This window comes from Euphorbia lathyris, chromosome 6, assembly GCF_963576675.1.
Source record: "Euphorbia lathyris chromosome 6, ddEupLath1.1, whole genome shotgun sequence".
Lineage (NCBI taxonomy): Eukaryota > Viridiplantae > Streptophyta > Magnoliopsida > Malpighiales > Euphorbiaceae > Euphorbia > Euphorbia lathyris.
The window spans coordinates 17,354,946-17,427,034 of NC_088915.1; the positions used below are offsets into that span (position 1 = coordinate 17,354,946).

A 72,089-nucleotide genomic window follows, 5' to 3' on the forward strand; every position below is an offset into this window, starting at 1 on the left:
CATCATTTGCAGGTTATTCTCGACAACTTTGGGCGGAGCCGCATCTGATTGGTTTCGATCTTTACCCGCAGAATCTATTCACAATTGGCATCAATATAGTCGGGATTTCTGTGCGAAATTTATGGGCTGTAAAGCAGCGGATGTGACGGATAGGCAGCTGAAGGAGATCAAACAGAGGAACTATAATTCCCTAAGGGAATTTGTTGTCGCATTCAACGATATTCTGGTGCGATTGCAAAACCCGGATATCGTGAGCATCCGCAACATCATGGCAGATGGAACCACAGATTGGAGTATGCGGGAGGAAATCATCCGCAACAAGCCGCGCACAGTGGCCGAACTCATGAAAATAGCAAAGGAATTCATGGAAGTGGATGATGTCAACAGGGAACATAGGGCTCAAACCCGGCGAGAAAGAGATGCCGCTAGATCCACTTCGGACAATCGGCGCCAGACCCAGTCCAAAAGTAATTTTGTTCGAAGAGGCGATCGCCCCTTTCAAAGTGGCGGATATCAGACACCATTAAACACGACTCGCCAGGAGGTGTTACTTTGGATCGAAAAGAGCCCCCTGAAGAAGGATGTGCGGTTCCCCGAGGTAAAAGGTCGAACCAGTCGAACGATTGCTATGAATTGAAGAAGGAGATTGAAAGGCTGATCGAAAGGGGCAAGCTGAATCAATTTGTACGAAAGGAGACTAGTGACGAGAAAGCAACGTTACCACATGAAGAAGAGGCAAGGCCCGAAAAGAAGCAGAAAAAAGGAGTGATAAACGTGATAGCCGGCGGAATCTATGAGCCTCCAACAAAAAGAGCTCGCCGTGAACAGCGAAAAAGCAACACTCATAGGGGGGATGCCCTCAATTACTCATTCGCACGAATCACGGAGCCGCATGCGGATGCTTTGGTGATTACAATGGCTGTAGAAGGATGGGACGTCAAGCGGGTCCTTATTGATACTGGCAGTTCTTGTAATGTTATTACTCGGACTGCATTCAACAAGTTGGGAATTAATGACGAGCGAGTGGAATATACATTCATGGATGTAACAGGTTTTGGGGGTCAATCCTCTCAAACAAGTGGACAGGTGGTGTTGGAGGCAGAAATGGGCGATAAAAAGCTAAAATGGCGAGGTGATTTAGAATTCGCAATTGTTGATCTCCCATTGGCCTACAACATAATTCTGGGACGCCCATTCCTGTCAGAAACGGAGTCGCTCATCTCAATGAAGCATTTAACATTACATTTACCAACACACCAAGGGCGAGTCATAGTTGAAGGTGATCAACTTGTATCTCAACAGGCCTATACATTGTCACTTGAACCAAAGCCAGACGAGGAAGATAGGGTAGAGAAGAAGTTGCCAGCGGAAGCATTGGGAGAAACGGAACTATTCGCCATCTCAAGCGACAAAAATGTGCGAATAGCGACGGGCCTCCCCGAAGAAACGAAGAAAGCCATTGCCGAGGTGCTGGTCCAATGTGAGTCGGCATTTGCCGCCCCAAATGAAATACTGAAAGGAATAAGTCCAGACGTAGCAGCCCATCATTTGAATGTAGACAAAGGTGCAACCCCAGTGCGACAGAAAAAGAGAGGACATGCTCCTGAGCGGCAAAAGGCGATTGAAAAAGCAGTGGCGGATTTGCTAAAGTCAGATGCAATTCGAGAAGTCACCTATCCGGAGTGTTTAGCCAATGTGGTGCTAGTCAAAAAGCCAAATGGAACGTACAGAATGTGCGTCGACTTCAAAGATCTGAACAAGGCATGTCCAAAGGATATGTATCCGCTTCCTAACATTGATATATTGGTAGATGGAACTGCAGGATATGAAGTTTTATCATTCACCGATGTGAAATCCAGTTACCATCAGATACCCATGGAGAAGGCGGATGAAATCAAAACATCGTTCATAACTCACCAGGCGACTTATTGCTTCAAGGTGATGCCCTTTGGATTGAAAAACGCGGGAGCAACATACCAGAGGATGATGAACAAGATATTTTCAGACAAATCCGGCGAGAACTTCTCGATCTACGTTGATGACATGATCATCAAAAGCAAGAAAATGCAAGACCACCCGCAGGATATCAAAGAAATCCTGGAAGTGCTAATCAAATATGGCCTCAAATTGAACCCAGAGAAATGCACATTCGGAGCAAGAGCGGGAAAGTTCCTGGGTTTCATTGTTAGCGGCAAGGGAGTTGAGGCGAATCCCGAGAAGGTTAAAGCAGTAATGGAGATGAAAACGCCGAGGAGCATAAGAGAAGTACAGAGACTAAATGGGCGGTTGGTGGCATTAGGGCGATTCATATCATGCTCAGCTAGGAGATGTCTACCTTTCTACAATGCCATCAAAAAATCCAAGTCCTTTGAATGGACGCCGGATTGTCAAGAAGCATTCGAGGGGATAAAGCGATTACTGTGTTATCCGCCCTTAATGAGTAGGCCGGAGGATGGAGAAGATTTATTTCTCTACGTATCCATCACCAATATGGCGATATGCACTGTGATGGTGCGAGAAGAAGAAGGGCAACAATATCCAGTGTACTACGTGAGCAAAGTCCTGAAGGATGCAAAACTCCGGTATTCGAAGTTGGACAAAATGGCCCTCGCAGTGATGACCACGGCGGCTAGATTGAAACCATACTTTCAGGTGCATACCATCATTGTGAGAACTGGCATCCCAATGCGAAAGGTATTACAGAAACCTGACGCATCCGGCCGGTTGATGGAATGGTCAATTCGCCTGGGAGAATTCGATATTCGCTATGAAGGGAGACCAGCGCTAAAGAGCCAAGTACTCGCCGATTTCGTGAACGAATTCACCTGGGATGACGATGAATGTCCGAAGGCACAAAAAGAAGAGTGGAGCATGTACACAGATGGGGCATTATCTACAGATGGAGCTGGGCTGGGAGTCGTCATCAAGGGCCCGGAGGTTATTCGCCTGTGCTATGCAGAAAAATTAACTTTCAAAACTACCAATAATGCCGCAGAGTATGAAGCAATGATATGCGGATTGAAGTTGCTCAATGAACTCACCCCAGAAAGAGTGGTAGTCTACAGCGATTCCAAACTCATGATAAACCAGATCACAAAAAATTATCTGGTGAAACAGGAGGAGCTAGTAAAATACCATCAGGTAGTCGGCAGATTGACACAAGAGTTAACGCACAAGGGAGTCGTTTGGGAGATGGTGCATGTTCCGCGAGGCCAAAATGCAAAGGCTGACGAATTGGCAAAAGCAGCGGCAAGTAGAGAACCATGGAGTCAAAAGGCATGCAATTTGGAAATAAAATCGGCACCAGCATTCGAGGTCAATCAGATTATGGTCATCGAAGAACTGGAAGACGATGAAGATTGGCGGATGCCCATTCGCCAATATCTGGAGCAGGGAGATTTACTGGTTGATAAGAGCTTAGCCAGAAAGCTAATTGGGCAGTCAGCTCGATACTCAATTCGGGATGGAACTTTGTATCGGAAATCGTACACATGTCCATGGTTGAAATGCATTAGTCGCAACGAAGGAGACTACGTGCTGCGAGAATTACATGAAGGAATTTGTGGCGCGCACGAAGCTTCGGCGGCATTGGCAAGAAAGGTCAAACTGATGGGATACTACTGGCCCAAGGTGGTGGAAGATTCCCAGAAGATGGTTGCGGAATGTCACAATTGTCAAATACATGCGAATGAAAAGCATGTTCCCGGAGCCGAACAAATCGCTATAATGACGGCGTGGCCATTCGCAACATGGGGAATCGATATAGTGGGTCCATTCCCAGAAACGACAAAGAAAAGGAAGTACTTGATAGTCGCAGTTGACCACTTCAGCAAATGGGTAGAAGCGGAGGCAGTAACCGCACAAACACCTGAGCGAATGATCGAGTTCTTACGAGAGAACATTATCATGCGATTTGGAATCCCGCAAAAGCTTATAACCGACAATGGCACCCAGTTCAACTGTGCCAAGTTCAAAGCATACTGCGAAAGCATGGGGATCAAAAATCATTTTTCTTCCGTAAACCATCCCCAATCGAATGGTATGACGGAGGTTACCAACAGGGCCATGATTCAAGGCATCAAGAAGCGGCTAGGAGACAAAAAAACAGGTTGGGCGGATGAGATACCCCATATGTTGTGGGCATACAGAACCTCTGTAAAGGCAGCAACAGGCGAAACACCTTTCTCGCTAGTTTATGGAGCCGAAGCAGTGCTACCTGTTGAAATCAAGTCGCCCACAGATCGGATAATTTATTATTGCGACACACAAAATCCTATCAACATTAGAGATGCTTTGGATTCTGTGGAGGAACGAAGAGAAAAAGCTTACATGCGAATGGCAGTATACCGCAATAGAATCAAGAAATATCATGACAGAAGAGTGCGAAAAGTAATAATCAACGAGAATGACTTGGTCTTGAAAAAAGCGGATAAAATACAATCCAGAGATGGCAAAGGCAAGCTGGGCGTCAACTGGATCGGACCATACAAAGTATCCAAGAAGCTGGGACCAGCCACTTTTGAAATAGAAGAAATGAGCGGAAAGAAGCTCCCGCGCACCTGGAATCTAGAGAATCTACGCCTATATAAAAAGGCCGAGTAGTTCGAGGAAATGACGAGTACTCTTTTTCCTTTTATGAGTTTTTCCCATTGGGTTTTCTGATAAAAGGTTTTAATGAGGCTTTGATCTTTATCAATAAAGGTATTCAATTATTACATTTATTCAATATGTTACGCCCGAATGCGGATTGTTCTTAAAAACACATAAATGTGTTGCCTATTAAAGAAAGGCGGATGCATGGTTACGCATCACTCGCAAAACCCTTAGGGTTAAACTCAAAAAAACACATAAATGTGTTGCCTATTAAAGAAAGGCGGATGCATGATTACGCATCACTCGCAAAACCCTTAGGGTTAAACTCAAAAAACACATAAATGTGTTGCCTATTAAAGAAAGGCGGATGCATGATTACGCATCACTCGCAAAACCCTTAGGGTTAAACTCAAAAAACACATAAATGTGTTGCCTATTAAAGAAAGGCGGATGCATGATTACGCATCACTCGCAAAACCTTATGATTATATTATTTTCGAAAGAAAAATAATAGAGTAAGGCATAAAATTAAGCGAATAAACGAGTACTCAAAAATTGCAAAAAGGGTTTGGCCACCCTAGCGAAAGCAAAAATTACTATGAAGAATTACAAGTATGAAGTCGGCAAAAGGCAAGGATCATACATGAAAATGAAGTGACAATAATCGCACGTATAGGCAAAGCGGCAAGTGAAAGAAAATTAATATATACGGGCAGTTTGTTACATACAAAAAGTCCAAATATAAATTAAACTATGCTACAGCTTCCTCTCCTTCACCCCTATTGCTTTCCTCGCCTCCAGCGACTCCCTCATCTCCTCCAGTGGGCGGATCTACTTCAAGCGAATCCTCAACCCTCGAATCAATAACTGCTTCAGAGGGCGGTACCTCTTGCTCAGGCTGAGAGATGTCCTGCGGTGCCCCTTCTTCCGCATTCTGGGTAGGGATCTCGCCGATAATTGGAGATTCCTGAAAACTCTTCCAATCTAAGAGGAGTACCTCATCCATATCAGCATCCTCGGCTTCCAGCTTGTCCCACTTCTCAGTTAAATCCTTTTCAGGGATGGGAACCTTGGGGCGGTTAAGTACGAGACCCTGATGTCCATGCTCATAAGCGGCATGAATCCGCTCCCCATACCAGTAGATGCGGGCACCGTCTTCAGCCAGAATTTCCTCAGCCCTCTTCTTTTGTGTCTCCTTGGAATCAGCTAGATCATCGAGGGCCTTTCGCAGCTCATCGGACTTAGCCTGAAGAGATTTAAGAGCCTCCTCCTTCTCGCTCACAGCCTTCTGAAGGGCGCCTTCTAGGACCTTCACCTTCCCTTGGACATCATCATAAAGCGACTTCTGAGTCGCCAATTCAGTACCAAGACCTTCCAACTCCTTGGCTCGCTCGGCATCCCTTCGGAGAATGCCCTCAGCGAAATTGATAATCTGCATATAAGACGGCTCACGAATAAAAAAGGGCGAATAGAAATAGGCGGTTACAATGGACGCAAGATCCTTGAAAGAGAATGACAAGCAACAATATACCTCTACAGAACGCTTCTCGATCCCCTCCACAGCGGTAGGGAGCGGTACTTGTTCGCGCACACGGGAAGCAGAGGGAAGCCGCCCGAGGACATTGCATATGGAAGAGACAATGTCCTTGCAAGAAAAACTCACGGCCATGCCAAAGGTCCTAGTCCACCATCCGCTGATGTCGGGAATTGGCTGCAAAGGCGTAAAGAAAAATATCAAGAGAACAGCAGATAGCTCATGAGGAAAAAAGTAGCAATATAGAAAGAGGGAATAGATCAAGATACCTTATGAATTGGGGTACTGCTCTTTCCTTTGGATGAGGCGGATACGGGTGTACCGCCAATAGTAAGGGACACGAAGGTGTTCTTCTTCTTGGGACGAGAAGACTCTGTATCCGCACTTATCTTCCGCTTCCTCGTCAAAGGAAGATCCTCGGAGGCAGAAGCGGGACCTTGTGAAACGGAGGCCCTTACAGGAGAAGCCGCCTCAATGGAAGGAATCGTTCCTCCAGAAGAATCCGGCCCTACAACGAAGGCGGTTCCCGCCATCCGCTTCTTCCTTCTCGCTAGGGCTTTAGCCTCCCGATCTGCAGCGATTTGAGATAAAGGATCACCCCTGCAAAGGGTTAAAAGAAATCATCAACTTGGAAATAAAAAGTACCTTGTACAAAAACGCGATAAGGGATATAGACCACGCGATCCCCCTCGCGGTAGGCAATCGCTACTCGGCTCCTTAGCATATGGAAGGCCTGATCATATGTCCATACAAAAGGAGGGGTACTCTTCAGGAACTTGATGACGGCGGATTCTTCCTCGCTGGGATAACCGAAGTTCAAACTCTTCACATTAGGCCGGCCCCAATGGCGAAGAAAGTTCGGATTTCCCTCATTAAACTTGATAAAAAAGTAAGAGCGATCCCACTCGCGGATCTTGTTCAGCTTCTCGTCAAAACCATAGTATCCGCTCTGGCGGATGAAAGTGAAATACCCCGCCGAACTCTTGAAATGATGAAGCTTGGAGAAAATTTTAAGCGAGAAAGGAACCTCCAAATAATCCGCTAGAAATTTATCCAGGGTCAAGTCGGCCCATCCATTTCGATGTAACTACCCGGGTGCGATTCCGTAACCGCCGAGGACGGAAGCAATCTCATCCGCCAGCGGATAAGTGAAGCCGCAGATAATCTGGGCGACGAAAATGGTGAAATACCCCTTTGGGTAATCGCCCGGTCCTCTATCCTCCCCGGGAATGATGGTCTCGAGACCTTGGAGCCAAGGATATTGCACCCACAAATCCTCAATGGTCTCACGACAAACTAGGCTTCCCGACCTGTCCCTCTTTGGTAACAAACGGGGGGTTGGGATAGGTGGCGGAATCAACTTCTTAGGGTCAAAACCTAGACCCTCGTCGGTTGTATTCGCCAGGTGGAGGAAGTCAGCGGGGTGGGAATCAGACCCATGAGAACTGGTTGAAACTTCATCAACCATCTCATCAACTTCATGAGAAACCTCGCGGACGTAGCTCTCATCGAACGGTGCGAAGTCAAGGTCGGGGTTCGACATGTTGAGGAAAAGAAATAAACAGAAGTAAAAAGCCGAATGAGGTACAAATTATGAAGAGGAAAACTTACATGGGAAAGACAACACAGAGAAGTGACGGAAATAAGAGGTCAACGCCGGAAAAGATGACGCCGAAAAAGAAATAACGAAAGAGGAAAAATTCACAAGTTTTTGAATTTTGAATAGACAAGCAAAAACGAAGCGTCCCCTATGAACAGACCCTAAAGGGCTCTTGTATCAAACTAAAGGGGAGGCATGTGATGACCCGCGAGGCTAAACCGGGTCATATTCATTTCGCAGGCCCAGCCCATACTTAGACCTATGGTCTAAGATCGGATGGGACCCGAATAAAGGAAGCGGGCGCAGCGAGTAACCGCCCCGAATGAGACCCGAATAAGCGGAAACGGGCGAAGCGAGTAACCGCCCCGAATTCCTAAACGGAGCATCAAGACTCCCACTCAGAACCACGTTCGTTGCCATGAAAGCCACGAAAGGGACATGGCCTAAAAAGGGGGAACCGCCCTCAGAACGTGGCCCACTAAGGAGTAACCGCCCTCGACGGTTACCTAAAAAACACCTATAAAAGGCCTTAAGAACGAGGGAAAAAGGTACGCTCACAATTTTCCTCGCAATACTATTGTCAAATTACCAACCTTCTTACAAAAACTGACTTGATCGTCGGAGAGTTTTCCCGGAGATCCTATCTCCGGTTCTGTTTTGCAGGTAACTCTGGCAGAGAATATCAAATCGGATACGGCAAGTTATCAAACGGGGATGGGTAATTTTATCCCTCATGACAAAGATGGGACGGGGATGGAGAGTGGTATCCCCGCCCCGTGACGATCCCCGACTCCGCTCCGTTAATCCCCGATGGAGAATTTCTGATGGATCCCTATTATAATTAAAAATTATACTTTAAATATTATAATTTATAACATTTAACTTAAATTAAATAGACTTATTTTCAAATAAAAAATTAAATGAGATAAATAAATAAAAAAATTATAAAAATTGGGACGATGCATTATCTTGAAACCTGACATCTCAACTAGATTGGCACCCCAGGAATAGGAAAAAGCAAAAGGGACAATTACAAAACTAGCACCTTTTAAGGGGTTAGTTTTCATTTCTAACACACTTTCAAAATCTCACCAAAACTAACACATTTCATTAACTAATTTCCAACCTTACCCTTATCTCTAACACTCCGCTCCCGCTCTTCAATATTCGAACTTCCATCACTCTAACCTAACACCCCTCTATTCATCTCTCTAACTTTCCGGCGATTCATTGGCCGATTCTGTACATTTCATCCGGCGAATCTCTGTTACTTGGAGTTGACATGGCGAGAACACAAAGCTCAGACAACGAATCGAACTCAGAAGGAAGAACGAAAAAGAGGGTAAATAACTTGACTTTACATTTGCGTTTCTCTCTTCTATTGCATGTACATTTGTTGTGTTTGAGAAGGAACATTTCGTTTCGTTTCGTTTCGTTTACTGCTTCTGGTGTTAGGGTTTTTTCTGGGTTCGTCTGGTGTTAGGAAGTCATTCGGTTTGGTTGAAATTCGTCGATGTGTATGTTCATCGGCAACCTAATTGTAGATAGTACATATTCATAGACAGCCTAATGGCCGATAGAACATCCATAACGACGATATACTGCCGCTATAACATTCATATCGTCGATCAGTTTGCCGATAGAACATTCATATCGTCGTTATAATGCCGATAGAACATTCATATCGACGTTATATTGTCGATAGAACAATCATATCGACGTTATATTGCCGATAGAACATTCATATCGACGTTATATTGCCGATAACTCTCTTATTCTAGCATACGCTAGCTCATTCTAGGTCAACGTTATAATTAGCTTGATTTTATGTTCCCTGATGATATGTCTACAACATTTTTCAACATGATCGTGTAGACAAGAGGAAGAGAGATGAGCATGCCTCTCCGTCGAAGAAGAAAGCCAAGAAGAAACCTGCATATAAATACAAAAAAGCATTTGGAATGGAAAGCGTCATCACGGTTAGGTGTAACCTACAAGCAGCAGAACAGATAAAGGGGTTGTTAACATCAGACCAACTAAATCTATTTAGGAAGAGTTGCTTCGGCCAGTACTTGGAAATGACCAATACAGTATTTGCAGGAGTCCTATGCCACACCGTTTTAACAAGGGAGATCATACGTGAAGACCTCAAACCCATGGAGCTTTGCTTCAGAGTTAGAGGTGTTGAGTTAAGATTTGGGGATTGGGAGTTTGGACTCCTAAGTGGGTTACGGTTTGGGGACATGGAAGCATTTCTGGAAAGGTTCAGTGGGATAAAGAAGCCATATAGATTTAGGAATAAGTTTTTTCCAGGCATCCCTACACCATCCTATAAAGACGTGGAAACAATTATGCTGCAAACTGTTTGGAAGGATCAGTCTGACCAGGATGCAGTTTCATTTGCCATGTTGTATTTTGCCATTGGCTATGTGTTGGATAACACTCGCGAAAAAAAAGTTCTTCGTTGGGTGTTGGAACTTGCTGAATTTCCAAGATTGTTTAACGAGTTCCCGTGGGGTGTTTGTGGCTAGGATGTGACCTACAGGTCTCTTGTTAATGGAATAGATGGTGGAAAAGACCGAATTGATCAATTGATCGCTTATAGGGAGAATTTAAGGATTAACCGTGTCTCATACAACCTATATGGTTTTGCATACGTATTTCAGGTATGATGTGTGTATATTCTGTATACTAGAAATGTTGGTCATAGGCATAAATAATGAATTGGACCTTTGTTGCAGGCTTGGTTGTTGGAAGTATGGGATGCCACCCGGACATGGTATGAGAAGAAAGGCACTCGCATCCCACGATGGCTACGATGGAAAAAGACCGCTATCGCTAAATTGCCCAAAGTCCTAACCATTTTTGAAGTAAGTTGACCAAGCATTGTGCCTATATGTGTCACTATTGTGCTATACATCTGACTGATTTGTTTATTTGTACATTTGTATTGTATTTTTAGTCGGGTGTAAAACCAAATGCCATAAAACTTACAGCTGAAGACACCGAGAAAGAAAGCTCATGGTATGATCATCTAGTAAACCATGTGGATGGTCTGCATTGTAATTATGACCATGTCTTTGCCGATTTGGAAAAGGTGCAAGAGGAGGAAAAAGGGCAAGAGGTTGCAAAGGGGAAGGAGGTGGAAGAAGAGGGGAAAGAGGAGCAAGAGGATGAAGCTATGGAAAAGGAGGAACATGAGGGATTGGGTACATATGAAGGCGGATATGTTGATGTAGAGGATGGCAGTGAATCTGATACTGATAATGATGAAAATGCCTTCATTGTCTCACCTAGAGTACCTGTCCATAAGAAGAAACACTCTGGTTTTGAACGAGTACTGAGGAGGATGTTTGATGAGCACGAGAAGAAGATGAATGCCAAGTTTGCTGAGCAGGAGAAGATGATAACTGAACAGTTTGGTCAGCAAGATAGGAAACTGAATGCCCTTGTAAATAGATTGTCCGTTGTAGAACGTGATGTGCAGGAACTGAAGTCACAACGCGACGTTGATATGTATGATATGGGGATTGGAGGACAAGGTCTGGATGACCAAACTGTTCAGGAGGAGAGGGAGAATAGAGAAAATGAGGAGAAGATAGATCAGGAGGAGAAGGAGAAAAAAGATCAGGAGGAGAAGGAGAAGAAAGAGCAGGAGGAGAGGGCTAAGAAAGAACAGATGGAAAGGGAGAAGAAGCAGCAGGAGGAGATGGAGAAGAAAGAGCAGGAGGAGAAGGAGAAGAAAGATCAGGAGGAGAGGGCTAAAAAAGAACAGGATGAAAGGGAGAAGCAGCAGAAGGAGATGGAGAAGAAAGAGCATGAGGAGAAGGAGAAGCAGCAGGAGGAGAGGGCTAAGAAAGAGCAGGAGGAGAAGGAGAAGAAAGATCAGGAGGAGAGGGCTAAGAAAGAACAGGAGGAAAGAGAGAAGAAAGATCAGGAGGAGAGGGCTAAGAAAGAACATGAGGAAAGGGAGAAGAAGCAGTAGGAGAGGGAAATTGTTATAATGATTGATGTAAGTTTGTTTTTAACGTTTAAGGTGGTGCTTTTAACTGAATTCACAATGACATAATCTGTGTCTCTATTTGGTGTTTTAACAGGATGAGAGCCATGACGGCCATGATGCTGAGATCGATCATGGACAGCTTACTCTTCTGGTTAACCAAGTTGTCCAATCGTCTTTACCTATACGTGAAGACAAAGGAGAAATAGAAGATTTGACTATCGAGGTTAAACATTAGGAGGAAGGGCAGGGTAATAGAGGAGGAAGAGGAGGAGGAGGAAGAGGAGGTGGAAGAGGAGGGGGGGTAAGGGAGAGGAGGGGGGGTAAGGGATGCAGGAGGAAGGGATGGAATGGGAGGAAGAGGGACAAGAGGAGGAAGAAGAGGGAGAGGGAGAGGAAGGGATGTAAACATCAAGGAGGAAGACGTAAAAGGTAGACCCCAGCGAGAAAAGAAACGTGGGAAAGACGTTAAGTCACCATTCACTGATCCTCGGATGGAATATCACTTTGATGATGATGATGAAGCAAAGTACCCCGTGGAACAACACGATGGTCGCGATCGTATAAAAGGACACCTTCTAGAATCATATGACGATTGGAAGAAGAATACCCCCCGCGATCAGCTGAGGACGTTAGGTGGAACCGATTGGGGTCAGACTGTATCGTGGTTTGAAGAGGCAGAGATAACTGGAAAGTATATAGACAGTCAAGTAAGATATTGGTCACTTTCCAAGTTGTTGGTTTATATTCTTCACTTTGTATGTGTTGTGTTTGAACTTATTTGTGCATATGTGTTGCAGCTTGTAAATGCATTTTTGTGGTTATTAAACGGTAAATACGTCCATCAAAGTCAGGATTGGACTGCCATCGACTCAAATTTCTTTGACTTTATGGAGTTTGCAAATATGACCAAGAATTATGACAAACCCGGCAAATGGGGACAATCCAAGATGTTTGTGCAACGAATCACTGGGATGAAAGAGTTTCACAGTCGGCCCTGGTATGATGTTAAACATGTGCTAATACCCATCAACTATAAAGGAGAACACTGGTTACTCGGTGTGTTCTACGTGGAAGAAATGAGGATGGAGTTCTATGATAGTCTGGAGTCAAATGCATCCAATGAATCAATAGACAAATGGCTTGAACCCCGGTTTCGTATCATGACAAGAGCAATGGAAGAGGCCGAGTTTTGGAAGAAAAGTGGGCGGCCTGACAACGGTAATCGATTGATAAAGTGGGAGAGGGCTCGCGGGTGCCCACAACAGCTGCGTAAATCCAATGATTGTGGTGTCTTCCTATGCTTGTTTGCTCAGCATTATGTTGAAAAAGGGCCATTATGTACGGATTATGGATTCTCTGGGTTTGATGGACATTTCTATAGGCTGCGGGTGTGCTTGGAACTCTTCAACCAAAGATTGTTGGACCAGAATGATCTTATTCCAATGCCTAATTTGCTTGGCTTGTAATCTATTTTAACATGTAAACGTTTGTTGGTAACTTATAAATGTATATTATTGGTGACATCTTCTTGTTGGTAACTTATAAATGTATTGGGACATATGGGACCATATCGGCGTGTACAAGGCCGATATGGAAACATATCGGCGATTACATAGGGACATATGGGGTCATGGAAGGCGTGGACATAGCCGATATGGAAACATATCGGCGTGTACAAGGCCGATATGGAAACATATCGGCGTGTACAAGGTCGATATGGGTTCATATCGGCGTGTTCAAGGTCGATATGGGTTCATATCGACGGGTATATACGCCTGATTCAAAAGGCACGAACTCTTAATCCGTTAATTACGATGGAAAAAAGTACACAATTTATCAATACTCATTATCAATACACAAATTATGAATACAAAGTAACAATACATAAGATAGAGTACACTATTTGCCAGCAGAGTTTTTAGAACAGCTTGCTTCACTCGATATTATTGGTGGAAGCCGAGATGGAACTCATAACATACTAGTACAAGTCGCTCGATTATGACCAGTTTGCTCGCATCTGGTGCACCTTGTCGGAGTTACCTCCTCGCCCCTTGACGGTATTCGGCTTTGATTTCTCGGACGTCCCACCCTAGGCGCAGCCTTTTTAGGAGGAAGCACCCGCCTAGGAGGATCACAAACTTTCCATTCAGACCGGTGGCCTAGTGGATGTATGGGTTCATGGTACGATAATCGTACAGTCTCATTTTTGTAGTATCGATGCACCCACGCATATGCATTCTCTAATCGATGCATGGATGCAATCTTACATACATGTCTGCATGGAAATTGTGACAATTGCCATTTCCTACACGTGCATGTTCCCGCGCGCAGATTCACTATCCCACCCTTACCTCGATCGCCGATTTCAAAATTGTGTGCATCAATGGGCTTATATGAACACTGAACGGACTTATTGACATGTTTATGCATCTTCTCGTTATAAAATGTGGACAAATATGTCTCCCGTTCCCCTGCAAAAACATTTTCAATATGTGAGTACATAAGAACTATTACTATTATACCATAGACGAGGTCCTAATATCATACCTGCTTTTGTGTGCCTCTCATGAAACCATGCTTGGAGGATTGTCCTTATATACTCAACCAACAATGTGATCGGTAGACGTCTACCATCTCCCATTCTTGCGTTGAATGATTCTGATATGTTTGTCGTCATAATGTTATACCGACGTGTGCAGAAGTACGCACGTGTCCATTTCTCTCGATGAGCTTCCTCTAGATAGTCTGCTGCCCCCGGACTTATACTACGAAGTCTAGCGAATCTTTCCTGGAAATCAGAGGTCCGCCATGCTTTTACAACTTGCCAATACGCTATGTCTAACTTTTTCCCGCCCCCAAACTTAGCCTTCACATTCTGTTTCAAATGCTGAGCACAACTTCCATGTACCGCATTTGGATACACCATATTGACTGCATAATCAATGCTCTTGTTCCTATCTGATATTATGACGAGGTCTTCAACTTCACCAATACATTCTTTCAACCTGGTGAAGAAATAAGCCCATGATTCATTACATTCATTCGGCCCAATTCCGAATGCAAGAGGGTAAATTTGATTATTACCATCCTTTCCAACCGCAACATAAAGTACCCCGCCATACTTAACCTTTAAGTGTGTTCCATCTACACATATAACGGGGCGAATATGTGTCTTAAAACCCCGGATTGAAGCACCAATGGCCATGAAGAAGAATTTGAAATTATCTTCATCGTCAGTTTCAATATGTGTCACCGTACCTGGATTAACAAATTTCAGTGTCTCACAATAATCAGGTAACAACATGTACGATTCTTCAGGTGTACCACTCGTGCTATCTACCGCCCAACATCTTGCTCTCCAAGCTTGCATGTAAGATAAATTGATTGAAAATAATTTTTCAATCTCCCAAATGATGTGACTTGGACGGTACACCCGATTCTCCATATCTAACTTCTCACTAAGTATGATACCTGCTACTCGTTTCCCCGCTTGCCTGTGATGTGGCAATAGTTGTCCACCCCTATCACAAGTGTGACTATCCATACTGTCAATTCTCCGAAGTATGAACATATCTGAACCGAGTATGACTCCACCTCTAGCCCGCCACTTGCATGTGTCAACATGCTTGCATCGGACCTCAAACAAGGACTTAGTTGATCTGTGCACCTTCCATTCGAACATATTATCAATTGAATATCTCCCAAGTGCATCTTGCAGTTCTCGTTTGCTTTTGAACATATCATGCGCCTTCAACCCATCACCCCCGGAATAACCTGTACTTTTGATCGGAATGTCTACATCCTCTGGTACTTGTGGAACAAAACGAAATGGATCCGTTCTCCTTCTCATTCTTGCATCATCATCAATCTCATGCAAACTTGGTTGAACATTATCAATCGATGGTTCTGAAACGGATCTTTGGCGATGATCGTTATCATATACGTTATCATCATTGTCAAATCCATTGTAGTCGTTATCGTATCCATGGTCATCGTTATCACATCCATTACCATATCCTTGATCATCCCCGTGCACTACATTATCATACCCATAATTGTGATCCAATGTAATATCGTCTAGCCCAAGAGGAGATTGGGTATATGGATTCATGACATGTTTTGCCGGACCACGAGTCTCAATTTCTATGTTAGGCACACAATAACTTATTCTGGGTGCCTCTGCTTCAGCAACATTTTGTGGACTGAATTCACCAACAGTTGGTCGTCTTACTTCTGCACCAATTGGACGTTTTACTTCCGCAACATTTTGACGCCTCACTTCAGCAACCATTGGTCGCCTTACTTCCGCAACACTTGTTCGAGAAGTCATAGTCACATATAATGGCATCACATCGGGTTTATTCCATCTACAAAACTCAACGAAACCAGCTATATCACTGTCATCCACAATTTGTGCTAATCGTCCAAAAAGTTTATTTGGACCGTATGTTGTGTGCATTGCCATTTGTATGTCAAAACAGGTTGCATCAACATTCAGGGAAGCGTGAATTCTATCTCTCAAAGTTTGGTAATCAGTTGGGGTTGAAAAATGGAGCACCTTAGATTGACCACCAACGTATATCATAGTGTCCATGGGCCCCTCTTTTTTCCATTCTCCATCCCACGAAACCATACACAGACAAATATTCGGGGTGGACATATTTCTGCATTACCATAAACACATAAGTAAATTATATATTATATTATTGTAACTAAACGAAGAAAGTTAACGAAAATTATATATTATTGGTATTCACACTTCAAACTATGAGATATGCCGATATATGTCGATGCAACTTGCATATAGACACATATCGGCGCATATACGTCGATACGGCTCATATATCGACATATATCGACGGAATATGAATAGCCGTTTTTCTAGAATGATCTGTTAAGCGGTGCCTTAAATGCATGTAATGATCACTTTGACTATCACGCTAAGCATTAAATACGTCGATATATGCCGATACAACATAGATTTCGACACCTATCGGCACGTATCTGCAAAGTATTATCGGTATGAATGTCGATACGGCTTATATATCGACGTATATCGACGGAATATGAATAGACGTTTTTCTAGAATACTCTATTAGTGAGCATTAAATGCAGGTAATGATTAATTTGACTTTCACTCTTATTCGAATATCACTCTATAGTCTGTTGAGATTCCCCGTGCATATTACAATTCCTTCATCTATAAATAGACTCATTACTTGTTCATACTTTATTATTCATTCTAGTAAACTCTTCAATTCTCAAGTTTATCCAAAAACAATGGCAGCGTCACCACCGGGATCACCACAGTCGCCACCACCACCACCACCACCACCTCATCCTATGCCTGAGTTCGAAGAACTCATGGCTTCTTTCATCCTCTCGTTCCGTGATGGAGACACGGACGAAATCATCAGGTTCATGAGGGGCATGGCACAAACCATGTCTTGGGCTGCAGAAGAGACCTCTGACCTTCTGGAGTCAGTCATGGCCCAAAACAGGCGGCTCAGGAGGACAGTAAGGCGCCTCAAGCGGGACTTGGAGAAGTCCAAGAAGGACTACGCTGAGGTGTTAATGGGTCCTGAGTACCAATAATTGTGTTTTTTTTTGTTTTGTTTTTAATATTTACGTACTTATATTAGTTGTTCTGTGTTTGATTCTTTTTTTTTGTTTATGTGTTTTGTGTTTGTTACTCTGTTTTTTTCGTTTTTTAATGTTTTATGTATTTCTTTCCTTTTTAATATATAATATGAAAATTATGGTTATGTTTTATGTGCTTTGTGTTTGAATTTTATGATTTAGAATGGAAAATCACACATCTCTGTATGTCGATATGAATCTTGTATCGACATTCATATCGACAGTATCGACAATAATCGACACTGTCGAGAAAATCGCAGATTGAAGTTCCAAATCAAATGCATCTTCTTACAATAATGTCACTCATTTTAGGGTTTCGCACGAACAGTAATAACATGAATAGACGACAACAACGATATACATTGGGTTTCAAAGAAACAAACCGATACATCAACAATGAATAGGACGAAGCTCTAAATATGAGGACGAAGCTTTAAATATTGTAAATAAATGAAAAACTTACATGATTGTGTATAAAATCTTGAAGCACACACTGTGGGTTGGATTGATTGTTGATCGTTAGCTGTAAATTGATCTCGTTCTTTAGAGAGAGAGAGACACAGAGAGAGAGAGAGAGCGGGATGAAAAGAGAAAAATGGGGGGAAGACAACGTTATTAAAAGGTTAGAGATGAGGGTAAGGTTGGAAATTAGTTAATGAAATGTGTTAGTTTTGGTGAGATTTTGAAAGTGTGTTAGAAATGAAAACTAACCCCCAAAAATGTGCTAGTTTTGTAATTGTCCCAAAGCAAAATCCGAAAGGAATCAATAAATAAAAATATAATTAGATAAAGAAAATATTAACCAAGAACTAAATGGATATTTTTTCTAACCTAACCTAAACTAAATGCATAGTATCTATGTCATTCTTTCAAACAAAACTTATAATTAGAAAGGAAAAAAGAAAAGAAATATATACTAATTTAAAAAAAATATATATAAATCGTGATTCCTTGCAGGGACGGGGATGTGGAACGAACGGACACGACTGTTCATAAATGGACACGATTGTTCACGAACGAACACAACTATTGATGAAGGGATGTGTTTATTGGTATTTAAATTAATTTCATAATTTTATTCAATTGTATCCAACATAAAGTGCAATAACTAGGGGTGGCAACGGTGTGGGGCGGGTACTGTTATGCATTTACCACTCCATCCCCAAATGTTTACGGTAAAGTTTCGGAGAATCCCATTAAATGATTCGGGAATTTTTCATCCTCATCCCCTCCCATACGGTTTCGGAGAATCCCCATACCCAATAAATTAATAATATTAATTTTTATATATACAAAAATTTAATTATAATATTTAAAAAAAATAACAAAAAACATTTAATATTATACTGGTTATATTACAGAGTAACCAACAAACTGGTTACAGATTAATCTGTAACCATTTTGTTGGTTACTTTTGATCTGTAACCAACAAACTAGTTACAGAAATCTATAACCAGCAATTGCTGGTTATATTGTCTCTGTACATTTTTATTATGATACATTGGTATAAAAATAATGGTTTAAAATTAAAATTAATAATTTTTTCGGGGATTCCCACGGGAATTTACGCGGTAACGGGTAGGGATCTCCACGGGCAGATATAGCAATCTCCATCCCCATCCCCATTTAGGTTTCGGGGAAAAAAGATTCCCTATCTCCATCCCCATCATCAATTTTTACGATTATTCCCTATTCTTATCGATTCAGATACTCACGGTTTTCAGATAATCCCCTGCCCATTATCACCCTTAGCAATAACTTATAAATCATTTGCTCCCCCAAGTTTTAGCAATGTGAGATAAAAGTTCTGATTGGTAACACAATCATTTCATATGATTTACTTTCAACATTAATTTTCGATTGATTGTTTAATCATATTGAACTTATAAGGGTCAAATACATGAATATCATAATTAAGTATAAAATTATAAATAAATTATATTGCGAAACTTAATTCTTAATATGTCATTATTCCTTATATATTATGATTTTACATCATAGTTTAAAAATTCTAGTCTCTAATTCATAAATTATAAACCCTAAAAAATATATTTTAGACTTCTAATTTATAAATTTTAGTCCTTAAAATATATTAAAAGTACTGATTTTACAAGTTTGACATAATCTAAAATTATGACTTGATATAATTGTAAATAATTGTTAAAACATGAACTTCTGTGTAATTTTCCCAACTTATAATCTATCAGTAAAAAATCCTATAAAATATAATATAAGAACATATTACTATTTAAAAAAAAATATAATAATATATTATATATTATTCGAAACTTCATTTATGCATTGTATTTTTAAATTTCAATTTTAAAAATAATCACAAAAGTCAATTTTTTTAACACTTATGAACCTCACGTGAATATCAAGATCTTGTTGATCATGATGAAATATTGAACCTACACAGCAATAATGGTGGGAGTAAGACAGAAGAATCAGATTCTATATGATGGTGATGATGGATGGTTTTTTTTGGTACAACCAAAATTTAGGCCTCGTTTGGTACGTTGTAATGAGCGTTCTAATTGAATGTTCATTATTATGTTTAGTTAGTCATATTATTTTTGTCGTAATAGAATTACAAATACATCATTTCATTTTTCTTTGTAAATTTATGTAATAAACATTACGAACAAAAGAGGCACGGATCCCTATTACGACTAATCTTTATATTTTTATTACTAATGGCGAAATACGGGAAAAATCAAAAAAGGAGAAAAAGGTGAAAAAACACGAAAACATAGAAAAAATGCAAAAAAAAAACGCGAAAATCGGAAAACGGAAAAAGGCGGAAAAACTTGAAAACCACAAAAAATGAGAAAAGAGGAAAAAGAGGAAAAGTGAGGAAAAAACGAAAAATGAACCAGTAAATCGTGCTCATGAGCGGCTCGTTTACAAATCGAGTCGAACCGAGCTTTTATCGAGCCGAGCGGCTCGGCTCATTTAGAGCCCTAGATGAGAGCATCCATAAGGACGATAATACCTTGCATATTGAAGTATAAAAGGCAAAGCCTCGAAATGAATTTAGAGGTAGATGTATCGTGTCCATTTCGGATTAGTATCAAAATAAGTCAAGTTTAATACAATTTAAAAACTTACGTGTTATAATCGTATTAGCATAATCGAGTTCATGTCGATTCCATGTGGTGTTTTCGGATCACATATAATTTTACTATACACGTGTGTATATTAATTGTGACTTTAAAAATAGGTAAATTACACCTATGACTACTCAATTTTACCAATTTTAATGGTATGGTAACTGAACTTCAAAATGTAACATAAAAGCTACTAAACTTTACACTTCGTTACACGCGTGACCACTAAAATTTAACTAACTCCTCAAAATGATCTTTAACGACCTCAACATAAAAACATTCAAGAATTACAGTGGTTGAAAATGATATTTACCATGAAACCACAATTTATTTTCCAAAAATCACAATTTTTTGATCTTTCTCTCCCCTCCAAACAACACCCAAATTACCTCAAAATGAAAAGTTTCAAGAATTAAAGTTGTTTAGAATATCATTAATTCTTAGAATTGTTTATTTTGAAGCAGTCAACGATCATTTTGCGACGTTGATTGAAGTTTAGGGCCACAAGTTTAATAAAGTGTAAAATTCGAGGTTTTTATGTTACATTTTGAAATTCAGCATCCATACCGTGAAAATTGATAAAGTTCAATGGCCATTGGTGTAATTTATCTCTTTAAAAGTAAAGGAGGATAATATTTTCAAATATTTTATATCATTTTTAGATTAATATGTGAACACATTAATCATCCAATAGTTCGGTAATATCATGTTGCGGGTCATAGAGTGTGGTTATAATAGTATAGGAGGTTCGAGTCATTTTTACAAGTAATAATTGTAATTTTATCACCTTTTATTAATAAATGTGATAAGTAAAAACATGACAAAATATAACAATGATTTTAAATATTTGTATCGTTTCGTGTCATTTTGGAGTTAACATATCGATCCTAATCCAACCCAAAAAAAATGACATGTCAATAAAAAAAATGACACATTATTTACTAAACTAAATTCAAATACGAAAATTATATATTAATTTTATATCGTATAGTCAAATCATGTATACGTTTTTATAGCCTCTAAATGAATTGAGTGCATAGTGAATTTGTTTTTATATATTACTTTTTTTTAATCATTCACGTCAATTTGTTTGATTTTTCAGGAAAAGCTATCTCGCATCGCATCTAATTATATCCATTGCAGTGGTGGCCCAACAAGACTATTAAAATAAAACGTTAAATATATTTAAAATTTATACCTTCCAAGAAATCCGATGTCGTCCAGCGGTTAGGATATCTGGTTTTCACCCAGGGGACCCGGGTTCAATTCCCGGCATCGGAACATTTTGTCAAAAAATTAATTTTTTTATTTGTTTTTGTTGATTATGAATTATGGACCGCCAAAATTATTTGTTTTTGTTGATCGTTAATGTATTTTATGGCCCGCCCTTAATCTTTTTATGGATTAATACATCATCCGCCCTTAAAATCTTTTAAAAGGTTGATTGGTATTCTAATCTCCGGGTAATTCTCATTTTGCTGGTAGTAAATTTAGTAGATTTCTATTTATCGCTTCCAAATTATTTATTATCGTTTTTTTTTTGGCACTTTTATCGTTTTATTTTTTAAACTCAAAAACTGAAATTCTTTCAAATTTCTTCGAAATTCAAAAACCCGAACAACATTCATGGGACTTAAACATGGTAAAGGAAAAAGACTAATAATTCACTGGATAAGTATTTTTATTTGAAAATCAAATTAAAAACACGAGTTTCATCTCCGGATTCGGAAAAAAAAATCATCCAAAATATACTAAACGGGTGATTCACACCATTTCGCCTAGGTAGAAACAGATGAACTATCCGTTTCTGCCTAGGCGAAAACGGGTGGATCACCCGTTTCTTCCTAGATGGAAACGGGTGGATCACCCGTTTCCACTCGTTTCTGCCTAGATAGAAACGGGTGATCCGCCCGTTTTCGCCTAGGCAGAAACGGATAGTTCATCCGTTTCTACCTAGGCAGAATGGTGTGAATCACCCGTTTAGCACATTTTGAATGAATTTTTTTTTATATATATTGATTAAATCGGTTAGTTTTTGAAGATGAATTTCAATTAGTGTAAATAGGAACTGTAGTTATTCGATTTCCTCGACGTTCTCAGGTCCATTTTTCATAAATCCAATTTTTGGCTCGGGAGAGAGAGGATATTTGCAAACAAATATTTTGATAGCCCCTCTAATTTGTTTAAAATATTCCGATAACCCTTTCATTTTACTTAAAATTTAATCAATTAATCACTCGGTAAAAAAATATGTTACAATAGAATGTGTGTTGCACACGTTTTAAAATGTCATTACATATAGGGATGTAATCGAGTCGAGCCGAGCTGAGCTTTGGCCTGCTCAAACTCGGCTCGCTATAAAATTAACGAGCTCGAGCCCGAGCCGAGCTGAGCTTTGGCCTGCTCAAACTCGGCTCGCTATAAAATTAACGAGCTCGAGCCCGAGCCGAGCTTTGACTTGCTCAAGCTCGGCTCAGCTCATTAGAAAATAAACAAGCTCGAGCCGAGCTTCGAGCTTGTTCCAAGCCTAAAACTAAGTTTAGATATTTGTGAACTAACACAAAACTATATAGTTTTCTACAAAATTAAAATTTGTTCATAAATATTCAATCGAGCCTGATCGCGAGCTTTCGAGTCGAACTTTGGCCTGCTCAAGCTCGGCTCGTTCAGTAAATCGTGCTCACGAACGGCTTATTTACAAATCGAACCAAGCTTTTATCAAACCGAGCACCGAGCCGCTCATGAGCGGCTCGGCTTACCTACAGCCCTAATTACATACTTCACATAATAGATTAAAACATATTAAACAAGAAGTTCTCACTTGCTCAATTATAAACATGTTTTCTCTAATATTAGAACCACATACCCCGACATTGGTTGTTTTACTTTTTCAAGACGCTTGCAACATACATTCCGCGCATAACTTATATTTTTTTACAACCGAATGATTAATTAACTGCATTTTACACAAGTTGGAGGGTTGTCAGAACATTTTATCTAAGTTGATGGAGCTTTTGGGACATTTTTAAAGTCCATGAGTCAATTAATCTTTTTAAACAAGTTTAAGAAGCAAATAATATATTAAACCTATTTTTATCAATTCAGAGATTAGACAAATAAAAAAAGATGGATTGATGACCAGCCACCCGACTCTAATGTTAAAGTTAGAGTTTGAAAAAAATGAGTGATACGTAAGGAAACAACTAGGTCTAAATTACATAGAAAGTTTATATCTAATTTACAACCTCGTGTTCTGGAAAAAAAATCTTATGATTCCATCATCGATCTACAAGTAGATGAATATGATATTTTTTTTAAAAGGCATATGGTTTATAGCCTAATAATATTAATCTTTATGATTTAACCTATTGACTTTAATGGCATGGTATGTTGACTTTGCTTATGTGTAATCCTAAAATTTTGACTTTTATTAATGTGGTATATTGGTTTGATGATAGGGGCGGAGCCAGGGGTCGTGGAGGATCGGCTGACCCTCCGGCCTACCGGAGAACCCTAGGAAATGGTTCTCCGTCCCTCATTCCATCTCAGTATGCCATGGCTGGGGGACGATCGAGGAAGAAGAAGACATCTTCTTCCTGCGATCTGGTTGTTTTTTAATTTTTGGGCCTTTCATTGCTGGGTCTTTGATACTACACCTTTTACAATTAAAAGATTTATTACTTCAATTCTTTTTAATCAAAAATTTCACTTTAAACCCGTATTACATATATTATGTCAGAGTTATTATTGAATTTTTTAAAATTTATTTTTTAATTTTGATTCTGATTCAACAAAATTTATTTAAAATACTCATTCCAATTCCGGTTTAACCTCATTCTTGATTCTAATTCTAATTCGAATATTTTTTTTCAAACTTGTATATGAAATACAGTAAAAATTTCAAAAAATTTCATGTCTATTTATATGTTTGTAATCTGTTACTAATGTGAAGCTTACATAATAAAATTCATGATTGGGAAGACAATTTGATAAATTATTTTCAAATTGTCTAAATTTATCAATATTAGAGGTAAATTTACTTTTCGTTATAGGTAAAACTGTAAATATGACTGTCACGTTAGCTGTGAATTTTTTTTTACTATATATATGTAGGGCTAAACTCAGCCCTCCAACCGTGGAATCCTGGTTCCACCACTATTTGATTATATTAACTTAATGTGATATGTTGACACGATGATATGACTAATGATGTTGATAAAATTGTTTTATTTACTAACTTTGTAAAACATATATCCTTATTTGTAAGAATATCATATTCCCCTACCGGGGAATGAATAAAATCACATAAATTCTCTTTATTCTTTTCCCCTATTCTTTATTCATCTTCTATTCAACTTCTATATCAGAAATGATTTTAATTTTTAGTAAGGATAGACTCAACTTGTCAACAAGAACTAAAGGAGTTTGCTATTGCCTTATATGGAAGTAAAAAATAAGTTGTTTATCCTATATAAAAAGGGAAAATTACAAAACTAGGTCAAATGGGAGGCCCATTTACATATTTAACCCATTTACTCAACCTATTACATATCTAGACTCATTTTGTGTGACTTTCCAAAAATACCCCCAATATTTACGCGCGGCTCGCCCCATCCCGTCTGACTTCGCATATTCCATACTATGCGAAGTCTGCGAAGTAAATGTTTGGGTTTGCTTGATGAATTTAGTTCGCATATGCGAAGCATGGATGTGTTTTGAAGCTAATTCGCGAAGTGGTATATAACAAAAAAGGGCAAACAACAACGGATTCTAACATTAAAATCATAACATTATCAAAATTTACAACAAGATTGCCACAATGAACTCTACTAACTAATCATTTCAAAGTGAAACTAACTAATCCGGTACCAAGATTACGCATCCGCTTCAAAATTGGCACCGGATTAAGTTAGGTCCACTTTGAAGATTGGCACCATGGGATGGACGTGTCCCATGGTGCACCCCGAGATTGACACAACCTCTCCTAACGAATCATTTCAGGAGTGAATGTGTCAATCTTGGGGAAGTTCATCCCTATACAGGAAGGAAAATCATCTTCCCTGCATCCCAGTACGCCGCCTTCCAAAAAGGGATGTTACGTATTCAACCATCTACAGAAAAAATTAACAGTGTTAGTTATGAAAAAGGACAATTTTGGATTCGCGAAATGAAAATTAGCGAAGCATGCGAATGTAAATGTGCAGGGGAAGAGGTGATTTTACTTCGCATATCGATTTTTTCGCGAAGTCTGCGAGGTCTGAAATGTGACTATCTACGTCGCATATCGATGCTTTCGCGAAGTCTGTGAGGTCTGAAACGTGAGGATCTATTCGCAGACTTCGCGAACTAATAGATTCACGAGGTAGATCCATACGTTTCAGACTCTTTCTCTTCGCAGAACGTCGCGAAATCATCAATACACGAAGTAGATCATCACTTTTCAGGCTCGTTCTCTTCGCAAAGTTTAGCGAAACCATCGATTGCTAAGTGAATTCATGATAAAACGCAGAAAAAAAAACAGATACTTACATTTTTCGCCCCTTTCACCCCCAAAAGCGACAATAACAATATGATAACATAGGAAGAACGAAGGAAATAACGTAGAAAAACCATTTCTTTGATGGTAACAAGAAGAAAGAAACCAAGCAACGAATAGGAAGATGAAAAACCATGGCTTCGTTTTCTAGGGTTGGAAAGTTGCATAATCAAGAGATGAAGAGAGGAAAAAGAGAAATTCATTGCGATTTTGACTAAATGGTGCAGATTTTGTGCAATTTAAAGGAAGAAAGGAAGATCAAAAGTCTTGAAATCATTAACGCATGAGCAACTTTTCGCATAACCAAGGAGATAGGGGGGAGCGGTGATTCGCGAAGATAGGGGGAAAGTGGGAAGGTCAGGGGTATTTTTGGAAAGTCACACAAAATCAGTCTAGATATGTAGTAGAATTAGTAAATGAGTTTAATATATAAATGGCCTTCCCATTTGACCCAGATTTGTAATTTTCCCATATAAAAATAGTTTATTTATTCTTAAATCATATACATACTTCTATTTTCATTTTGTAAAAGGTTTCTATTTTTAAAATATTATAATAATGGCAAAAGGTATAATTAAACTGTTTTAAGGATTAAACCCCTGATCATCTATTTTTCCATATTGAGCCCTTGATTATTGATTCTATTATAAATTAGGCCATTATTTAACTTTTTCGTCGAATTTGGACTGCATACGTCGTTAAGGCAATTCGGCTTGTTGACATGGAAAAATAAAAATAGGAATTTCTTGACTAGAAGAGGTAAAAATTAAAAACCAAAACGAAATTATAAAAATTAATTTCAAGCATATTCTTCCAAACTCAATTTTTTCTCTCCCATTTTATAATTTTCAACATTAAAATCGTCAAATCGATCTTCTCATCTCCTAAACTCGACAGAAAAGTTAAATAAAAACCAAATTCACAACAAAATAATGATCAATGACTCAATATGGAAAAATAATTGATCAAATGTATAAGGAAGATTAAAATAGGCAAAAAAGATGGGAAAACGAGACGAAAGCAATCCCTTGCTCCATCAAAGGAAGTTAATGGGCCGCACGTACTATTGAAATGGTTTGTCAGTAGAGATGTTCCCATGGGTTTTTTAGGTTGGGTTGACTTACTCCCCCTGTGTAGGAGATCACGACAAGGTTACCGGTTGCTTGAGGTCTCTGTTCAACTCGAAAAGCCTTATTACGACTTCACCCCAGTCGAAGACCCCACCGTGGTTCAAGAAAAGTAGCGGCCAAAGCCGGTCAAAGAATTGGGCGAGGCATTTTCATATTATCGATATGCCACTAGCTCAGGGGTTGCCCGGGTTTCTCGGCCTGGTATCCTGCACCTCACCCGAGGGGGAATTAAAATTTATGGTGCACAGAAGATGGCACCGCTTTGGTTTGGTGCAACCACCCACAGCAGATTCTACAACCGAGTCTGATTAACTGACTTCACCCACCATGTCTCGCCTTTCAAATTCATTTCGATTGGAAAAGTGTTCAGTGAGCCGGATTTGACTGACTTTCCTGAACGATACAGGGCAGAGAGGTTACCACCTCAACGGAAGCAAGCAGATAGTATCTTTAATCTTTAAAGCATGTAAAATTAAGAGACTTATGCTTTTTGTCTATAATAATTGAGAAGGTGGTCTAAGAACAAATTAGAAATCGATATCATAATCGTGTTAACCCTAATCAAATTAGTACAGATTTCATATCGTATTTTCGGATCAAATATAATTTTATTATATACCTATGTTAATGGTGTGTTTTAAAATATAGAACCGAGTAATATTTCTAAATATTTTAGGATAAATTACACTCATGACCACTGAACTTTACCCATTTTAATATTGTAACAACAGAATTTCAATTCTAAATGATATAATCATTTTATAATACCACTCAACTTTAACTAACTCCTCAAATGACCGTTAACGATCTCAAAATGAAAATATTCAAAAATTAAAATTGTTCAGAACAATATTTACCGAGAAACCACATTTTTTATTTTCCAAATGGAGCTCTCTTTTTAAAAATCCACTCTCGCTCCTAACCAAACATCACCTAAAAGATCTCAAAACGAAAATTTTCAAAAATTAAAATTCCTTGTAATATCATTAACTCTTCGAAATTTTTATTTTGAAACCATCAACAGTCGTTTTGAGGCGTTGAGTGGCCACCAATATTAAAAAGTATAAAATCAATGATCATACCGTTAAAAATTAAAATTCAATAGCCACAATATTAAAATTGATAAAGTTCAGCAGCCACCGATATAATTTACCCAAATATTAAAAATAATTAGCATGTTTGCTAATAATAAACTATCTAAAAGGCATTTAGAAGTCACATGTTATTTATCTCAGTAATTATTCCTTATTACTATCTCAATTAATTATTACTTATAAAAATATGAAAAATTTGAATCATGTTTGCAGTTAATAATTGTAATTTATTAACTTCATTAATTTAACCGACATATAAAAACATGATAGAATATAATAATAATTTTAAATATTCGTGTCATTTTCGAGTTAGCAGGTCTATCCTAACCTAATTTTGTATCAGCCCAAAAATTAAGCGTTAAACCTAAAATTGAATATCAATGCATATCGTGTTAAACCTAAAATTGAATATCAATGCATATCGTGTTAAACCTAAAATTGAATATCAATGCATATCATATAATCGGATCGTGTGTAATTTTTTGACACCTCTAAAAGAAATAAAACTTAAACTTCCAAGGTATAAAACGCAATTTAGGAAATATTGGGGGAACACAGAAATCTTGGATTAAAGTAAAAAGACAATTTAAAGTCTCAATACAACAATAATCAAAATAGGAGGGCCAAAAAAATAATTTCATAAATCCATTGCATTTTGCCTAAAAATCCATGAAACTGTACAGATTCTATTTCACAGAGACACACACTTCTCATCACACTGAAAGTTCTAAAATAGATTTCCAGGAAACCATCTCTGTGCTACAGGCATTAACCATCCTTAAATGCTTCCTTTTTCAGACCAAGTGTTTTTACTTGTATGCATTCTAGCTCACTGTCATGTCTTATAAGTATCAGGTCAATTGAGCAAGCATATTGACTAACCTCGGTAGTGTCGGACAAGCGAGCATCCCGAGTATGAACCAGTTGAAGCTTAAGAGAGCAACTGCATCATATGGACAATTGTGCTTTGTGGAAGAGAAATATTGAACCACACTGCTCAATGACATCAACACAACAACAGTTAGACCTATAACAAGAGGTATGCAAGGATCTTCAGCTTTCCAAATAATGAACCCGACCAAAAGGGACATCGCTGCGCTGAAGAGAGTTTGTGAAACAGCTACATCTCTTATTTGATCCTCGCTCTTTCTGTCGTTTATGTTCTTTGACGCAGTATTGTGCAACATTGATCTTGGATTTGTGATGTTAGGCAAATCCCATTTGCTCTTGCCCGTAGCTTCCTGTGAATCTGTATGCATTACCAGCTTCCCGCTTTGTTTAGAACGGGATATGCCCCCATCAGAAACATCATAGTTGTCAGTATCAGCAATGCCGATATTTTTCTTCCCTAGAAGTTCCTTTAGTCGAAGATTTTCAACTTTCAGATCCTGCGACTGTAGTAAAACACGCAAAAGTTCACAGGTAAAGCACAGAACTACAACATTCATGTATACGAGTAATAAAAGCCGAAAATGTCAATACTCTTTAGAAGATAATCTGAATCAGCAGGTCTTATCGGCCTTCTTAATATACGAGTAGAAAAAAGAAAGGAAAGATAGATAAATAACAGTTGATGCTGTACTCTCGCCTCTTCGTGGAAAAATTCGTAACCGTTTGTGGTTCAAACCTATCAAGGAGAAAGCTTATTCATCTCTTCAACATCTTAGGATTATAACAGGTGATTAATGATTTTATATTCTTACAGCCTAGAAGACCTACCATTCTTCTTCCGAACAAATGAGAATTGAATATATCTAGATTCTTTCGCTATTAGCGCTCTTCGTTATTTTATTTTATTTTTATGAGTGACTTGAAGGACACTTCATACTTTCCAACAATCTAAGTACCTTATTTTAGTCTGAAGTTGGGGTAAGACAGAGAGTTCATCATCCAAATTTCATAAACCAAACTTTGAAACAACTCTCTGTTACCTGACTTTACTGAGCCAAAATCAGTTGCCGAAATTGAGCTGAAAATGAAGAAATTCAGCTCAATCTGATGTGTCTGCTTTCAGTTGCAATTTTCTGTGTGGAACAAATAAGACTACATAGCCATTCTCAACTAGACAGGCAAATTGTATCGGTGTATATGGTCCTAAATAATGACAATTACAGACCTGTTTTTGAACTTGATTCTTTCGCAATAATAATAGATTGACCAAGACAACTGCTCACTAATTTGGCTCTTACACAGTTATGTTGAAAACAGAGTTTCTCCCTGTTCATTAGAAAGGAAGATGTAAAGTTTCTAGCGAGAAAAAGCTTATGTTTATACCAGTGCTTCTTCACAAGGACATATTGCTACAAAGAAGACGGTATTGCTACAAATTGAAAAGATCTCCCAAACTAAACTTATGATTGAGGAAAGAAATGAAAAGCACCAGGATTAATGAAGAAAAAACCATGGTAAGGTCTATAGAATAGATGCAAGGAATTGATGTCAAGAGAGACATGATAATAATCTCAAAACCCATTGTACTCTCAAAATCCAGCATGGAGAACATGATCAGATAATCTCCAATCTCCACCATCTTCCCTTACTATTATACCATTCTGTACTGTATCTCTTTGATTAATGGAACTAACACTTTTTAATACATCAAAGAATGATGAAGTGCAATACCTCCCCCAAAGGCAGCCTGTGCCTTAACTGTGACCCAAACCCGTCTCAGGGTGAGGGACATATATTTACAATGCCTTCAGAGTATTTCAGGAATAAGAAATTTAGAATAATTCAGAAATTTAAATCTTAGAAGTTAATTTAGCAAATTTATAAATGGTCATTCTATATCAGATACAAGCATGTTTTGTTGGACAAAGTTACTTATAGTCAAGAATTTAGGGTACCCTTATGTCAGAGTTGAGTTACCAGCACATCCAGAAAAAAAGTTCATAGAAGCAAAAGAAATGAAAATGCAATGGTTATAAAAAGAAAAAAGAAATAATCAGTAATAGTTTGATTGTAATTTGTAAATAAAGAATGAGAAATCTAATCACTAAAAGAAATAAAATAATTGTTTTTTTATAGTTTATCTGAATACTCAGTTCATGCTCATCAGACACCCTTTAGGTGTGTCAATGAACAAATTGAACCAAAAGCTTACTCTGGTAGTTGAAGTCTAAGAATATTTATTATTGCCTCTGAAACACCCCCACACACGAATGCCTGAGCTTGAAGGGTTTACAACATACGCCCATCCTACTATATATTGAAATTTCATGAATAAATGGGGTTGTCAGGGTTAGAATCCTTGACCACCAGGTCTAAGAGTTTCTGATACAATGTCAACAAAACAATTGAACCTGCTTAAGTTGATAGTTAAAGTCCAGTAACAGTTTTTATTATTATCTCTGACAAGGTGTAACCTCCCTCAATTAAAGTTTCTTTGGGTACACTAGGACTCAAACTCGAGATCTCTAGTTTAAGCTACTTGAGGCACTTAACCACTCAAACCAACCTTAATTGGTAAATAAAATAATTGTTAATAGAAAGAAAAAAGAAACCATTCTGTATCTAAAGTAATCTTTGATCAGTTCAAAATCAATATGTAATTTTCAATTTAAAATTCTTTAGTATCAATAACACCTTCCTAGCACATTGATTTTGCAGGTTGAAAATTAAGGGGTTCAACGTTCTGCAAGTTCATGGGAATATATTCCAAACAAGAGGGTATGCTTAAGAAAAACCTTAGCGAAGACAACCTTACAAACAAAAAAAACCAATCCAAACACACTGCATAGTTGAAGTATGCCTTGATGGTTTTTAGAGTCAATCGATGCCCCGAACCTCAAAATTTCATCTAATTGAGCTTTTTTTATTCTTTATTTGTTTGTTCTATTATTGTATTAGTTCTTAAAGGTAATTTTCGCACCATAGCTTTTCCACCATTATTTCTCTTAACAGCCACAACCTCCAGCAACATCCACACGTCCACTTAGCAAACCCTTATTACAACTAGTACCAGTGAGTAACAGCCAAAATATCATAAGCAATTTGGAATCCAATTCACATAGGGAGAATCTTTCAAAGCTCACATTGATCATAATTGAGAGATTGGTAGTACTATCTTTTTTCCCCTGCAAAATGCTATAGGTCTTCTGTCATTATAATTGTTAAAAACTCTTCAGCTTTTTGAGTGAAGGTTCCAAATTTGATGGAAAAAGTACACAAGGCATTGACATCTGGAGAACATTTCACTACATGATTCATCCTTAGCCCCTCAAGCAAAATAAAATATGTTCCTTTACTTTTACTATATCAAAACATAGAGTTTTCAAATTCATGTCATTGACTATATTCCCATTAACAGGTTAAAAACACAGTTAACACAGAAATCAGTTCATAGACAATCAAATATATGCTAGTTTCACCATATTTTGACAACTGGATAATTAGACTTACAAAAAATAAATAAAGTAAAAAAAAAGCATGCATAGAGAAAAAATACATGAGAACAAATCATACACTCACTGTTGCCAACCATGATATATAATGTTTGCTTTGGAGAGAGAGAGAGAGAGAGAGAGAGGGGCATAAGAAGAATCAAGAACAAGAAACGAGAGCAAATCAAGAACAAGAAACGAGAGCAAACTGCCAATGAAATAAGACCCTCCACATATGATGCTGATAAATGGTCTCTGTTTTTATGATTATTTATTTGTTCATTATGTCTTTGACTTTTAAAGCAATATCTCTACGCAAAATTAAAACAATTGGTATGGTAAGTGGGGCAGTTCTGTTGGGTTGAGGGGAAGAAGATAGAATCACCTAAATATGTAGCCCTGCAGCTATACAAAATCTCTTGCATGCAAAACTTCATTCTAGAACTTTTTAACTTTTTTCTCTTTTTAAAAACGTAGTTGTACCACAGCGTAAGAATTCTTCTCCATCCAAAAAAAAGTAGCTTCAGATTATTTTCTTAAGTACTAAAGTATGAATAAATTTAAAAGCTGAATAGAATGAAAGCCTTTTGGTACAATCTCATACACGAACATCCTACAATTACCAAGATAATACATATCATATGGCAAACAATTGTGAAGTCTATTTCTAAAAATAAGGAATTGCAGGAATAAAACTCCTTACCTCTTTCTCAAGCAATTTAATTTTGGCAATGATACCGTCATTTTCAGCTTCAATTTCTGCTAGCATTGCTTCCAAAATTCTACATTTTTTTGTTGTTGTGTGGAGTTGGGAACAAAGTCTCTTTCTTTCTAAGACATTCCTTTCCAACTGAATTTGCATCTCATGCAAATCTTCTTGCAGCTGAAAACGATAGCAGCAAACACCAAGAAACCATTATAAAAGGGAAAACCACTACAAACAATTAAGATAGTACAATCAACTAAGGAATCAAGCTTCGAACTTCTCTCAAATCAATCCTCATCAAACTAACTCTGATCCAATAAATGAGTCATGTACGTATGGGAAGTTCTTCATATATAGTATTCAGGCGGGAAATGAGGAGGTAAAATAAAACCTCATGATACTTCCACTATTTCTTAAAGCAAAACAAGCTGAAAGAATTTCTGAGTTTATCAGCTAATACACTTTTCACCAAATGTGTTCCTTAAATAGTGAATCAATACTTTTCTTATGTAACGAAATTGGGATTAGAGGATGTTGCTGCAAGCCCCCAATCCAATCTTTGGATCAAACTTTATTTCATGGTATATATTACCTCTTTCTTAGTTTCACGCAAGTCCAAAGATGGCTTAATTGATCGATGATTTGTGTAACATCTATAGCTTGCTTTATCTTTTGTTTCAAAATATATAGTGATCAAAGTGGTTTTTGCTGTCTACACAGCAATTTTATGATATGGTACATGAAACATGCAGAAATATATTTTCCACAAAAGACATCCCACATAAATTTCTCCTGAATATTATAATTTATAAGTATGCATAGAACTTTTAGCTTTTAAACTAATCTTCTAATTAGGGAACTGATAACTTAAAACAATGATTGTGGTTACTTTTACATAAATTTATTCTCTCCTATCCATATTGAATAATATCTATCAAAGCAGTACTCACCCATACATTCTAGCTTCCCTCTCAGCCCCAACCATTACAAATTACTATTCTTCTCTCCTCCCTAATATATCACAAATATCAGAACTAAGAAAACTGAAAAAAATTTAGAAGCTCTTCCAAACTAATATGTCTTTCTCTGCATAAAATCCTGACTATTTTCTTATATAGAGAATTAATAATTTCTGAGATAGTGACATTCATTACCAGGTTACTGAATGTTAATACATGTCTCCAAGCCAATGTTAAAGCCGTCATATGCATGCAATTTGTCCTGATGATTCGATGACTGTATTTTGTGCATGGTCATCTCTAGAGGGATGCTTGTTATAAATCCCTCCCTCATATAGTCAAATCCAATTCCTTTCTCTCTTCGGATGAGTCACTCAAAGATTTAAGAAATAGCAGTATAGGCCATCAATGTCCTTTTTCCTTTACTACAAACACATAAATTTTTATGTGGCCTATTAACATACAGATTTTTAATCAATAGACATTCTCAAGAAATTATTAATATTATCTTAGTAAGAAACCACTATAATGGGAAGAAGAACACTAACCAGTCTCTCCCTCTGCATGGCAGTCGAAACTCGTACAGGAAGAGTTATAAGAGCAATCATCCATATTATTGTTTTGTGGAACATATTCAGATGGAAAATGATTGAAGCTTTCACTAACTCTGCCCAAGTTTCAACCACAAGAAACACGGCTTTAAAGCCAAATGTGAATATCGATGTGCATACTATGATAGGTCTTGTAAGCAGGATGAAAACTATAGACATTAGCCTATGAAACAAAGCCCTCGAATCTACCACTACCACTGATGAATTTGTTTCCTGGCTTGTGTCCATGATTGCACAAGGATTGATAGCAGAATGTGTAGGCAAGAAATGTCCTGAATTAAACATACTATTCTTTAAAGAACAAATATCTTCCATTGTGTATCTAAGATAAAAATAAATTTAAAAGTTCTATCTATCGTTCAAAACACACATGCACGCAGATACAGGGTCGCATAAGCTTTCGCACAAATGCATGGAAGAATAATGTACTTGAGAAAACTTTGTATTTACAACTTTTAGTTGGAAAAAGGAGAGCTACAAGGAAGGTTTTTGCTTATCTCAATAACTAGTATTCTCCAAAAACCTTTCATGTTGAGCATACCGAATTCCTAGAGGACCTAGACTACATTATATCAAGTTGATCAGCATTCATTCTCCACCATGCTCTTATGTTCCAGTCATACTAGGATACATACTTGTTTAGCAAAATAAGAAAATACACAGTAGTAGTTAATTGAGGCTCCCACAACACCTTTATTGCAAAATGCATAATAGGCCCTACAGAATGAATATCAACAGAACATCACATATGCTTTTGCCAACTCCACATAGAAAATGGTAATATTTTTTTCCAAATTATCTTTCTTGGCATTCTTACGAGGAGATAGGGTTTTGACCACCAAGGTAGATAAAAACAGTCTATGTCCCCTCAAAATTTCCAAGAAATTTTGGGCTCGCATCCATGAATATCTAATAATAAATATATAAAGAAAACTTCATGCTCCTAGTTGTTTATAGCCCTTTGAAACAAATGATTTGGCTTCTGTATGTATCCAAATTTAATTGTTTTTTTCCTTATCTCTCTCCTTTTACAAATAAATTATCACTGAGCATGGCATCAATTTGATGTGTGACTATAATTGATCAAGTACTCAATGTGTTTTGGATCAGGAGCAGCTCAATGTGTATAAATCAAAGAGATCAAATGCCCCAGATGCTTTATTTCCCAGCAAAAAGTGACATAAATATATGCGTATCAGTGTCTGTGAGAATATTCTTGTGGAAAATCAATACATACATTTAATTATAAAACACATTGACTTTGTTAAAGAGAAAAACATTTTGTTTGCCAAAGGCTATCGTATCTTACATCACTCTACCTGAATTAAAGGAATTAAATGGTTGCACTGGTTCTCCATACATATAGTGATTTCAATCGACAAATATTTAATTACTGACATCCAAAAGTCCCAAAGCATTCCACAATAAATAAACAAACCGATTATCACTCACTCCCACTGTAAACTTGGCAATGTATAAAATTGCGAATACTAAACCAGAAAGAGAATAAGAAAAATTACGAAACCCTATTTTGATCATCAGAAGAGGAACTTACAGAGACGGGGAAGTAGTGAGGAGGATAGGATATAACAGACGAAGAAGCAGAAAGGAAATGAGGCATTGGAAAGGAGGAGTGAGGAAATGCAGAGAGAGGACGAGAGAGGAGATGGCAACTGGCAGCTCGAGTGTTTCCATGGCTGACACCTGTAGCAAACGAATGAAGCGGTAGTAATTATAAGGGTTAAGGTGCAAAAATACCCCTAACGTGTTGGCTTAGGAGCAATTTTACCCCTAACGTCTAAAATGGTGCAATTTTACCCCTAACGTTTGTAACCAAGAGCAATTTTACCCATAACGTTGATAATTTGGGTCAATTTCAGAATAACCAATTGCATATCAATCATTATATAAAAAAGGATTTCATGTTTTTTGTAATTTAATAATAGAATTGGAGATTAATATTTATAAATTCGGTGAATTTTTTGATTTTTTTTTGTCTAATTCGTACAAAAGACATTATATTTTTTTATATTTTTTTCACATCCCAACATATGTTTGTGATTTGTTACTGATAAAATGACATGCGTGTGAAGTGTAGATGACAAGATTCATGGCTGAGAAGACAGTTTGATGAATTATTTATCAAATTGACCCAATTTATCAACGTTAGGGGTAAAATTGCTCCTAACCCAAAACGTTAAGGGTATTTTTGCATCTTAACCCTAATTATAAATTGTTTATTTATTTCCACAGTCGTGAAATTTGAAATGACTTTAATACCTTTAACTTTTAAGAGAAAAGCAATCAAATAAAGAGCAAATCAGAAAAAGTGAAAAACCACGAGCTTTAAGAAAAGGATTAAAGCTGCATTTTGAATAAGTTTCATTATATCCCAAAATAGTAATTTGACAATTAAATTAAGTTTAATTTTTGTTAATTAGTTTGTTAAATAATGATTTTGAATCAAGCATTAAAATTAAACTAAGGGAACGTTTGGTTTAAACTTCAAAATCAGAATGTGGCGGAATCAGAATTAGAATAACTATTTATTTAATATGTTTGATTCAATTTAGAATCGGAATTGATTCTCTTTGAAGCTGTCTGATTCTTTAATAATCAGAATCAGAATAAATGCAATATTTACTGAAAATAGTTTAGTAACTAATTATTATTATAACTACAAAAAAAATTAGATATTATAATACAAAACAACTAATATAAAAAAAAAATATAATGAATGATTTCGTTTTAACAATTTTTTTTATCATTATTGTTAAAAGAAAACTATTGCCTACCAAAAAAAAGAAAACTATATTTTGATAAGGTTTTTTCTTATTATTATTAAAAGAAAACTATATTATGGGTTAATAATAAAAAACGTGGATTTTTTTATATATAAATCAAATGGGAATGGAATTTGATTAATGTGGGGAGAGTAGGAAATCAATGATTCCTATAAATTGGATAATGAGATGTGGGCTGCTATTTACCGCAATATGAATTTCCACCTACCGTCATATTTTGACAATTATACCCTTCTCATAATTTAAACTTAAAAAATCAAAAATCTCAAATCCTCTCAATCTTCTCTAACTTTTTGGTTTTTCAAAAAACCCGATCTAAAACAACATGCCGCCAAAGCCAGGAGTGGGTAAAGGCTTCATGAAATCTCCGGTAAGTTTTTTTTTTAAATTATTCAAAAATCACGGGTTTCGCCTCCGAATCGGAGGCGAAACCCGGATGAATTTGGTCTAAACGGACCCTATGTGCCGTTTCCGCCAAGGGTGGAACGGACGAACTGTCCATTCCACCTTAGGAGGAAACGGCACCGCCGTTCATTCCTCCTTTAGGTGGAACGAACGGCGCCGTCGTTCCACAGTACGGTGGAACGAACGGCGCAATCGTTCCACCGTACCGTGGAACGACGGATGTGCTCGTTCCGCCTTACGGCGGAACGATCGGCGCATTCGTTCCGCCTTACGGCGGAACGGAAGGCGCTACCGTTCCGCCGCTTCCATTCCGCCGCTTCCGTTCCGCCGTAAGGCGGAACGGTACGCGGTGACCGTTCCGCCTTACGGCGAAAAGGAGTGCCGCAACCGTTCAGCCCACTGTCCGGACGGTTGCGGCGCTCCATTTAGGCCAAATTAGGCTCGAAATTTTTTTTTTTTTTTAAACTTGGTCCGACCCGGTCTATGGCAATGCCTAAGTATTAAAAAAAGCAAAATACGAGAAATTGAGTATATCCAGTTAAATATGCGTTATTTGCTTATAAATGTAAAATGTTTTTGGTTTTTACAGACTGATAATGTTGATAACCGTTCTGGAAAGAGACATACAAGGTCACGTGTTGTGACTACCTCTGCCCGGAGGGACCGGGAAGAACAGATATTGATGAGGGATGCTCAGAGGGCACAGCCGGATGAGATGGCGGATGCTGTAGAGATGGACGGAGATGACTCTATGCCTCCTCAGAGTTCATCCTCTGTGCGAGTACCTACTAAGACCATACCGAGGGGTCCTGGCGGACGTTTTGCTTCTACAGCAGGGTCGTCTTCGGGTGAGAAATTTAAATTTAATTATTATTATGTTATTTATTCGTGATTATTATAAAATATACGAATATAATAAATGAGTTTACTGTAATTTCAGGTAGTAGCAAGCGCTCGAAGAGTGATGTAGAGGATGACTGGATCGTGAAGAGCCCGGTTTCTGGGGGTCCATGTGATGGTCTTGTGATCCCGAGCTTTCTAGGACATATTGCCACTGCTATCTGGAGCGGACAGGATAGGGGCCTCCTCAGGTGTCAGACACGATCATTATACTGTGGGAAGCTGTGTGTATGGTACGGTGGGGCTTCTCAGCAGATCCAGAGGCGTATAGAGTCAACTGGATTGTCTCATTTACCCAATATCATGTATGGCCACATCGATGCGCCCCTAATTGCGGCTTTTGTAGAGCGATGGCAGCCAGACACGTCATCATTTCACATGCCGTTTGGTGAGATGAGCATTATGTTGCATGATGTGTGGCAGATTTTGCGCATCCCCATCGATGGGGCTATGGTGACTGCTGATGCGAGTGTTGAGGAGCTTCAGTCTTGTGTGATGGAGTTGTTTGGTATGACTCGGGAGGAGTTGCAGAAGGGTCACTACTTTAATGGCGGTATACGAGCGGCTTTCGTCCTGGATTATTGTCAAGGAGATCGGATTGCTGATGCACAGGCTACTGCTTGGACGTTTCTGATGCTCGGTTGCACATTGTTCGTGGACAAGAGTGGAGACCGCATTCGACCTTCTTGTCTGTTGGAGGTACAGGACTCTGTATCTGGAGCCATTGGACTCTCATGGGGCTCAGCTGCACTAGCATATCTATACCGTCATCTAGGTATTGCTAGTAGAGGAGACTGCGGGCAGATCACGGGTTGTCTGACACTGCTTCAGGCATGGATTTATGAGTACTTTCCATGCTTCAGGCCTCAGCGAGAGGGAGTCACATTGGATCCAGCGATGCTGAGGGCTTGCATGTGGCCATCTATACCGTTGGAGAAGAGTGGGGATCCACTGAAATCATATCGTGTCCGGCTTGATAGATTGACTGCTGATGAGGTGCAATTTCAATTTAATTATAAAATCCAAATTCATTTACTTGTATTATTTGCATATTAATGTTGTTGTATACGTCTGTAGGTGATGTGGATGCCGTATGGTCCTGATGTCATTACGCATACCCCTAGGACGATATACGCCGGATGGATACGTTACAAGGATGTGATTGAGCCGTACATGCCGGGGAGATGCCTTCGCCAGCTAGGTTACGTGCAGACCATACCCCGACCGATCTTGAGGCCGTTGAAGGCCGTACGTCCTTGGTCCACCTTGAAGTATCGGGTAGAAGTGCCTGGGGATATGGCGGAGGATCTTTGGACATCGTTTCCCGAGGCTTGTATGCTGATATTGTCTCGGTTCACTCTTGCACGGACTCCTTCTGACTGTGAGGAGCAGTACATGCCGTGGTACTGCATGCATTCACACCCTCAGCTACTACCGGATATGCCTGCACCCGGACCGGTTATTCATACTCGCTCGAACAGCGAAGTGGTACGTAATTTAATTAATCAATTTATTTACAATTATCAGAATGAAATTAAATGACGTGATATTTATTAGTTTTGGGTTATTTCTTTTGCTAGTGGGTTAGCCGTTGGGTTAATTGGGGAGAAGGTGCATTGGACGCGATGAACCTTCTTGATGAGGATGTTGCGGCTGAGTGGAGACATTCGTACGACCAGATTTTGGATGCTTGGAATTCGGGCAAGTGATTTGTGGTTATGTTTTTAGTACTTTTTATTATAAGTATATGGATGTTGGCATTTTAGTACTTTTTATGTACTTGATATATTAGTACTTTAATTTTATAAGTATATGGATGTTGGCATATTAGTACTTTTTATCCAGACACAATATGTAACTCCAACGAATCAACCTGTAAATCATATAAAGCTATCCAGATCAACATAGGATCATTACAGATACAATACAGACACAATATGTAACTCCAACGAACAAATCTGGATCGAAACAGCAAATGTTTGTTATCCAGAATCTATCAGAATCAACCTGTAAATCATATAAAGCTATCCAGATCAACACAGGATCATTACAGATACAATACAGACACAATATGTAACTCCAACGAACAAATCTGGATCGAAACAGAAAATGTTTGTTATCCAGAATCTATCAGAATCAACCTGTAAATCATATAAAGCTATCCAGATCAACACAGGATCATTACAGATACAATACAGACACAATATGTAACTCCAACGAACAAATCTGGATCGAAACAGAAAATGTTTGTTATCTAGAATCAACCTGTAAATCATATAAAGCTATCCAGATCTAAGTTGAACCAGTCTTATCCATTGTTCTGTCCTAGCTGCATAAATGCGATCCCACCCATCAACACTACGTTCATGGTGCCCCTTCCACCACTCTATTACATTAGGGACTGGAAAATTAGGAGATAAATTTAAACGAATATAGTGGCGACAGTGCGGACCCAAATGAGCTATGCAGATCTCTCGTTCTGGTCTTGTAGCAGTGGAAGGGGCATACAATGGTAAAATAGTACCACAAAAAGTAGAGTTATTTCCATCCAGGTATCCGAAAAACATTACAGCATCATTGTATAATGTAGCAATCACAAACATGTCATCATAAGCGAGCATCCAATGCTCCGGCGAACATGCTCCACCGTCCCAAGTGATTCTATTAATTGATGCATCAACACCATCAATTAACACAGATTCATACCGATAACGGTTAGCAATTACTTCATTCCTCATGTGATGCCTAACTGATTGCCACTTCTCTTCGGTGAAAAAAATGTATGAAGAAACAACACGGAAGCCACAATTTCCATCACCGACTACGTCGCAATATGTTTCAACATACGGCTTAATGATCCCAACTACTTTGTCAGAATGCACGAAATCATTAACTTCATACGTATTTCCATCTGCATTGAATCAAAATAAGATATTGTAAACCGCACATAACTTATGTTAAGTGTAAATGAATTAGATATTGCAAAGTTGTATTACCCGAGGATGCAAAATTATGAACAGATGATGAAGAGCTTTTCCTACCACTTCTACCACGGCTCCTAGACGAACTACTAGAACGAGCACGTCCACGCCGAGGTTCGTTGTACTCCCAGGCACTAGGCATATGTTTTGTAGATTTACCCGACTTCGGTCGTCCTCGAACGTTAATTTTCACATCAGGTTCGGTGTAATGTGCTTGATCAGGGTGTAGTTGATCATGTATAAGTATTGAAATGTTTCGCAACAAGGCTGGGCCACCTTTAGATACCTGGTCAACTAAGGATTTAAAATATCTCTCATCTTCTGTCTGATCATGACACCCTTCAGTTTCATGAGTCTGGCCATAATTAATCAAAAGTGTTCTCCAGAACACATGAACCCTCTCAACACTTATAATATCGCCGGACTCATAAGCTTGTTTGATCTCGCATGCACATGGTATCTGATGAGAGGTTCTCAATACACATCCGCAACGCGCATTCACTTCATGGCTCAAACTTCTCATGCGAGCTAACTCAACATTGATCAGTTGCATGCAGTAGTGTGAGACTTTGCATACTAGGTGGTTAAAGGGGAATCCGAAGTAAGAGACTCCTTTACGAAGCCTGGACTGCTCAAGCATGTACCTAATAAGAACATAAACATACTATCAGTTGACTGAGATTTACAAATACATGATAAAAATACAAACATCTTCCAATAGAACTTATTGAAAAATACCTGATATGAGATGCCTGGGCTTCTATCTGCTTATGAACCTTTTGCCATACCGTGTCCAGCGATCCTGTGGATGTATTAAGCCATTGCTTTAGACTCGCATGTTCGCTCTCCACACGACAAGTGGTTGTGTTGCCAAAATGTAAGAAATTTTTCGTCCATGCAACAACAAACTTCTCCTTATGCACCAACCACGTCTCCTCAACGTACGAGATAAGAGTTTTGTACCTGCTCATCGAATCCTGCATCTTGCCCAGATTTTCCTCGTACTCCACAATGGATAAAGATTCAATTAATGTTCTCCATTTTCCATTCTTGAATTTACCGGCAATTGATTTGTCTCCCATGATTCTGTACGCCCGATCTTCTACATCCTTGTTTATATGCCAAGTGCATAGCAAATGTGCTGTATGTGGGAATACATCCAGAATCGGTTTCAACAACCCCAACTCCCTATCACTGACGATAACAGTCGGGTTGAGATCAAACCCAATCAAAACCCTCAGCCGTTGCAGGACCCAACGGTAACTTCCTTTAGTCTCATCTTTAATGATGGCATATGCGATCTTGAAATTGTTATTGCAAGGCGTCATCCCAACAATTTCAACAAATGGCATTTTGTACTTGTTGGTTTTGTATGTGGAATCAATGCCGATGTACCAGTGATAAGTCCTGAATAAATCTACTGATTCTGGATGTGCCATAAACACATGTGTAATGACGCTGGAATCACCCTCAGTTTGCGTATAAAGAGCATACTTGTTCTCGAGAGCGATATGATAGAACTGACTAGCCAAGTCTCTACCTTCAAACCCATCATTCCTCATCTTATCTCTATAGTTGTAGACGTGTTTAATTGTTGGGTGGTCTTCAGGATGCTTTTCTTTAACGGCTGCTAAAATAGCACAAGGCTTCGCTTGAGCCGAACTCATATCACGAACGATTAATTTAGATGCGATACTGAGTCCGCTCATCTGCCGACTTCCCTCTGGATACACACGTAACGAATGATTGTGCTGACCAGTTAATCCAGCCTTAGCCTTTATACTCCAACCAGTAAGGTCTGACCGTTGATAGGCTTTGATCTCAAATTTACACCTGCACGCTTTAGTTTTCGTTTTTCGTATTAACCCTGCATCATCTTGTTTCCCTCTGTAGCGTTCACCCCGTGAACATCTCAATTGCTTTTGCTTTCCACCATTTTTATGCGAAGATATTGTAATCTCAAACCCAATTCGAATAGCTACCTGTTTTGCCCAACTAACAGCATCTTCACACGAAGCAAAAACAGTGTCCATTATAAAACGAGAACTGTAATCAATACCATCCGGTTGCCAATCTTCTAACGGTTCCTTAATATATAAAAAATGCATAATATGTATTAACAATATGTAAAAAAATGTTGAAAAATGACATTCGGTTACATAGTAGGTATTAATAATACATTTAAAAATATAAAAATATAAATTTAGGACTTAGTCGGGTTAAAAATTATAATTCCGAGCTTGTTCGGGCCTCGTATAGGCTAAACGGACAGCAAGCCCGGTTAAAATGGCAAAAATTGGGATATTTTTGCCTAAATGGGCAGCCTACCCGTTCCACCGTACGTGGGAACGGGCAGGCCACGCCACTTCGGCCTACGGCCGAACGGGCGGCATGCGCTGCTCGTTCCGCAGGCCGAACGGTCAGCGCGTGCTGCTCGTTCGGCTAGCGGAACGAACGACGCATGCCGCTCGTTCCGTAGGCCGAACGAGCGGCGCATGCCGCTCGTCCGCATGGACGAACGGGCAGTTCGTCCGTTTGACCGTGCGGCCGAGCAGCATCGGCCGTCCGTTTAGGCCAAAACATAAAAAAAAAAAAAATCGAAAAACGAAATTTTAATTTAAATTTATATAGTAGGATTACCTCGTGTACGAAATCATGGTTTTCGGGAATGCTTGGGTCCATTTTCGTCCAATTAGAATTTTTAGGCTTGGGAGAGAAAGAGAGGAAATTGTTTTTTGGGGTTTTGAGTTTAAATTATGAGGAGGGCATAATTGTCAAAATATGGCGGTAGTCGTAAAAAATATTGCGGTAAATAGCATTACCCTAATGAGATTCATATTCCAAAATTATATTTGATTATCCAAATATTAACAAATGGAATATTTCATGTCTATTCTCATTCCATATTCTAAATTTAACTAACCAAATACCCCCTAAAGGTAAAAATGCCTTAAAAAGACCAAGACTCGAGCTTTAATTTTAGTCTGGAAATTAGAAGCCCAAATTCAGAAGTGTAAAAGCAATTGTCAGAATAAAATAGGCGTTGACATTGAGTCACATCACGTTGTTCCTAATATGGCAAAAAGGACAAGCTACATAAGGCATGTTCCCTCAACGACTCTCTTTGTTACCATAAGTAGAAAGATTACAAACTGCAAGTCTGTCACATCAGAAGACAGAAGAACGCGACTCAAGACAGATAGCTCATCTTTCAACAACGGTAACCTTTTTGCACTGCAGATACAGAAGTCAGAAGCTGATGTTGACAGAAGTCGTTTCCCTCCAAATGGATCTTGTACCAAAGCTTCTACTATACATACAAGTGCAAAGCTCATTTCACAGTTGATGAATTTTTTACACACCGAAAAGAGATAGAAAAGCTTTTAAGTGAAATCATAGCAATACTCTGCAGTACACATTCAATTCAAATATTTGTGTAACTCCAATAGAGAAATAGTAATTCAGTGTTCTATATTAGAACTTATCATCTATTGTCAAAAGATCAGAAGCTCTTCTGTTTGCTTTGGTTATAAGTAAACAGCAAGAGAGATGGATAGCTGAGTGTGGATTGTAAATGAATGTACTTTACAAAACCTATGTATCTATTGTAAAGGTTTGTGCTCTACCGGTAAAGAGTTCAATAGTGGATTAAAACTCAGAAGAATGTATTCTGAGGAATGGATGTAGGCAGGAGGCCGAACCAGTATAAATCACTTAGTAATTCTCTTCTAACTCTATCTTTACTTACTTCTGATATTGCATGCTCTAAACTGGTAATCTCATGGAAAAGCTCTGACTATTGTACATCAATAAATCGTTAACCTTAAGTCTATACAAAAGCTCGTGAGATGTCTTCCACACGCAAAAGTTAGAAGCAGAATCAAGCTCTATTGACTAATTAATTCAGTAAACGGAACTTGCCTCTCCAGTCCAACCAACAATCCTCAGAACCTCTTGGACGAGGTATTATAAAAGTCCAACACACTTCTTGGAAGAGGTATGCTAAAAGTCCAATTTTCTTTCATTATGTGATTAAGTTAACCATCTCCCCGAGACAAGGGGATCGTGTCGCAGGAGCCAGGTGAGGCATTGCTCACCACCTCATCATTCTCAATCGGGAGACAAAAATATTTTTTCTTAGAAAAATCGATTGAGAAATGGTGCGATTAGTGTAGAAGAGTGTACTACGAAAAGACAAGTCAACTGCTCATGTATGATTTTCTTTTCCCTCTCACCATACTCTTTTCGATTAAGGAATTTTACACCGAGGTCATAGTTGATGACTTGGCTTCAAATAGCGCTTAATCGAGAGGAAGCTTGTGAGTGTAGACTTTTTTCTGACCCTAAAGATGAGATTATATTACCCGAGTATGATTTATGTAGGTGGAATCTATGTCACGTTGTACGGAAACTCGAGTTAGGATCTGAACCTTATCTTTTAGCTTATGAAATCAATTAGGTTTAACTTTATTGGTTTTTAAAGATAAAATGTTGTTTCTGCCATGTCAGTATCCGATCGGCGACCCTGTTGCCGATCGGTTACGAGTGATGGTTTTTAGCAGTTGTAAATTGGAATTATGGTAGTTTTCTGCCCATATTTGAACAAAATGAGCAGAAACTGCCATTTTGAGGGGGAGAACAATTTTTTTATGAAAAAAAAAGAAAAGTTACATAAGAAGAGAAGATGGAAAAAGAGAAGAAAGGAAACATTTTTGCTTTGAATCCATTTGCTTCCGAGTCTTAACAAAACACGGGTTAATATAAAAGAATTGAATTCGGTATAGTTCATTCTCTATATCTCATGTTTCTGAAGTCACTGTAAACTTCCAGAAACTATTTTCGGGTTTAAATCCTATTATTTCTACTACGAATCGATTCTAAACTCATTTAGAATCACTTTTCTGATTTTTTGGGGTCTTTCTAATCATCAATACATCGGGTTTGGGTTACTACTCTAGTCCCTAGGATTTCGTGTTCGCAGGTCTACCGCATACAAAATTGGATTACAGCTCTAGAAGTATATTCTCTAAAAGCTTCCCTTTTAATTTGCAACTTGTTTATTTGGTTTTATTTGTATTTCAGATTTCTGCAGTAGTTGTCTTTGCTGAAGAAAAATTCTGTTGTCTGTGATAGGAAGCCGATCGACTACCTATGTTGCCGATCGGCTACATACATGGCAAATCGACGATAGAGTCAGACAGGGAGAATCTTGTTTTAGTCTGGGTAGAGTAGGCACATTCTATTTTCGGTAAATTTATATTTATTTTGTGTTTATATATTTTACTATGTAATTGTATGGAACTAAAATCCATCTTGGGTAGTAAGGGATATTTTAGTCTTTTCAGAAATATTAAACTGGTTAGAACTATAAACTAGGTTGTAGATACAATTACATGTTGTTGTGCTAGATTGACTAGGCTTTGAATGGGTCATATTTGATCGAATATGACATCGTAGTTTAATCCGAAAGACGGGTCCCAATGTCCAGCGACTAGCGTTTATCGGTTTTGCAGGTTTAATAGTTTATTTAGGACTAGAAATTATGTATTATGGCTATTTGTGTCATTTGATTGTGATATAATCTATTTTTACTTTCCTGTATTAATTTATCGCTTTCGTTCGTAAAACGATAATTTAAATGGAATTTGACTTAGATTATTGGGTAAATAATTTATTAGTCCCCTCATTTTTACCTAACACACTATTTAGTCCCTCTATTTTGAAAAACACATTATAAGGTCCCTACCTTTTGTCAATATTAACTCTTTGGTCTTTTTGTCTATTTTTTTTATAGATTTTTAACCAAACATATGTTAGCTTTCAAGACAGCTATAGTACGATACAAAATGAGCATGTTACTCTCTTATTTTCTGTCTGTCTGTTTATTTCACATATATCAGTTAAAAATCTAAAAAAATAGACAGAAGGACCAAAGCTTAATATTGACAACATATAGAGACTTTATAATGTGTTTTTCAAAATAGAGGGACTAAACAGTTACCCTAGATTATATATGGTATATTAATAAAAAGATAAGTTTACGCGTTCATTTATCAGACTCTTAAATCATTTAAGTCACAAACCTAACTCTGAAGAGATGACATATTATGAGTCTGTGTATATCACCTATTTATTACATGTCCTAGACATTAAACCCGGGTGGCGATTCTGACATATGTTTATTAGCCTAAAAAATGATAAACGACTAATAAGTAAAATTATACATTCACCTGAAGGGACACCCCTAAGCGTCGTCCTTAAAAACATTAAGTGACGGTGAAATGTAAAAACAGAATCATATTTGTCAAAAGTCCTTAAAAGACGCAAAAGGGTAATCGGATTCAGCGGCCGTTCATAATAGTGTTTTAGAGCATTCATAGTGCTAAATTACAATTTGTAGCTTTTTAGGTGACACATAGGACAAGTTAGAAAGTAAAAATAACATCCTATTATAATGAGTTGTTATTTCAAAATATTATGGAGTAAAAAAATAGTTTAATTAATATATAAGGACTAAACATGTAATTTTCTGAAAAGCAAAAAACATAATCAGTACTGCTTTATGTACTATTTCTGATCATTTAAATAATTTATACCTATTTAGCCTAGCTAACTAGCGTTTTTCAGCTGACTTTTATGTTAATTGCAGCGCTCATTCTCTCACATTTTTAAGATTTTAAAGTATTTTCTTATGACGTCGAGGGAGTATAATACATCTGTGTAAATAATTGAATAGGATCTGTGAGGTTGGTTATAGTAAGGCCCGGCCGGTTGGGAAAGCGACATGGACAAGTCAACCCTACCAATAGCATGGATATCTCGGGGTAGTCACCGAGGTGTCCCCCATGATGGGGCAAGTTCCCCATAATTTAGGAGAGTTGTTGTCGACATTGGCTTAGCGCAATAGTCTTTGATCTATGATACAGACTTCAAAGGATAGTAACTTCCAAGTCGTCCAGCTGGCACCATGGCGGATGTTATTGCGTTCAATGCCGACTTCACGACGTGGGATCTTTGAAGGTCCCAAGACCATTATCGCGGTCTTAAATGAGGCCATGCTTTTGGTATTCGACTATTGATTGCACCAAGGAGAGATGCATCGCTGCATTATTGATGGTTCAAGTGGTTATAAACTTCTTAGACCCGAACGAAGCATTTTTGTGAGAAAATATTTGTATAAATAATTTATTAGTCCTTTTATTTTTATCCAACACACTATTTATTTATTTTTATTTTGAAAAACATATTATAACGTCTTTATTTTTTGTCATTGTCAATTTTTTGGTCGATCTATCTTTTTTTTAGATTTTTAACCGTTATATTCGGTATAAATATAGAAAAAGAAACTAAGATATATTTGGTTAAAAATCTAAAAAATAGACAAAATGATTAAATGATTAAAGGTGACAAGATAAAAACTTTATAATATATTTTTCCAAATAAAATAACTAAACAATTTTTTTTTTTGAAAGGAAGTCATTCATTCAATTATATATATATCAGCAGATAGTGCAGTACAAAGGAAAAGAGGATGGACAATTTCCCATTCTCCACGATCAGACAAGGAGCAAGCCGCCCATGCAAGCATGTGAGCAACATTGTTCGCTGAACGCTTAATAAAACGGATAGAACAATTGTCTATTTCAGAGAGCAGAGATCGGCAATCCGCCAACACGTGATCTAGGCTTGATGAGACTGGTATTGCAGACTGTATGGCACAGACGAGAAGCTGTGAGTTCGACTCGACCGCAACTGACGACCAGCTATGCGAAATAATCCATAGTAGAGCAGCTCGGTAGGCAAACGCTTCAGCAACGAACGGATCAGTTCAGTGCTCGACCCCAATACTTCCTGCTGTGATAAAACCGTGGGAGTCCCGGGCAATAAAACCGAGTCCAGCAGACCTTGAATTTGAGAAGAGTGCAGCGTCAAAATTAACTTTTATCACGCCTTGGGGAGGACAGACCCAGCCGTGAACCGCACTGTTCGTCTTAGGAGCAGCGGATTGAACTTAGGCACGAGTCCAACTATCCAACAGGATACAAAATTCCCAAAAGACACACATGAATAGTAGATTTATTATTCCAGACACAGTCATTTCGGTTTGCCCAGATATACCAACATACAACAGCAGTAGTTCCCAGTTTCGATTCAGATCTATTCATTAGCAAATAAGCCTAGAAATCTCTAATATTATTAAAATGGGCACTCAAGTCTCCCATTGACGTGTAGTTCCAAATCCTCCGAACCAAACTACAGGCAACCAAAGCATGATAATTATCCTCCACAGCATTAGAGCACATTGGACAGCCACCATAGATAGGGATATATCGACAGTGTAAGGCTTCGAGGGAAGGCAAGCAATCAGCAAGGGCTCTCCAGACAAGGTGTTTAGCCTTAGGAGGGGCTTGAATATTCCACAATCATTGCTAAGGGGAAGTGGCAGCTATGGGTTCGGGCAGTGATTGTAGCAGACGATATCCACCTTTCACGCAAATTGCCCATGGTGATCCCCAAACTAGCCCCAACTGTCATTCACGATGCGTCTGCTCAATGGAATCTGTCTGATTAAGTTGTAGTCCCGTTCCGTGAATAGTCCCTACATCAATCCTTCATCCCAGCCAGAGTCACCCCTGTCCCTCAACTCAGTGACAGACCGTAGCTCAACATCATCCAGCCTCGGGCTTTCTACAAACGGATCCATAATATCTGGTAACCAGGGGTCATCAGATATTCGTATGTGAGAACTGGTACCTATAACTCTTCGCGCTCTGGAGACAATGATATCCTTGGAAGCCATTATACTGCGCCAGATAAAACTGGGATTATGGGTTAGTTCAGAATTGAGAAATGTAGACTGGGGGAAATACTTGGCTCTATAAATCTGGGCTACAAGAGACTCTGGGAATTTCAATAGACTCCAACCCTGCTTGGCAAGCAGTGCCAAATTGAATTTGATGAAGACGACGAAAACCCATACCCCCAAACTTCTTCGACACACAAAGTCTATCCCAAGACTTCCAGCGAACACCCTTTTTCTCCAAACCATCTCAACCCCACCAAAAGGAGTTCATCATTTTTTCAAGGTCAGAGCAAAGCATTTTTGGCAAGAGAAAGAGGCTCATGACATAAGAAGGGAGTGATTGAATAACTGATTTAAGCATTACCTTTTTACCAGCTCGAGACAAGAATTTAGACTTCCACCCTTTCAATCTCGAAGACACCATATCCTCCACATAGCCAAAGACCGTGGCTTTATTCCTGCCCACCACACTAGGTAGCCCCAAATACTTTCCTGCTGTAGAATCAATGGATACCCCAAGCGCTGCACTAACCGACTGGTGGGTTTGAGCTGGGCAATTGGTGCTAAAAGAAATTGATGACTTGGTAAAGCTAATCTGTTGGCCTGAAGCCTACTCATATCGCACAAGACAATCTTTAATAATATGACCCTCAACCGTAATGGCTCTAAAGAAGAGATAACAATCATCCACAAAGAACATGTGAGAAATTGGGGGCGCTTCTCTAGCAACACGACAACCATGAATTTGACCCCGAGCTTCCAAAGAAGATAAAGCAGCAGACAACCATTTAGCACATATCAAGAATAGATAAGGCGAGATAGGATCTCCCTGACGCATGCCACGTTGAGGCAAGATAGGACAAGTATAATAGGGCCCGTTGACGATATAGTATCTCGGCTTTATGACACACTGCATAACCAGATTTACCCACGTATCAGCAAACCCCATTTTCAACATCATCTTCTAGAGGAAATCCCACTCAACTCGATCGTAGGCTTTAGCCATATCCAATTTAAGAGCAGTATAACCTGTTTTCCCTTATGTTTTCCGTCGAAGATAGTGGTTAACCTCAAATGCCAGCATCACATTGTTAGAGATTAGCCGACCTGGAATAAAAGCACTCTAGGCTTGAGAGATAACTTGTGGAAGTACTCTTTTAAGCCTGTTAGCTATAGCCTTTGACATGATCTTGTAAATAACATTGCAGAGGGCAATGGGATGGAGATCAGATACATAAACTGGGCTTGTCTTCTTAGGGATAAGGACCAGGGAGGTATCATGAAGTTCATCAGGTAGCACCGCCCGTGTTTAACCATGTCAGACAAGAGGCGGTAACATCAGAATCTACAATACTCCAATTTTTTTTTATAAAACCCAGGATTGAACCCGTCAGGGCCCGAGCTCTTATTCGGGTGCATAGAAAAAAAGAGCATTCTTGATTTCAACTGCTGAAAACGGTGCCCCAGGTCCTCATTTTGCACAATCGTGATACATGGTTTGATATGGCATAGGATAGAATCTGCATCACAGCCATTAGACGAGAAGAGATCATGAAAATAATTGGCTATAAGGGGCTCTAAGCCGTTGTGCCAGCCAAGCCACACTCTGGAACTATTTAGTAGTCGAGTCAGACAGTTTTTCTTCTTCCTGTTATTTGCAGCTGCATGAAAAAATTTAGAGTTGACGTCGCCAACCCCTAACCATTGTTTCTTGGCCCGATGTTGCCAGTATAATTCCTGTTGCAGGAGCAAAGAATCATACTGCTTACGGACCGCAAGCAGCTCATGATGGGATCGCCGAACAGGTCGAGGCCGTAATGCTTTAATCCGCCTCCAAAACTGAGCGATACGTTCACTGAACCGTTTCCTTAAACCCTCGCCCTAGGTGAATAGGATATTGCCACAAGCCACCTGCCTCTGAATAAGATCGATACCTGAATAGCTGCTCCAAGCATTGGCAATCTGATCCTGACACCCAGCTTCTAATAACCACGCATTCTCAAAGCGGAACTTACGCGTCCATTTCTGTTTTGGGAGAGACAAATGGAGCATCAATGCCGTATGATCCGAACAATGGGCTTCCTTGCTTTGTACCTGAGCCAACGGAAAGAGACCCAACCATTCTGAGTTAGCAAAAGCACGATCAAGTTTTTCTTCAATAAAACTGACAAAACCTCTACTTTTCTCCCAGGTGAACTAGTGCCCAATCATGTGAACCTCAAATAATCTGCAAGCCGTAACAGTGTCCCTAAAACCCCTGAGTAGAGAGGGTGGATGCCTGTTACCCCCTCATTTATCTGCATGAGAGAGCATATCGTTAAAGTCACCAATTATTATCCAAGCACCCTAATATGAAGTTTCAAGTCGTTAAAGAACCTGCCAAGACTCAGTGCAACGGCTCTGCTCAGGAAAACCATAGAAACCGGTTAATCGATACTTCGGCAAACCCTGAACAGTTATGAATACATCAATGAAATGGCTAGAAAAACTAAGCAAACGAATAGCTTTAGGGGTCCTCCAGAGGAGGGCTAATCCACCACCATTATTTATCGGATCAACAAAAAAATAGACCTTTATAGGAAAGCTTTCTCTTTATTAATTCAACTTTTGCTCGCTTATAGTTAACCTCCATTAAAAAAATAAATTCTGGCTGAAACTTGGACACTAGGTCCACTAACATACGAACTGTACGCGGGTTGCCAATACCCCGATAGTTCCACCTGAGCATACTCATCTGCCTGGGTGGGCCTGGGATCCAGGGCCCACCTTACATTGTCTATTTAGGGGTTGTCCCCCATTGATAGGAATTAACCCCAATACAGACTGATCATGGCGATGACGTTTTACTTCTATAACTTCAATTCCATCGTTCTACTCCGAGTCATTGTTGCTAGGAGCAATATTTTCATAACCCTGAGGGCCAGTGGTGTCAGGAGATGTCGTCGTCTGGTGCGGAGCTGCCTGATGAGGAGCCGTAGCAGACGGGCCAGCATTGGGAGACATCGTAAGCACTGGAAGAGCCTGCAGTAACCACTTGGACTCGGGCATTGGGGAACCACGACGGACAGGGGTACGGAGCCAAGAGCCATACGCTTTTTCAACCTTATCGGGATTAGAGACCTCTAGTAACACAAGGCAATATTTGTCAGGATGCCCGATGCACCCACAGAAGAAACAAAACTGAGGCAGCCTTTCATACTTAAAACTGATCCAGGAAACAGTACCTCCAACCTTACTAATCTTTGTTAAGCCCAAAATATACCTAAAATATCATCAATAATTACATCAATATTGCTACGAATTTATGATATTTATAACCATTTAGAAAGCTTTTACTCTCGAATATGTTTCTTTCATGCAAGGTACATAAATATTTGGTAAAATCCAAATAGGAGTAAAAAGAGCTCAAAAATAGAAGAAAAGCCCTACAAAAGGAGTCGAAGACGACGAAAATTAATAACGCCAAGTCGAGGACACGAACGAGAGCGAAGAAGTGTAAAATGCTCCGTGCCGCGACCGCGGCCCCCACTATTCACGATCGCGACACGCGTCCCTCAGCCTCTCCTTCCCTTCGTCTGAAGTACAATTGATGCTCCCCCATTCTCGGTAGAGAATTTAATATTCTCGGTACGAGCAGGAGATTTTAGAGGCCTAGTTACACACTTTCGTTTTCGACGAAACGCGATCGTTCGGGTGGATAAAGACGTCCTTTTGCAGCGGACACGATCCTTCACAACGGACACGACACTTCAATCAAGACTCTTCAACATCTATAAATAAAGAGTTGATGGAGAGTTGAAAGATAGTGTGTTATACGTGTAGAAGAAAGAGATTAGTGTAGAATTTATGCAGAAATTCCGAATCAAATGATTCAGAAGTTAGATTTCGATTCTGTTCAAAAGCAATATGATGTACACACATTGTTTACAAAATAATAACAAATTCAGTAGCGTTTAGACATTGTTCCAGTTTAGTTTACATTTTGGTAGTGGACCGACCCAGTCTCTATTACGAAGATTCAACGAGAAGATTGAGTAGAGGATCCGCCCCTGAAATTCTACACTAATCTCTTTCTTCTACACGTATAACACACTATCTTTTGGCGCCGTTGGTATGAACAGAGAAATCCTAACCTATTTGGACTGTTCTAAAAAAGAGGATTCTCGGCAGGGAATTCTAAATTCGCGGCAGAGAATTGCCTGAAACTTCAAATTCATCTTAATTTCCTAAAAATTAAATCTAAAATCATGAAATAGAAATATTTTATGCATTTAAATCATAACATAAAGTCATCTAATCATAAAAATGGCATTTTGGAAAAATAAAATAAAATATAACAAAATAAAATAAAATAAATGAACAAAAATATAAAAACAATAAAATAAAATAAACTGTGTAAGAAAAACTTAGTAATTTATACGTCAGACAATCTTGTTACGAACTCAATTCCTAGTTGGGAAATATTTTCGTAATAGATTTTACATCGATTACCATTAACTTTGAATCGAACTCCGGTAGGACCTTCCAGTTCTAAAGAACCATAATCGAATGTTTTGACGACTAAATATGGTCCTATCCATCTGGACTTAAGTTTTCCTGGAAATAAACGAAGTCGTGAATTAAATAACAGCACTTTATCCCCAACATTAAAGTGTTTAACTTTAATTTTGGCATCGTGCCATTTTTTCACTTTTTCTTTATAAATCTTTGCATTTTCGTAAGATAGATGACGTAACTCATCTAACTCATTCAAATTGAGCAAACGTTTCTTACCTGATTGTCGTAAATCAAAGTTTAGTCCTCTAATAGCCCAATAGGCTTTGTGTTCTAATTCGACTGGCAAATGACATGCCTTCCCATACACTAAGCGGTACGGAGTCATTCCTATTGGTGTTTTAAATGCAGTACGGTATGCCCATAGCGCATTATTGAGTTTAGAAGACATTTTTTCTAGAAGATGAAACTGTTTTTTCGAGAATCCATTTGAGTTCTCTGTTTGATATCTCCGCCTGACCATTTGACTGAGGATGGTACGGCGTTGATACGCGGTGGCGTACTCCATATTTTTTCATAAGCGTTTCAAAACTCTTGTTTATAAAATGAGTACCGCCATCACTAACGATAACTCTTGGATAACCAAATCTACAGAATATATCGTCAAGAAAATTAACGACAACTTTAGAATCGTTCGTCGGGGTTGCAATTGCTTCAACCCACTTCGAAACATAATCGACGGCAACTAATATGTAAGTTTTACCATTGGAAGGGGGAAAAGGTCCCATGAAATCTATTCCCTACATATCGAAGACTTCAACTTCTAATATGGTTGTGAGGGGCATCTCATCTTTCCTTCCTAGATTTCCTGTTCTTTGGCACTTATCACAACGAGTAATAAATGAACGGACGTCCTTAAACATTGTAGGCCAAAAGAAACCGCTTTCAAATATTCTAGCAGCTGTCTTGTTAACTCCATTATGTCCTCCATAAGAACTAGAATGGCATTCCGACATTATGGATTCGTATTCATTTTCACCAACGCATCTCCTAATTATCCCGTCACCACAAGTCTTGAACAAAAAGGGATCTTCCCAAAAATATTGTTTAATATCGAAGAAAAATTTCTTCTTTTGTTGGAAATCTAATCCTTCCGAAACAATATTGGCTGCAAGATAATTAGCAATATCTGCATACCATGGTGATATGGCACTTTTTATTTGATAGAGGTGTTCATCAGGGAAATCATCTCGTATACCGGTAGTTTTACCTATAGGACCGTTTTCATCTTCAAGTCTCGATAGATGATCGGCGACAAGGTTTTCAACTCCCTTTTTGTCTTTTATTTCTATATCAAATTCTTGCAACAATAAAACCCATCTAATTAGACGTGGTTTTGCATCCTTCTTAGCAAATAAATATCTTAATGCTGCATGATCAGTATAAATAATAACTTTTGAACCTAATAAATATGACCTAAACTTGTCACATGCAAAAACTACGGCTAACATTTCTTTCTCAGTTGTGGTGTAGTTTAATTGTGCACCAGACAGTGAGTGACTTGCATAGTAAATGACATGAAGTTTCTTATCTTTCCTTTGACCTAAAACACATCCGACAGCTAAATCACTTGCATCACACATAATTTCAAATGGTAGATCCCAATCGGGTTTAGCAATAACAGGTGCACTGACTAAAGCTGTTTTCAATGTTTCGAACGCTTTAACGCATTCTTCATTAAAATCAAAGGTTGAATCTTTCATGAGTAAATTAGTAAGTGGTTTGGAAATTACAGAATTTTTTTTAATAAATCTTCTGTAAAAACCAGCATGTCCTAAGAAAGATCTTACTCCCTTAACAGTAGTTGGAGGGGGTAATTTCTCTATTACTGAGGTTTTTGCTCTATCTACTTCTAATCCTTTTTCAGATATTTTGTGACCTAAAACAATTCCTTCGTCAACCATGAAATGACATTTTTCCCAGTTTAATACCAAATTTGTTTCCTCACACCTAGACAAAACTTTATCCAAATTTTCTAGGCACGAATCAAAAGAATCTCCATAAACTGAAAAATCATCCATAAAAACTTCCATGATATCTTCAATGAAATCATTAAAAATTGCAGTCATACAACATTGAAATGTTGCAGGTGCGTTACATAGACCAAAGGGCATTCTTCTATATGCAAATGTTCCGTAAGGACATGTGAAGGTTGTTTTATCTTGGTCATCCGGGTAAATGTATATTTGAAAGAATCCGGAGTAACCATCAAGAAAACAGTAGAAAGCATGACCAGCTATCCTTTCGATCATTTGATCAATGAAAGGAAGAGGAAAATGATCTTTCCTAGTTGCTTTATTTAAATTTCTATAATCTATACAAACCCTCCAACCAGTGGTGGTTCGTGTAGGTATTAATTCACCTTCTTCATTCCTTACAACAGTTATACCTCCCTTTTTAGGTACACAATGGATTGGACTAACCCATTCACTATCCGAGATAGGGTAGATGATTCCATTGTCCAGAAGTTTAGTAATTTCATTTTTTACTACTTCTTTCATGTTCGGATTTAGGCGTCTTTGCCTATCCGCTTTAGGTGGCTTATCTTCTTCTAAATGAATTCTATGCATTACAATACTTGGATTAATACCTTTTAAGTCTGAAATTTGCCAACTCATACTTCCTATCCTATTTCTAACAACTTCTTTCAATTTCTCTTCTTGGACTTGTGTTAATTTGTTAGAGATAATAATAGGTAGAGAATCGCCTTCGCCTAAGAAAGCGTACCTCAAATGACTTGGTAATTCTTTAAGTTCTAATTTAGGTGGAACTACAATTGAAGGCGGAACTGGTCCATCTTCTCGAATCAAAGGTTCTGGGTCCTTATCTTCTAGTTCCTCACTCATTATAGGTTCTATTATTTCTTCTTTTTGAACAATGTCATTTACACATTCTTCAATTAAATCAAGTTTCATACAAGCGAAATCTTCCATAGGATATTTCATCGCTTGGTTCATATCAAACTCAATCTTATCATCTCCTATTCGTAAAACTACTTTCCCTTCCGACACATCAACTAGAGCATGTCCCGTGTTCATGAACGGTCTACCAAAGATTAGCGGACAATTTACGTCATAAGCAAAATCTAAAATAACGAAATCGGTAGGAAAAATAAATTTGTCAACTTTAACTAAAACATCCTCAATTATACCGTATGGTCTTTTAGTGGTTTGATCCACTAATTGTAAAACCATATTGGTACGTTTGATGTCTTCTTCTAAGCCTAACTTATTAAAAATAGATAATGGCACCAAGTTAATGCTTGCTCCTAAATCACAACGACAACTTGGGAATTCTATATCGCCCAATTTACATGGAATGGTAAAACATCCGGGATCTTTGAGTTTTGTGGGCAAATTGCTTGACACAATCGAACTGCAATCTTCAGTTAGTGAAATGGATGAAATTCCTTCCCAACTGATTTTCTTTGAAATTAAATCTTTGAGGAATTTACCATAATTGGGAATTTGCGTAATTGCATCCATAAACGTCAAATTAATATGCAAATTTTTAAGTTTGTCTAAAAATGTTAAAAGTTGTTTATCATAGTCCTTGTTGCGGACTTTGTGTGGAAAAGGTGGTTTGGGTACAAAAGTTTTTGTACTAGAGTCAATTGGTGCATCTTTTTGTTTTAATGTATCCTCTTTGGGCTTTGATAAATCAGTTCCAGGTAAAGTCGAATTTCCGGGCATTTCCGGGCCTAAGTAGTTTTTCCCTGAACGAAGAGTGATAGCCTTAACATGCTCTTTCGGATTTTCTTCCGTATGGCTTGGAAGACTTCCCTCTTTGCGGGATGGAATTGATTGAGCGAGTTGTCCAATTTGAATCTCCAAATTATGGATGCTAGATGATTGGTTTTTAATAAGCTGATCGAATTTATTCTCGATCCGTTTAAAACCATCGTCGTGATTACTTATTTTTCCGCTCATAGCATCAATGAATTTGTCGATTTTAGAAGATAAAGTGCTAATCGAATCTCTTGATTGATTTTGATAATTGGTAGTACGATTTTGATTAGTATTAGCATTATTATTATCTCTCCAGTTAAAGTTAGGATGATTTCTCCATCCAGGATTATATGTATTGGAATAAGGGTTATTATTTTGGTTTTGCCCTTGGACAAAATTTACCTGTTCAATTTCACTCATACCTTCGTAATCCACATCTGTTTGGATTGGCTTACCATTAGAATCACACGGTGCCATAAACCTATCAATTTTGTGCGATAAGGCAGAAAATTGGGCTTGCAACATCGCTACTGGATCAAGGTTCACTATACCTTTAACTGATGATGTTGTTGAGGATGATGGTTTCGCTGATGGTAGGTGTCCACGTTCCGCTGGCCACATACTGCTGTTGATTGCCATCTCCTCCAAAAGTTCTCTTGCTTGGGCAGATGTTTTCTTCATGAATAACCCTCCAGACATAGCGTCTAATGAACCTCTAGTTGTAGGATTTAGTCCATTATAAAATGTTTGCATTAAAAGTTCAGCGGGCAATTGGTGGTGTTGGCATAAACGTTGAAGTTCTTTAAAACGTTCCCAAGCCTCATATAGAGTTTCACTATCATTTTGAGAAAAAGACGTTAACTCTTTAATGACTCTTGCGGTTTTTGCTAAAGGAAATTTTTTTGATAAAAATGCTTGGGCTAATTGCTCCCAAGTCTCAAATGTTGCGGCTGGCATAGAAGTTAACCACTCTTTGGCTCGATCCTTCAAAGTAAAAGGAAAAAGGCGAAGATTGATTGCTTCTGCAGTCACATTTGGTATTTTAAAAGTGTCGTAAATTTCTAAGAAATTTGTCAAATGGGTATTAGGATTTTCGTTAGGTAACCCGTAAAACGTTACATTATTTTGCAACATATTAAGCAACGCAGGCTTAATTTCAAATTGGTTTGCATTAATTTGGGGTCTAACTATACTGTTTGTTACACCGGCCACTCCTGGCCTAGCGTAATCCATAAGTGTGGCCATAACTTCTGGCTCGGTAATTTTAGTTTTTATTTTGGGTTTTGTTTTTGTTTTTCTTTTCTTTCTTGTTCTTTTTAAGAGTTCTTTCAATTTCTGGGTCAATAGGATCCGGTGACGTGCCTGAACTTCGAGAACTGCGCATGAACTTGAAATTTCGCACGAACCGAAACTACCTACAAAACAGAATTTGAAAAATAAATATGTTAATAATTAAAAATAAATAAAATGTAAAAGTTTGAATAAGTATGAATAAACCTAGATTCGTAATAAAACACGAAAAATTTAAAATTTTGTCAAAAATTTTGGCATTCCCCGGCAACGGCGCCAAAAGATAGTGTGTTATACGTGTAGAAGAAAGAGATTAGTGTAGAATTTCAGGGGCGGATCCTCTACTCAATCTTCTCGTTGAATCTTCGTAATAGAGACTGGGTCGGTCTACTACCAAAATGAAAACTAAACTGGAACAATGTCTAAACGCTACTAAACTTGTTATTATTGAATAAACAATGTGTGTACAACATATTGCTTTGAACAAAAATGAAATCTAATCTCTGACTCATTTTTGAGTCAGAGTTTCTGCATAAACTCTGCACTAATCTTCTCTTCTAACTCTCTCAATATTTATCCAACTCTCAATCAACTCTTTATTTATAGATGTTGAAGAGTCGTGATTGAAGTGTCGTGTCCGCTGTGAAGAGTCGTGTCCATTGTGAAAGGACGTTCTTATCCACCCGAACGAACGCGTTTCTTGGATTTTAACATGTGTTCATTGTACTTGGCAGAATTTCTGCTCTTATCGAGAATGGAAATTCTCTGCCGAGAATGAGGAACTGATTTTTCAGCCTTCGGACGAAAGGACGTGTCGCGACCGAGAATTTGGGATTCTCGGTCGCGGCCCCAAATTCTCTACCGAGAATTTTGGATTCTCTGCCGAGAATTTGCATTTTTCTCTGTTTCTGACTTCGTCTTTGTCCTCGTTTTGGTGTAATTGATCTTTGTCGTCTTTGACTCATTTTGTAAGGTTTTTCTTCTGTTTTTGAGCTCTTTTCGTTCCTATTTGGATTTTACCAAATATTTACGTACCTTGTAAGAAAGAAACATATTCGAGAGTAAAAGTATTCTAAACAAATATAAATAGCATAAATTCGTAGCAATATTGATGTAATTATTGATGATATATTAGGTATATTTTGGGCTTAACAAATCTCCACACTTAATCTTTTGCTAGTCCCGAGCAAAATTTTACTGAATTTATTCTTTAACTAATCTCGTTATGAAAATAAAACATATATCTTTGTATTATCTTTTAAATTAGTTAAGCCGAAAAGACTAACTTCGCATGGCAAATTTATATGCAAAATATCAAACTAACTTAGTATAATATACGATATAGCATTTGTCTTGTATTTTCAATTTTGAATTGAAGCATTCGGGACGATATAAGCACGCATGTTTTTGAGTCTTTCGTCTCAAGGCATTTCAAAGCACTAAAATTTTCTTTCCCAATCCTAAACTAATATGCGAGATATATTAGTATGAATAAGTACTTGATTTTAATTTTTTTTGCTTGGTTACGCCCGAAATAAGGGTGGTTTCAACCGTAACCTTATACGTATTTTTACTTTGCTTAGTGTTTACTTAAGAGGTACCGACCATGCCATGGGTGGACGCAATCGTTACTTTAAACTTAAACACGCTTATATTTTTTTGTTTAAACGTTCCTTCCATACCTCGATTGTGATAAGGGTGGTCGCAATCGTGGCCAAAAGTAAACGGTACTTAATTTTCTTCCCTTTCATACCTCGATTGTGATAAGGTTGGTCTCAATCGTGGCCAAAAGTTAAGAATTCAACTAATTGATTTATTAATATGAATTATAAAATTAAAATTGTAACTTGGGAAAAAGAAAGATAGCACATTCATCCTATATTGACTTTAAAATTCAACATGTATTATGGCTAAAGTTTCCTTAAAAACTTCAATTGGTGTTAATGTAAGACGAAATCAAACCGAGCTAAAAAATTGTTAGTTCAATTTAATGCCTATAAACCTAATTGAAAATTTAAAATAAGATTTATTGTATCATGAATTGCATGATATAAAATAGAGATTGAAAATAAAGAATTTTTTTAATTAAAATACATTCACTCGAGACAATTTTACTTAAAATCGTATCGGAGATTTATGATAAATTTGAAAAATAATATTGCCCGTATAGAAATATTATTTCTAACGATAATGATAACCTAAAAATAATCATATTAACTTATGATTAATTTATAAACATATGAAAATGTTAAGTTAATAAAAATAGTGTTAAATACATTGTGTTGCAATATATGTTGCATTAGCATAAAACAAGTGTTGCATTTATAAATGTTGCTTAAAAATTTATTCGTTGCATTTATTCGTAATAAAAATAAAATGATATATGCAATATCTCCTCCCACACTTAAATTGGACCATGTCCTCAGTGGTGCAAAAATTGATAAAATACGAAAAATTGTACGAAATAAAGCAAAATTATACGAAATATAGAAATATGAAATGGATTTTATCCATCAGAAATAGAAATTGAAATTGTAATAAACGTAATAAAAAAAACATAACATAAAAGATAAATTAGTGGAGAAAAGATAAGATAAAACCTATTATTGAGAAGGGGAACCCGGTGGAGACGGTGTGGTCACTACGCCTTAACGACTGAAAAATGAAAACAACTGGCGTCGGGTTGACGTATGCTTGCTCCGTAAATTATGTATATAGGCATCCACCGTGTTTAATTGTGAACTCAGCTCTTGATTGTTCTCCATAATATCATCAAACCGCAAATTCATTTGCCAATTCTGTGCATGCATGTGGTTCAAGATTTGTTCAAATTAACGTGATCATTGACATTGTGCCCATTACTAACATGCCCTTGGGCCTGTGTTTAGGCATCAACATGCTCATCTTTCTCACCTTCTTCTTCATCATCATAATGCATATCGTCATCCTCATAAAAATGTGTCTTTGCATTACTATCCTCTTAAATACTATTACCATGTGAACTTGATGTACCAACATCGAATTCCATAATACTCGTAGATTCCAAAACAAAACCCGTTATCAAAGTACTTATAGTAATTTGCTTATTTGTTGAAACGGAAACATGGATTCAATTGTCAAAAGGTAATCCAATTTAATCTACACGAAATCCTTGAAGATGTAATCCAAAATTAACAAACAAATCCTGACTTCAAATCCTTTACCAGATTGTTGTGAAAATTGATGGGCTTAACAATAAATTGTGTTGTAAGATAACCAAACCAAATACTCATCTCGTCATCCCCAATCTTCATAAAATTAACCGAAACCATAAATGTAATCCTCTCATTCTCTGGAGCATAGGAAAGAGCAACCAAAAAGTCAATAAATTCTGTTGCACTTTGCGTTATGCCCATAAAAGTGCTTGTACCACTACCTGTCCTAATCTGAAATAATGTTGAACGGATCCATATTCAACATGCAAACAATTTATTAGAGGTAGAGGAAACCTTGTGAGTAACCTGCTGATGTTTAGGCATTTGGAGGTTGTGGAAAAAGGGTTAGGATATGGATGTGGTGTTTGGGAAAGATGTATTTTGGAGAAGTAAAAATTGGTAAAAAGTAAAGGTGATATGGTGTGGAATTGAGTTGTGAAAAAGAAAATGTGTTTGAAATAGAGTTTATGGAATGTGTGTATAAGGGATAGGCTAATAGAGGTATGAATTTAGGGGTTAAGAATAGAAAAAGGTAAAAATTTGTTCAAATTCGAGCCAAACCCCGCCTACAGGTCGCGTGTCGCGACCGAGAATTGCCTAGCCGTGGTCGCGGCACGCGAAATTCAGAGAATTTTTTCACGCTGATTTCGGCCTGTTTTCGATGGACTTACCGAGAATAATAAATTCTCGGTAGAGAATTGGTCATAGACGTCTGTTTAGGTGCATTTTGACTAGGTTTGTGTGATTTAATTGATTAATTGTCTCCTGAACTTAATATAAACTGTACCTGCACTTAAGAACTTAATTGAAAAACATTAAATGCAAGGAAAACCAAGGGTTTATCCTTACTAAATTTTTAGTAATGAGACATTAAATTCCTAATTAGAGTTCTTCTAAAAAAAATAATGAACGTAAGTTTATGTAGGTATTTATTCATGCTTAAAACTTAAACATGAGCTTTATTCAAATTAAATAAGCATTCAGATAATGAAACATTTAACCTTAATCATTAACCTTATTCGAATTGATACAGATTCATATTAAAAGTTAGACTGTTTGATTTAAACTTAGATTCAGATGTATTCGTATAACTTAGAATCAAACTTGACCATTTTATTAAAATGAGAAGACATATATACAAGTTACAGAAAGAACAAACACAAAACAAACCTATATACAAACTATATACAACAAATAGTTTTATAATATCTTCGTTCTTCATCATGTGTGTAAATGGGAAATGGTGCACCGTAGCATTCTGATAAATCAGGACGCTTACTGCGTGCAGCAGTAATCTTCATGGAAGATTTATGCTTGGAAATCATGCTTTTGAGAAAAGGAAAAAGTCTCTGGAACTTTTTGACAGGTTTGAATAATTGGAGAAGAATATCAGAGTTTGGTCGAAAGAGATGAAAAGTATGGAAATCTGATCTTCTCTAAATATTTATAATGATGTTAGGAAGAATTAATGTGTCTGTTTGTGGTTTTGAAAAGAAGAAAAAAGTTTCTGTAACTTTGTTTTTTAAATGTGTGATAACTGAGAAGAAATCAGATTTTATCTGATAGAGATCAATAGAAAATGTTAGTAATAAAAATCTGATCTTTCCCAATTATTTATAATCAATCCAGGACAAATCAAGGTGTCTGTTGGGATTAAAAAGGTGTAAATTCACACCATTTGAACATGAAGAAACTTAATTGTTCAAAATATTCAGCAATGATGCATAAACTGAAGAAGAAAGAAAGAATACATGTATGATACAGCCCGTGTCGCGACCGTGAATGGCGATCCGCGGTCGCGGCAAAGTTTTTTTTTTTAACTCGCTGAAGTTACCGAGAATTTTAAATTCTCGGCAGAGAAATTTCGATTCTCGGTAAGTTCAGAAGTTTTTTTCCTCTTCCTTTTCTTGGAAATCCTGAATTCTCCACTGAGAATTCATATTCTCAGTAAGTTCAGAAATTTTCAAGGCAGAGAAAGTAAGATTCTCAACTGAGAATTCACATTCTCAGTAAGTCCAGGAATTTTTTTTTTTTTTGCAAAACATTTAGAAACAGGACTTTAAAGAATTTTTATTGGATAAAACTTGTTTATACATAAATCAAACTTATGAAATAAAAATAAAACAAAAAATAAATTAAACTAAAAAAAACAAATAAACATAAAAATTATGAACAAAAGATAAGAAGAATGAAAATCTAAACGTAAAAACTAAGCGAATTAATTTTCAAAGAATTTGTTTGCAAATTCAATTGCTTGAATTGGAGCTCATTCTTTGAAAATATTTTTATCAACTAAATATGGACTTGTCCATTTTAACTTACCTGGAAATAATTTCAAGCGGGAATTAAAAAGTAGAACTATACCCCCAACTTGAAATTATTATTGTATTTTTTTTTTCCTTTTTTTTAAGCGCTTTTCTTTTTTTAGCATTTTCTCAATTTAAGGATCTAGTGATTTCGGTTGAATGCCCGAACTTCTAGTTCTGGCCACTAACAAAAACTACGCACATGAACCGAAACTTTCAAAACTATATTAAAAGTATATAATTCCTTCCTCGCGGATAAGGTAATTTCATCCTACTTGCTCATCTGTCTAAGAAGAGTTGATCGGCTGTTTCTAAGAGAGATATATGTAGGTGTTTAAGGAAATGATAGGATAAAAGAAGAAATTATTTGGGTGTAATGTAGGAATTGAATAAAATTTTCTACAAAGAGAATTGATGTTTTGGTGAAGGGTTAAGTGTATAGAAAAGAGGTAAAGGTGTTTGGGAAAAAGGTAAATTTTTCTGGAAAAAAAATATATCTGTCACGTCTGACATCCTGTTTCGAAATTTCCTTTTCCTTCTGATGTATCCGCATGCTTAATTTCTTTTCTGTAGACTCCTTCTGTGAATTTCATTGATAATCAAATCTCCAGGTTATCTTTGAAAAAACTTGAAATTTTTTTTTTATCTGCAAACATCTAATTGCAAATATTAAATAACAACAAGGATTTAGTCCTAGTGACCATCCTCAAAATAAAAACTATAGAAATAAATAAATACATATATTATAAATCAAGGTTCGAAATAAAACACGAAAAAACATAAATTTTTGTTAAAAATTTGGCGTTCCCCGGCAACGGCGCCAAAAACTTGTTGAGCGATTTCCGCAAGTGCACGGTATACGTTTGTAGTAATAAAAGATATCGATCCCACAGGGAACGTTTTTTTTTAACAAAACTTATTTACAATCGGTTAAATAACAAATGCAACGAATCATTTATAACAAATGCAACGTATTTTGCAACATAAACTTGTTTAAAACGCTATTTTTATTAACTTCACATTTTCATATATTTTTAAAAATTAATCATAAGTTAATATGATTATTTTTAGTTTATCATTATCGTTAGAAATTATATTTCTATACGGGTAATATTTTTCAAAATTTTTCACGAATCTCCGATACGATTTTAAGTAAAAATTGTCTCGAGTGAATGTATTTTAAATAAAAAATTCTTTATTTCAACCTCTATTTTATATCATGAAATCATGATACAATAAATCTTATTTTAAGTTTTCAATTAGGTTTATAGGCATTAAATTGAACTAACAATTTTAGCTCGGTTTGATTTCGTCTTTCATTAACACCAATTGAAGTTTTTAAGGAAACTTTAGCCATAATACATGTTGAATTTTAAGTCAATATAGGATGAATGTGCTATTTTTCTTTTTCCCAAGTTACAATTTTATAATTCATATTAATCAATCAATTAGTTGAATTCTTAACTTTTGGCCACGATTGAGACCAACCTTATCACAATCGAGGTATGAAAGGGAAGAAAATTAAGTACCGTTTACTTTTGGCCACGATTGCGACCACCCTTATCACAATCGAGGTATGGAAGGAACGTTTAAACAAAAAAATATAAGGAAGTTTAAGTTTAAAGTAACGATTGCGTCCACCCATGGCATGGTCGGTACCTCTTAAGTAAACACTAAGCAAAGTAAAGATACGTATAAGGTTACGGTTGAAACCACCCTGAATGTAACCCTAATAGGGGTAATCTTTGTATTTTGTCATTATTAGAGGGGAGTATTTAAACCCTCATTTTGTAAGAATGACGGCAAGTTTTATCAATCAAACATTATTCTCTTTGAGAACCGAGGTTTATACCTTGTTATTGGGATTCACTCCTTCTAGTTTAGCTAGAGAAGAAACTCTTTGTTGGTTTACGATTAAAACCTTCATTTATCGCTTTCAATCTGTATCAATTGGTATCTGAGCCAATCGTTTCCTGACCCGAAACTTCTTTTGGCAATGGTTCAACCCCGACAACCGCAAGATTCCATGGAAACCAGTGACCGGAGGTATGAGGAGCTGAGGGAGCACCTCGTGGAGCAGATCCAAGCCAGCATGAGCGGCAGAGGCAAACCGACCAACGATTCCTGGAGCTAACCACCTCCTTCGAAAACTTCAAGCTGGAGGTTCTGGCGATAATCCGACCCACTACGGGAGGACTGACCCATAGAAATGAAGGAGTCCGTGAACAACCGCTTCCACAAATGGATCCTAGGGATCCTGAGGTAAGAAGACCCAACTTTGTCATTGTGCATAATGCTGATAGTGATAGTGATGACTTTGAGGGTATCAGAAATGATGATACCGTTAGAACTATGAGGGATGTTGGGCCTATTGACAACCGACGTGTGGAGGTTTCTAGGGGATATCCAGGTCTAGGGAACTTTGATAGAGATGATGCCTTTAAGCTAAAAATAGACTTACCGTCTTTTGGAGGCAAACTGGATATAGAGGGGTTCTTAGACTGGTTATCGGAAGTTGAATGTTTCTTTGAGTATGCTGGGATTCCTGATGAGAGGAAAGTAAGGCTGGTGGCGTATCGCCTGAAGGGTGGCGCATTAGTTTGGTGGGATCAGATGAGGGAAGAAAGAAGAAGAGGGGGCAGAGATCCGATTCGATCTTGGCTACGGATGAAGGCGATGTTGAGGGAGCGGTTCTTACCGCCGGATTATGAGCAGTATATTTACAGCTCCTATAGGGGATGCTCTCAAGGGACCCGAAGTGTCCATAAGTATACCTCAGAGTTCTTGAGGCTATCAGCAAGGGCCAACTTGTCTGAAACTGAAAGCCAAAAGACCTCTAGGTATCTAGAAGGGTTGAGATACAACATCCAGGATCGTATTGGCACACAGATGGTGGTTCGAGTACAAGATGCTAGGAATTTAGCCCTCAAGGCTGAATCCCAACTGACCGGGAGATCCAGGAGATCCGCCACTACTGAGTATACGCCTGGAGGAAGAGATAACGTGAGGTCTTATGACAAAGGCAAGCAGGTGGCGAGTGCCAGTGGGGCCAAGGTTAACAGTGTGGGAAGGGGATCTGTTGGAGATACTAGGCCATACAAGGAAGCACCTATACCACCTAAGAGCAACAATCCGTATGCGAGGCCAGCACCTTTCAAATGTTTTCGGTGCAATGAGCCAGGCCATAGATCCAACGAATGTCCTAGGAGGAAGAGCGCCAACATGGTGGAGAGATATGAGGATGACTATGATGAAGGGGATGAAGTATTTTACGAACCCTTAGGAGAAGATGATGATGAGGCGGATGAAGAGAGATACGCCATTCATGTGGTACGGCGTTTGTTAGTCTCCAACCGGGTAGAGGGAGATCAGAGGCACCGCCTATTCAGGACCTGCTGTCTTGTGAAAGGTGGGCGATGCAATGTGATAATAGATAGTGGGAGCCAAGAGAACATTGTGAGCAGCAGCGCCGTTCAGAAGTTCGGGTTGTTGGCGGAGGCGCATCCCGACCCTTATAGAGTGGGATGGATCAAAAATGTTGGTGAGCTTAGGGTGACCCAGAGATGCAGGGTACCTATTGTGATTGGTGATTACAGTGATGAAGTCTGTTGTGATGTGGTCGATATGGATGCCTGCCACCTATTGTTGGGTCGACCCTGGCAGTTTGATAACGATGCCACCCATGCAGGAAGAGAGAACACTTACAGATTTGTGAAGAATGGGGTGAAGTTCGTCCTTACGCCAATGATGAGAGAGCCAAAGACCGACGAGAAATCTACTTTGGTAGTTTGTCCTACACACAAATCGTTTTTCAGCGAATGTGAAGAGAGCCAAATGGTGTATGTGGTAATGGTTAAGGCGAATCACGAATCCGCCCAAAGGGACAAAAAGGAGACGCCGAATGAAGTGACCCACCTACTTGGCGAATATCAGGATCTGTTCCCTAACGAACTGCCAAGTGGGTTACCACCTTTGAGGGACATCCAACATCACATCGATCTTGTGCCTGGGGCTAGTTTACCAAGCTTCCCACATTATCGAATGAGCCCAAAGGAGAATGACATCATGAGACAGAAGGTGGAGGAACTCATCGAGATGGGATACGTTAGGGAGAGTATGAGTCCTTGCGCCGTTCCAGCTTTACTTACACCAAAGAAGGATGGGTCTTGGCGGATGTGTGTTGACAGTAGAGCTATTAACAAGATCACCATCAAGTACAAGTTCCCGATTCCAAGGTTGGATGACATGCTGGACCAACTTGGCGGATCTCGAGTCTTCTCCAAGATTGATCTCAGGAGTGGTTATCATCAGATACGAATCCGATCTGGGGATGAGTGGAAGACCACCTTCAAGACGAGAGATGTATTGTATGAATGGTTAGTTATGCCATTTGGGATGACCAACGCCCCTAGTACTTTTATGAGGTTGATGAATCAGGTGCTTCGCCCCGTGATTGGAAAATTTATAGTTGTGTATTTTGATGACATCCTGATTCATAGCGAGACCTTGGTGGAACATGTGCAGCACTTGCGGACAGTATTTGACCTATTAAGGAAACACCAGCTATACACCAACACTAAGAAATGTGATTTTGTCATGGAGAGCCTGGTTTTCCTTGGGTTCGTGGTTAGTGGTAATGGGGTCCAAGTTGATGGAGAGAAGGTAAGAGCCATCCGAGAATGGCCTACTCTGAGGAATGTGGGGGACATCAGGAGTTTTCATGGGCTAGCAACCTTTTATCAGCAATTCATTAAAAACTTCAGTTCTATAGTCGCCCCATTGACAGAATGTTTGAAGAAGGGAAAGGGGTTCGAGTGGGCGGACGCCGAAGAAGAGAGCTTCGCCTTGATCAAGGAAAAGCTGAGTACAGCGCCAGTGCTGGCGTATCCCAATTTTGATAAGCTGTTCAAAGTTGAGTGTGATGCCAGTGGAGTTGGGATTGGTGGTGTCTTGATGCAAGAAAAGAGGCCCATTGCATACTTCAGTGAGAAGCTCTGTGAGGCACGGCAAAAATGGGCAACTTATGATCAAGAGTTTTATGCTGTAGTGAGGGCATTGAAAGTATGGGAGCATTACTTGGTGGGAAAAGAATTCATCCTCTACACTGACCATCAAGCTCTCAAGTACATGGGAAGTCAGAAGCAACTTCGAAGCTCCATGCATGCCCGGTGGTCCGCCTTCATAGATAAGTTCCCCTATAAGCTTATCCATAAGGCTGGAAAACAGAACAAGGTGGCGGACGCCTTGAGTCGAAGGGTGTCACTAATCAAGACAGTAAACCTGGAGACCGATTGTTTTGAACACATCCGAGGAGAATACTTGGCGGATCCTGATTTTGGGAGTATTTGGGAAAAATGTAAAAACCAACATGGAGATGGAGCGTATCACCTGATGGATGAGTATCTCATGAGGGGCAACCAGCTTTGCTTACCTTGCACCTCCATTCGCGAGAAGGTTGTTCGGGATCTACATGGTGGATCCCTTAGAGGGCATTTTGGGCGAGACAAGACTTATGAAGCAGTGAGTTCCCGTTATTTCTGGCCTAAGATGAGGAGAGATGTTACCTACTTAGTAGAATGATGCTATATCTGCCAGTCGGCCAAGGGACGCACTACAAATGCTGGCTTGCTGCTACCTTTGCCTGTGCCAGAAACCATCTGGGAGGATATGTCCATGGACTTTGTCCTAGGGTTACCCAAAACTCAGAGGGGCATGGATTCCATCTTTGTCGTGGTTGATCGGTTTTCAAAGATGGCTCACTTCATACCATGTCGCAAGACTAATGATGCTTCGGCAACAGCGAAGCTATTCTTCAAAGAGATTGTAAGGCTACATGGCGTACCTAAAAGCATTGTCTCGGAAATTTAGCACCACCGCCCACCCCCAAACAGACGGACAGACAGAAGTGGTCAATAGAACTTTGGGAAACTTACTGCGCAGCAAATGTAAGGATAAGCCCAGGATGTGGGATGTGGCTTTAGCCCAAGCTGAGTTCGCCTACAACGGCTCTGTCCATTCGGGAACCGGGAGATCTCCATTTGAAGTGGTATACACAAAGACCCCGAATCACGTCCTTGATATAGCCCATCTTCCCAAAGGAAATATGACCGCCAACCAGCTGGCCAAGGATTATATACAGATGCACCAAGAGGTGAAAGAGACTCTTGAGGAGAGAAATCAGAAGTTAAAGACCAAGGCGGATGAACACCGCAGGGACCTACAGTTT

General features: G+C 38.3%; 1 protein-coding gene, 1 long non-coding RNA gene and 2 other non-coding genes across 11 annotated transcripts; 3 read left to right on the top strand and 1 right to left on the bottom strand.

Annotated features, from left to right (window-relative positions):
• The first annotated feature begins 10,261 nt into the window (after window positions 1-10,261).
• Window positions 10,262-10,710, top strand: LOC136232720 (uncharacterized). The gene is made up of 3 exons (XR_010690578.1): window positions 10,262-10,393; window positions 10,469-10,597; window positions 10,690-10,710. It is a non-coding gene; the product is annotated as an uncharacterized lncRNA (long non-coding RNA).
• A 10,979-nt stretch (window positions 10,711-21,689) lies between these two features.
• On the top strand, window positions 21,690-21,761 carry TRNAE-UUC (transfer RNA glutamic acid (anticodon UUC)). The gene has a single exon. It is a non-coding gene; the product is annotated as a tRNA-Glu (tRNA).
• A 7,094-nt stretch (window positions 21,762-28,855) lies between these two features.
• LOC136232527 (uncharacterized) lies at window positions 28,856-36,591 on the bottom strand. 8 transcript variants are annotated; one of them, XM_066021742.1, is made up of 5 exons: window positions 36,454-36,583; window positions 34,836-34,954; window positions 34,483-34,712; window positions 33,326-33,505; window positions 28,856-29,634 (listed from the first exon to the last, which is right to left on the bottom strand). In XM_066021742.1, exons 3-5 carry the CDS (start codon window positions 34,537-34,539, stop codon window positions 29,092-29,094), a joined length of 780 nt encoding a protein of 259 aa, XP_065877814.1. In that variant the 5' UTR covers window positions 34,540-34,712; window positions 34,836-34,954; window positions 36,454-36,583; the 3' UTR covers window positions 28,856-29,091. The 8 variants fall into 8 exon arrangements, with proteins under 8 accessions (XP_065877814.1, XP_065877815.1, XP_065877811.1 ...); XM_066021743.1 differs by having other exon boundaries at window positions 34,483-34,739; XM_066021739.1 differs by lacking the exons at window positions 34,483-34,712; window positions 36,454-36,583 and adding an exon at window positions 36,218-36,447 and having other exon boundaries at window positions 28,856-29,233; window positions 29,320-29,634; window positions 34,836-35,170.
• Window positions 36,592-59,842: 23,251 nt separating this feature from the next.
• Window positions 59,843-59,949, top strand: LOC136234429 (small nucleolar RNA R71). Its single transcript, XR_010691313.1, has one exon. It is a non-coding gene; the product is annotated as a small nucleolar RNA R71 (small nucleolar RNA).
• Window positions 59,950-72,089: the final 12,140 nt, after the last annotated feature.

Coding starts and splice junctions, on each gene's coding strand:
- LOC136232527 (XM_066021737.1), bottom strand. CDS start 36,260: ATGTATGGAGAACCAGTGCAACCATTTAATTCCTTTAATTCAG. Junction 35,171..36,217: donor ATTTAATTCCTTTAATTCAG/GTAGAGTGATGT, acceptor TGTTTAATTCAG/GACATTTCTTGCCTACACAT. Junction 33,506..34,835: donor CCATGCAGAGGGAGAGACTG/GTTAGTGTTCTT, acceptor TATCGTTTTCAG/CTGCAAGAAGATTTGCATGA.